Source organism: Sapajus apella, unplaced genomic scaffold, assembly GCF_009761245.1.
Source record: "Sapajus apella isolate SASKATOON/1434 unplaced genomic scaffold, GSC_monkey_1.0 scaffold3, whole genome shotgun sequence".
Classification (NCBI taxonomy): domain Eukaryota; kingdom Metazoa; phylum Chordata; class Mammalia; order Primates; family Cebidae; genus Sapajus; species Sapajus apella.
In genome coordinates, this window is record NW_022436943.1 from 3,792,589 (window position 1) to 3,864,677 (window position 72,089).

The following is a 72,089-nucleotide window of genomic DNA, read 5'->3' on the forward strand; positions in this document are numbered from 1 at the left end:
GACCCACAGTGACCTGTCAGAGAGGGAGCCCTGGGCATAAATACCCTGACCTCTATCCTCCATTTCTTGTAAATGCCATCCTTTGGTGAAACCTGCCTGGAAGCCAGAGGGCTAGAGAACCTGTTGATGTAGTCCATGTAGATGGACTTCCTGGGAATACAGAGCAGAGTAGAGAAGGATCTGGAGGAACAAACAGAAAAAATCCAGCTTAACCCTGAACTAGCCAAAAAATGAGCCCCAAATCATATAATTTCAAACAGACAGACAGGATATATTATAAATGGTGTTTATGCTATGGCTACATGGCCAGGCCATTGTAGCTGGTAAATAGCACTTAAATTACCTCACCTTGGTCAGAATTGCTCTTGAATTGTGTGGACTTTTGAATAAGGAGATACTTTTAGGAAACATTACATTCAATCATGTTTTACCTCCCCAATTCTTTCACAAAATATCACTTTGGTTTGGAGTGATATTAAGCTGCAGCAGATTTTAAGCTGCAATTTAACAACTGGGCTGCAGAAAGAATTTTGGCGCATCTCTCTTTATGTAGTTTCTGTGCTCTTGAAATGCCACAAAATTAAGATTTTCTAAATATAGTTCTGTTTTTATTTTGAGGATGGAATATTTGTAGAACTGTGCAGTCTTCTTTTGCCCTCAAATTCACTGGTGCTCCGAAAATTAACTTGAACAGAATGCATTTTCACTGTTGCGATGGTTGCAGAAGCTCTGGTGGCTAGATTGTAAGCCCCTTGAAAGCAAGAGCGCTGTCTCATTCAACAACGTATATCAGCTTCCAGCATAATGCCAGGCTCTTAGAAGACTCAGTGAATATTTCCCGAACAAACAAAGCTTTCAAAATTATGCACAGATCTAAAGCTGAATCATACCAAGTTCTAATCAGATTCCCGAATTATGTTTTATTAAAAGATTTCAGAATCACAATGCATACGATATTGGGAAGATTGACTGGTTTCTCCCCTGCACTAGAATGTGGAGAACCTACAAACTAAGAATTAGTATTTGAGACAAGTGTTATGGTTTAATCATTTGGAGGGTTTTCTAATGTATAATCATGGCCAATTGGAAACCATTTCTAACCAAGACCCGAAGAAAGCCACTTATTCTGTCAGATACACATGTAGAAAACCTGGAATCTCAACCAAACCAGGTGTAAAGTTGCCATGGTGGTAGGTCCATTTTGTTTAGTCATCTGCTTTTGTTTAAACAATGACAAGCCTGCATTTTACCATCATCAAAGTTCAGCCCCAAGTCAGTTGGAGCCTCTCTTAGCATCCAGCCTATATTACCTGTCACAAAACAGAAATTCAGTGAAAAGGGGCTGGAAGAAATGTGAAAAGCCTTGGGCTGTGCTTCTGTGTTTTGCTCAGAAAGCCTGCGTTATTTGGAATAATTTTATGCCAGGAGATTAAATCAGGCCATCCATTAGGAAGGTAATCCATATACTTGAATTCCATTAAAGGGGAAAGAAAAGGATATTTCTTTTCTCTCTTCTTTTTGTCCTAATTTCCCCTTTACTTAGACTTCTGTCCTCTGCGTGATGATGTCACTGTAGCTTTCAGTAGCTGGCTGAGGGCGTGGGTGTGAGCAGTTCCCTCTGCAGCCATTCCTGATTCATCTGGGTGAATCATCCATTTGGGTCTCTGGCTGGGAGGAAGTGGTGTCACTACATGTCCCCCTCCTCCCAGGCCTCTTCTTTAATACTTTGTATATTCACAGCAGGCATGTTAAGCAGAGGCTGCCCAGGAGCCTGAGAACTCACTAAGCCTCCCAAGTGCCGGGTGATCCTGGGCAGGGAGCCCTGGGGTTCTCATCCGTGCAGGGCTGAACTTCTTCACCCTGCTCACCACGAAGCCATTTATAGATTCAAATAGCTCTGAGGGAACCACCCCTTCTAGCTACATCCAGGGCAATCAGACGTCCAAGATTCCAGATGCTTGGCCCTGCTCAGCCTTTCTGCATTGAGGTCAATTATTATAAATTATCATTTTTGTAGGAATGCTGTTAATTCAACTGTTATATAAACCATGGGTCTGTTTCTTAGCAATTTTAATTCAGACCCTTCCAGACAACAGTAATTCCCAGTTTGATCTTTTCCCCACTTTCTTCTCTCTTTTTCCACTACGTCCTCCTACGCCCTTATTCCTAACTTAACTGTTTCCAGATGTGTATCCTTCGGCCCTGTTTCCACCCCAGCTTCTTCTATAATATGCAGTTGGACCCCTTCCACATCCTAGATGTGTTATTTGTTTATGCTGAGGCATCTGGGTCTCAACACAGTCCTGTCACTGCAACGTGGCAAACTTGTGAAAAATTCACTGGTAGCCAGCTAGCAGGCTGCCCCACCCTGGCAGGCAGAAGAGGCTTTTCAAAGGTCCATAAGAGGAGGCCAAGAGAACAGAAGTGACAGGACAGTGGGAACCCAGGTGAAGTTAGGAGGTCATATTCTCCTATGTTGTGGCTTTTATGGGTACAGATGAGCCTAGTAACTCTGGAAGATGAGGGTTCAGTTGCTATCAAAGCCAGGTGGTGCTGCTGCAGAATCCAAATAAATAACCCATCCTGCCTCCACAAGTTACCCAGGGAAAGCATACCCTCATTTAGGAGGCTGTGGACAACAGTAATGGGAACCCAGGAGCTGAGGGATATAGGGCTGTAGGGGAGGGAGCACTGGACTGAGAGCTCCAAGTCTTGGTTGTGGCTTTAACGTTCTACCTGTTCTCTTTCTGACCTAAGACTAGCCTTTTAATCTGGGCTCCCATTTCCTTTTTCATGAGATAAGAACACTGGATTAAACTGTCGCATTTCACGCTTTTGTTTTTAAACATTCAAACAAAATCTTAAGTGGAAGCTTTTTGTATTTGTGCACTCAAAACTTTTGTGACAGAAAGAACTCATAATATAATAAGAGTGTTTTTAAGCAGCCTTGATGGTGGCCATTTCAGCTCACACCTCCATCCCAAGGAACTCAAAGGGGGGTAGGGGCATCAGAGGGGTGACTTTCTTCCATGCAACCTTCTGCACCCCAGGAGTTATGGAGCTCACTCACATAGCTCTTCTCGGAGTCACAGAGAACAAACTCCCCCTTTTGACCCTCTCTTTTTTTTGTTCCTCTCCTGGAACTGGCCCTTGAGCTTCCTTCACCCCCAGATGAACATTTAGTGTCCAACATGGAGCATGAGCAAGAATACACCTTTGTTTGTTGTAAGCTTCAATATATTCCAGTTTTTTCTTATTGGTTAGGAGCCCTAGCTCAATTCAAACAGACCTAGGTCTGAATTTCCGCTGTTAACCTCAGACAAATGACTTACTTTCTCTAAGCCTCAGTTTCCTCATTCATAGCACAGGGATGGGGATGGCACTTACCTCACTGGATTATTGAGGCGACTAAATATGAAAATGCAGATAACTTGCCTAGCACAGTAGCTGCTACTTACAAACACCTAACAAATTCTAGCCATTTTTAATATGAAATAGATATAGGACACAGAAATGAAAAGGTTTGGGTATGTATGAGAGGGAGATGAACAATGATGAAACATGACAATTGGTCATTCATTTTCTTCTGACACTTCTCTTTTAGAAATAAAACTCGGCTGGGCACGATGACTCACATCTGTAATCCCAGCACTTTGGGAGGCTGAGGTGGGCGGATCACCTGAAGTCGGGAGTTCAAGACTAGCCTGACCAACATGGAGAAACTCCATCTCTACTAAAAATACAAAATTAGTCGGGTATGGTGGCACGTGCCTGTAATCCCAATTACTCGGGAGGCCGAGGCAGGGGAATTCCTTGAATCCAGGAGGTGGAGGTTATGGTGAGTCAAGATTGTGCCATTGCACTCTAGCCTGGGCAACAAGAGTGAAACTGTGTCTCAAAAACAAAAACAAAAACAAACAAACAAAAAAACACAGAAAAATCAAAAGAAAAGAAATAAAACTCAATATTTTTTGGCCTTGTGTTAGGCAGCACAATGGCCTACAAACATGTCCAAATCTGAATCCCCAGAAACCTGTCAACGTGTTACCTTATACAGAGAAAGGAACTTACAGATGCGAGTTAAAGTTCTTGAGATGGAGATATGACACTGGGTTACCCAAGTGGGCCCAGTGTCATCATGATGTCCTTATTAGTGAAAACGAGAGACAAGTAGTTCTGAGTGAGACAGGAGTTGTGAAGATGGAACCAGAAGTAGGAGTGATATAACTGCTGGCTGGAAGAGCCAAGGAAGGCAGACAGCCTCTAGAAGAGAGAAGAGCCAAGGGAACAATTCTCCTCTAGAGCCTCCATCAGGAACACAGAGCTGCCGACACCTTGATTGTAGTCCAGTGTGACTAGTTTGGACTTCTTACCTACAGAACTGTAAAATAGTAAGTTTATGTTGTTTTAAGCCATAAATTTGTAGTGATTTGTTAAACCAGCAATAGGAAACAAATTCAGGTCCTGATTCCCTTTTCTTTTATTTCAGCATTGCTGCTTCTTGTCAGCAGGTAGCTGCATTTTCCTGACTTCAAAATCATAAAAACATGGGTTAGATTTCTTTAGATTCTCATGCACACTGACTCATAAATTAGCACCCTGCCTGTGGCCACTCTTTCCTGCCAACCCTCTCCTTCATCCCACATGGTCCCACCTATCCCATTTAGCAAGCATCATCTCAAAAACGTCAACACATTTTCTATCTTAATTTTAAAATGTCATTTTACTTGGTTAATTGTGTGTAATTTTGGGGGTAGTTTGTCATGCATGATATTTTCCAATTACTATTAAATTGTAGAATTGAGGCCAGAAGGCCAGACTGAATTAAGCCTGCAGGATTCTTTTTTTAATTTTTAATTTTTTTTAAATTTCTAACTTTCAAGTTCAGGGGTCCATGTGCCAGATGTGCAGGTTTGTTACATAGGTAATCTTTGTGTGTCATGGTGATTTGCTGCACAGATCAACATATTACCTAGGTATTGAGCCCAGCATCCATTAGTTATTCTTCCACCTGCAGAATTCTTAACATAACTTTTTCCAGAATTCTCTGGAATTCTCTTCATCATCAAGAGAATATCATATAAACTCTCTTGATGATAAATGAATTTATTTACTATAGTAATATGCAGGGCCTATGGTAGTATTATTTTTTTGTAACATTCTTAGTTGCTGAAAACTTGTTTGATTACAAACTGGGATAATTGATTGTTGTCATTAGCTATGTTTGTTTTACTTTTTGATTGGTATGAGTGATGGAAGGCAAGAGACAGGAGGAATATTTGTCATCTCCTTCCCAGAGGCACTTCTGTTATATTTCAGTTCTCCTCTGTGTGGCAGTTAGGGTGCTCAGGTATTTCGGGAGTCGATCTCATGTTTGTAAATCTTCTGCAGGAACCTGCTTGGTGTTCAGTGTCATTTCCAGTATGGTCCCTGCCTGCTATAGTGGGGTCCCTCCACTACTCTTGCAATGAAACACTGGGGCTTGAAGTTAACAGAACATGTCATGGAGAGAAGCATAAATCCCCTGGCCTCTTGAAATACAGGTCCTATGTTTAGCCACAGAATGGTAAATATTTTTTTGGTTCTGAACAAAATAACCATTCCGTGTTCAAACTGTGACTTGTTTTGCATATTTTCTCCTACTGAAATAGCATGTGGCATGGGAGGAGTACCCTCGGTAAGTCTAGGTTCCAGAAATAGATCTTTAATCTTTCCTTATATTTCACCTTGTGTTTCTAGGTCTTTTTGCTCCCCCAATCATTTCAGAGCTCATAGCTGTGAGGCTCCCCCCATCTCAGAGCTCTTCATCTCTTTGAGATCTAGAGAAGGGAGTCTAGTTGCTTGCTAGAACCAGCATCTTTAGTCTCTGTAAAATGTTGGTACACTCAGTGTATTCAGTATTCTATTAGCCTTTTACTATCATATTTCAATCCAGATTCTGTGGTGGGAGCTCTTACAAACTTACTAACACATAATTCCTTTTTATACCATATTTTGCCTAAATATGGTTGGACCCATTTTTAGCTAGATAGCATATGAATTAGTACTGATTCATGCCCAAGACCAGATGGAGCTTGCCTTTTTCCGAGGAAGATAAAGTGTTAGGTTTTTCTTGTCTTAGTTATGAAAAATGACAGCTTGAACACCTGTCTGGTGTTCTAATTATCTTAATCTGTGAAGCCCAAGGGCCATGTGACCCACCTGATCAATTCTGTAGGCATTGATCAAGATGGAGAGGAGGCCGGGCACGATGGCTCACACTTGTAATCCTAGCACGTTGGGAAGCAAAGGCGGATGGATCATGAGGTCAAGAGATGAGACCATCCTGGCCAACATGGTGAAACTCCGTCTCTACTAAAAATACAAAAAAGTTAGCTGGACATGGTGGTGCACGCTTGTAGTCCCAGCTACTCTGGAGGCTGAGGCAGGAGAATCGCTTGAACCCGGGAGGCAGAGGTTGCAGTGAGCCAAGATCGTACCACTGCACTCCAGAATCTCATCTTCTGCCTTTGCTGGCCTCTGCTGAAGTGTAGCTGGCTCTGCCTAATCTTTGGGATCTGCCTGTACTCTCATTGTGTCCGTTGATGAGGCACGTCCCCATTGTATCTGATGACCAAGCCCTTCACTCTGCAACTTCTGTGCCTACCTTATAAGACCCAGTTGGACTCTATCTGCTCTTAGCCAACCTCTGGGCCTCTCTTAGTAAGCCTGAGGAACATATGGCTGCTCTTCCACTTCATTCTAGGGCTGCAAGAGATTGGGAGTGGGGTGCATAGAGGGTGAGACAGGCCATTTCAGAACTTTCTTTGTTACCCTATACATGCTTTTATACTGACTTGGCTGTCCTTTGATGGTGTGGAGCCCTCTGAGAAAAGCCCTTTCTTGTCTGAGTTCCAATTGTCAAATTGGGAACAAATTCTCCCTATTCTCATACCTTTATCTTATCCAGAGAAGGTGGTCTTTACCAATGCTCCAAGGGTTTTGACCCCTAGAGAAGTCACTATGTGGTCACTGTGAGAAGGATTTCTCAAGACCCTACATCAACTATTCACTCTCTGAATCTTTTCCAAGTTCTTCAACTCCAGACCAGTTCTTATCTCCTCTTTGTGTAGCGGAGAAATGGCTTGTATATCATCATGTTTTTCCTCGTCTATGGATAATATTATAAACTCTATGCTGTTAGTGCTCCGGGATTTATCTTTGGAGAGCTAAATACACACACACACACACACACACACACACACACACAGCTCACAGTGAGAGTAGAGGCAGTGTGTGTGCATGCACATGTGCACACATTTAGCTCTTCAAATATATATATTTCTCTTTCCATGTTATTGTGTCTTTCCAAGTGCCAATTTTGAAATTCAAAGCGAAGAATTTGACTTACTGAAATTCTACTTGCTGAGTTGTTTTTTCCCCTTTTCTAGAACAAAAGCCTTAGCCTGAGATCTTCTTTAATGGTTAAGATGTTACAGGATAAAAAGGAAATGCCAAGAAGAAAGAATACATCTGGCAATATTTTAAAATAGTTTATAGCTACCTATAGGATATGAACTGAAATAACTTAGGTGGTCTACCATAAAATTTTGCTCTTTGGGGAGGAACTGGGAATAGCTAGGCAAATTTCTCAAGATGTTAACTTCAAATAGTCTTCAAATTTATCATAAGAGGCAGATTTTTCTCTCCCTCCCTCCTTGACTATGAAAATATTTCTTAGGACACTGCCTTCTTTTCCATGCCCTTTAGTAACCTGGGAGGGTTGGTTGGCAAAATTCCACACAGTAAGCAATACTCACTGCCATCTAATAGACTTAAGCTATCTCCTTGGGGAACAACAGAAACGTCCTGTGGCTAAAAATGTCAAGTCTGGGATCCCAAAACTCTACAAGAGAAATGATGGAGAATGTGGTTCCCTTGGCTGGGGAATAGGTTGGATGACTAATATCTTTTTCCCAGCTTGTTAATTTCTATGATTCAAAGAAAACAGATATCAAAAGGAGTGGAGAAAGCACTATATTCAGAGAACAAAAGTGAAGACTTTTTATTCTAATATTTGAATTATATACAAACACATACATATACATATACATACATATACACATCAAACACATAAACATTTGAAAAATGTTTTTATGAATTTCTAATAAATATTTGCTGATAAAGAAATACTACATTAGAAATAATCAATTAAATGCTTATTTTACCATGAACCTAAGCCTGCCGACATTGGGAGAAGGTCACAACATCCCCGGATCTCTGAGTTCATGATAGTAAACTTGCATTTCTTTCATAGTATTCACAGGATGCTTATGATAAATGCAGTGCAGATAGAGATGCTTCGTTCTCATCATGGGTTGTTGAAACTAAATTCATGTTGAGTACTGCTATGCCAGGTATATTGTACACCCCATAAAAAACTTGTAACAAATTGATGTATGTAGTATGTGTATATGTATGTATCTGCATATGTGTGTATATATATTTTTAATATATATAATTTTTGAAGATTAAAAGGTATTTTTACCCACTAGAGAGAGTTTTAATCTCTCAAGCCATAATTTTACATCATGGAGTATTAATTAAGAGCATGCTGCTAGAGTCAGATCGCTTGAGCAAAAACCATTTATTAGCTGTGTGACCTTGGGCAAGTTGCTGAACCATTTTGTGTGGCAGTAAACTCCTCTCCAAGACAAGAATAATTGCACCCGCCCCATGGGGTGATTAAGGAGATTAAATGAGTTAAGATATAGCACTATAGGAGAGATCCAAGATGGCCGATTAGCAGCAGCTCAGGATTGCAGCTCCCAGTGAAGGCTTAGGGAGTGAGTGGACGCCAGACTTCCAGATGAATTTTTGTTGCCCATGGACCAGGAGATTCCCAGCGAAGGAGCCCCACGGGTCGCCCGCGTGGCTGTTTTGCCGGCGTCCTGGTGCGGTGGTTCTCGGGACTGGGTCCCTTTTAGTTGGCGTTTGGAGCTCTGGGAAGGCAGAGTCGCCCATTCAGCTGATTGAAAGGGGAACTGAAGCGGGGAGCCAGACTGGGAGATTCCCGGGCAGAAAAGCGCCACGAATCTCAGTGCCACTGTTTCAGCCGGTGCGGTTGACGCTTGGGAAATTGCATAGATCCTGGCACCTTTTCGGCGGACGACTGGAGCACCTGGGGGAGAATCGACCGTTCAATTAGGAAAAGAAAAAAAGAGGGCACCGAGGCGGGGAGCCAGGTGATCGGGCTCGGCTGGCCCCACCCCCACAGAAAAACAGCAATTGGAAACGCTGACGGCTGAGAGTTTCACAGCAAGCACAGCTGAACCCGGGAAGGTCCAGCTCTGTGGGGGAGGGGCATCCACCGAAGAAAAAGAACATCATCACCAGCAAGCTGGATGTCCACTCAGAGACCCAATCTGAATGTCAGCAATTACAAAGACGACAGATGGATAAATCCTCAAAGATGGGAAGAAACCAGCGCAAAAAGGCTGAAAACATCTGAAATCAGAATGCCTCTCCTCCTTCAGGGGATCGCAGCTCCTCATCAGCAAAGGAACAAGGCCTGATGGAGAATAAGTGTGATGAATTGTCAGAATCAGGCTTCAGAAGGTGGATAATAAGAAACTTCTGTGAGCTAAAAGAACATGTTCTAACCCAATGCAAAGAAACTAAGAACCTTGAAAAAAGGTTTGACGAAATGCAAACGAGCATAGACAATTTAGAGAGGAATATAAGTGAATTAATGGAGCTGAAAAACACAATACGAGAACTTCGTGAAGTATGCACAAATTTTAACAGTCGAATTGACCAAGCAGAAGAAAGGATATCAGAGGTCGAAGACCAACTCAATGAAATAAAATGAGAAGACAAGATTAGAGAAAAAAGGTAAAAAGGAATGAGCAAAGTCTCCAAGAAATATGGGACTATGTGAAAAGACCTAATCTACGTTTGATAGGCGTACCTCAATGTGATGAAGAGAACGAATCCAAGCTGGAAAATATTCTTCAGGATATTATTCAGGAAAACTTTCCCAACCTAGCAAGGCAGGACAATATTCAACTCCAGGTAATACAGAGAACACCACAAAGATATTCCTCAAGAAGAGCAACCCCAAGGCACATAATCGTTAGATTCACCAGGGTTGAAATGAAGGAGAAAATGCTAAGGGCAGCCAGAGAGAAAGGTCAGGTTACCCACAAAGGAAGCCTATCAGACTCACAGCAGATCTCTCAGCAGAAACCCTACAAGCCAGAAGAGAGTGGGGACCAATATTCAACATCCTTAAAGAAGAGAACTTTCAACCCAGAATTTCATATCCAGCCAAACTAAGATTCATAAGTGAAGGAAAAATAAAATCTTTTGTGAACAAGCAAGTACTCAGAGATTTCATCACCACCAGGCCTGCTTTACAAGAGCTTCTGAAAGATGCACTACACATAGAAAGGAACAACCAGTATCAGCCATTCCAAAAATATACCAAAAGGTAAAGAGCATCAATATAAAGAAGAATCTACATCAACCAATGGGCAAAACAGCCAGCTAGCATTAATGGCAGTATTAAACTCACATATATTAATATTAATCCTAAATTTAAATTGTTGACTAAATGCCCCAATCAAAAGACACAGACTGGCAAATTGGATAAAAAGCCAAAACCCATCGGTATGCTGCATCCAGACCCACCTGATATGCAAGGATACACAAAGACTCAAAACAAAGGGATGGAGGAAGATTTACCAACCAAATGGAGAGCAATAAATAAATAAATAAATAAAAAGGAGTTACAATTCTCTCCTCTGTTAAAATAGACTTTAAAGCAACAAAGATCAAAAGAAGCAAAGAAGGACATTACATAATGGTAAAAGGATCAATGCAACAAGAAGAGCTAACGATCCTAAATATAGACGCACCCAATACAGGAGCACCCAGATACATAAGGCAAGTTCTTAATGACTTACAAAGAGACTTAGACTCCCACACAATAATAGTGGGAGACTTTAACATCACATTGTCAATATTAGACAGATCAATGGGATAGAAAATAGGATATCCAGGACTTGAACTCAGACCTGGAACAAGTAAACTTAATAAACATTTACAGAACTCTCCACCCCAAATCCACAAAATATACATTCTTCTCAGTACCACATCACACCTACTCTAAAAGTGACTACATAATTGGAAATAAGTCACTCCTCAGTAATTGCATAGCATTTCACAGGTTTAAATGAAATATTGGTTGGCTGCTTGTTTGTTATTTTCCTCCCTATTCTTTCCTGTCTCCATTGTTAAGCACAATTATTGGCATAAAAGAGGTTTTTAATACCCATTTTTAGACTGCATTCTATTCTGGGCAATAAAGCAAGACTCCCATTCTCTCTCCCTCTTTCTCTTCCTCTTTCTTTCTCTTTCATTTTTTTCCTTTCTTTCTCTCTTTCTTTTTTTCTTTCTTTTTCTTTCTTTTTTCCCTTAAAAAAAGATATAGCACTATTTAAATTTAAAATAAATGTAAACTTTCATTATAATTACTGTTATGTTCAAGGCCCCATGCTAGATGCTCTGAGAGATTAAAGTAAAAAGAGACACAGTTTCCACATTTATGTAGTTTACTATCCAATTAGGAACACTAGCTGCAGTTCCACATAAAGTCAAATATTATTCCCCCAGAAGAAAACACACAGTCCAGTGCAGCAGCACAGACCAAACTGTTAAACACAAAAGCCATGGGGAACTGGATGACTTAGAGCAGAAGAGTATTTTTATAAAAGGTGTCAGTCTCACATTTATTTCCCTTCATCTGATGCTTATCTCTTTGACGTGATGAAAAAAGGCTCAAGGCAGATTGTATAATAAACACATCGCAATGGGCCAGCCCTATGTTAATCCTGCAGTGGTTTAGCCATTGGTGACTGCTACATGACGCAAATGCTGATGCTGGATTAAGACTCCTGACAACAGAGATGGGTTGATTTGTGAGTGTTCTAAGAAGTGGGCCAACCCATCAATATCTGAAGTCTGTAGAGAGTTGGCAAATGCGTCAGCTGATTTTTTTTTTTTTATTTTTTTCTGAGATTTACAGGGAGTTTCAGGCTGTGATTATCCAGCTTAAGAGGTAATTCTGTAAAAGAACTGGTACAAAACAGTGTGTGTCCCACTGCCAAATGAATACTATAGTTAACAAGTACTCTGTGAGATCAAGGACAAGGCTGCTTATTACGGTCTGGGGTGATCGCAGAAGGCCTTGCGAAGAAGTGATTATGAAAGGGCCTTCAACAAGAATTTAAGATAATCCTTGCACGAATTAATCCCTTTTAAGTCAAATATTAATTCTCCCAACTTAATTTTTAAATTTGTCACTCTAGATTTTTACTTATAGACTGTCCCTAAATGGTGCTCTGTAACCAAAGATAATTTTTTGGCTAAATTATGAATTTAGTAGGTTTCCATGAGTTGATCTGAGAATACAGCATCCATGGCATGGCTTATGCAGGAAAAGGGGAGCTATTCTGAACTTCAGACAATCATTTACAAACCCATTTTTGAAAACTCTGCTTTGACTGGTTCTTTCTTTCAGCAAGTATTTATTAAGCACTCTTGGTATGTCAGACACTTGTTGCAGGCACTGAGGTTACATGAATGAACAAAACAAAAATCTCTTCCCTCATGGAGCTGACATTCTAGAGAAGAGATAGCTAATAAGCATAATAAATAATTGGTATAGTGTGTTGGAATAAACAAAAGGTAGAGTAGGGTAAAAGGGATGGGGTGGGTGGCCATTTTAAATAGGATGGTCTTCAGGTGACATTTAAGCCAAGTGTGAAGGCAGCTGGCCAAGGCTACCAACCACATCGGGAAAAAGCATTTAAGGCAGAAGGAAGAGCCAGTGAGTGCAAAGGCCATGAGGCAGGAGTTTACCTAGTGAGTTGAAGAACAGCAGGAAGGCCAGTGTAGGTACAGATGGGAGAGAAGAGGGAGAAGAAGATGAGGTCAGAGAGTTGACTCATATAGTGGCAGGAGGGGACTTGCCTGATCATACAGGGCCTCTTGCAGGCTATTCCAGAGCTTTTGAGAAAATGAGACATCACTTGTATTAGGCTGGCTTAAAACAGGGCCATCTGTATGAAAATAATTCCTCTCTAAATTGTCTTCTTAACCTTAAGGGTGTATAAAAATCACCCAGGATCTTGTTAAAATTCAAATTCTGATTTAGTAGGTTTGGGGAAAGTCCTGAGATTGTGCATCTTTATCAAGCTTTCAGGTGATATCAGGCTGTTGGTCCACAGGCACACTTTGAGTAATGAGCTCCCAGGGGCTTTGGGGCTTCTCTCCACTACCTGGTTACAAGGGCCTTTTTGTTCCCTTTGAACCTGAAAAGACCACCTCAAAAGGTTTTTCTTTATATTTTTACATTAGCCACAGGTCCCTCAGTATTCATGGTCCTATTACCTCGCTAGAAAGAGCGTAGTCCAAGGCTACCTCCGGGACGATGAGGCAGGTTGTCCGGCTGTTTCCATGCACAGTGTAAGAAGTTTCTGGGGCTTCTGCATTGCCACTTGGAGGCTCTGCTTCTGAACTTCAATCTGCTCCCTGAATAATAATTTCACCTCTGACCACATTCTTGTCTTACTCCAATTTCAAGAGCTCTAATACAGGTCTTCACTTATGCTCCTATGTATAGGAGCAGCTCCGTATAGTCCAGCTCTGTAAACTGAGGCAGCCGGGGGACTCCGGTGATGTTCCCAGGCAGAAGAGGTGGTCAGGTGGCTGACAGAAGGCTGTTTGTTAAGGAGCAAGGCCGACTTCGGAAGAGTCAGCCTGATAATTTACAGTGGAACAAGTCTGGAAGGACTTGCCATTTCCAAATACAAGGCATAGGATACGGAGCCCCATGGGCTTGAATTTGAATTGTGCTTCCATCCCTTACTGTGTAACCTAGGGAATGTGCTCAGGTGTCCTGAGCTGCATTTTTATTATCTGGAAAATGGAAATGATACGAATACCTCTTTGGTCAACTGAGACAATGCATTTAAAACACCTAGTAAAGTGCTTGGCACAAATGATACAAAATACTAGTTGCTATTGTTTTTATAATTTCTACTACCATCCACTACGTACCAAATGGCTTTGAAGACCGGCATTATAGCATCCACTTTTACATTCTCTGGAGTTACCAGAGCAAATCTCTCAGGAAAGGGGTTCAAAGAGAGAGACACACAGGCCCGAGGATCTTCTTCATGACAGCTGTCACAAGAGATAACTGGAGAAGCTGAAGATGTTTAGTTTAGAAAGCAGGTGATGGGGGACAGGTGGTGATGACTCTTAGGGCTGCCTTGTTCACCAAGACCCTGAAGGCACAATCAGCCCGCAGAGAAGAGATGAAAGGGCAGCACCCCTCCCCTTCCCCTGACGCATCCCCACGCAGTCAGAAAAACTTGCTGAGAGCGAAAGCGAGTACGCGCGAGAGTTGGGGGTGGGAGTGCCCGCGGGGGTCGTCTCGTGCGCAGCCGCGGCGGCCGCGCCAATCACGGGGCGCATCCCGTCCTCGCGCGACGGTGCAGTCGTACGGTCGTGACGTCGGCGGTTGCAGTGGAGAGACCCGCTCGGTCCCGACAGCGAGCTGGCGTCAGGAGCCGCAGGGTCACAGCGTGGTTTTGAAGCCGCATCCGCCGCCACCATGAGCGGCCGAAGTCGGGGTCGAAAATCCTCCCGCGCCAAAAGCCGGGGCAAAGGCCGTGCCAAAGCCCGAGTCCGCCCTACTCCTGACGACGCCCCGCGCGACCCGGACCCTTCACAGTACCAGAGTCTCGGGGAGGACATCCGGGCGGTACAGGTGCAGGCTGGCGCGGGGTGGGGTGGCCTGGAAACCGCTGCGTCCGCGCAGCTCCTCCGGCCTGGGGAGGAGGACGCCTGCCGGCTCCCCCTGGACTGTGGCCTCGCGCTGCGGGCTCGAGCTGCGGGGGACCGCGGGCAGGCCGCGGCCAGTTCCGGCCCCGGGAAGGCGGTATCTTTCTCGGAGCGCCTGGTCGCAGACACTGTCTTCGTGGGAACAGCGGGAACCGTGGGAAGGCCGAAAAATGCCCCCCGCGGTGGAAACCGGCGTGGCCCTGCCGGGAAGAAGGCCGCGGAAACGTGTAGCACCGCGGGGAGGGGGCCTCAGGTGATAGCTGGTAGGAAGCAGAAGAAAGGGGCAGCAGGGGAGAATACCTCCGTCTCAGCCGGGGAGGAAAAGAAGGAAGAGAGAGATGCAGGGTCGGGGCCCCCAGCGACGGAAGGCAGCATGGATACGCTGGAGAACGTGCAGCTGAAGCTGGAGAACATGAACGCGCAGGCGGACAGGGCCTACCTTCGGCTCTCGAGGAAGTTTGGGCAGTTGCGACTGCAGCACTTGGAGCGCAGGAACCACCTCATCCAAAATATCCCAGGCTTCTGGGGGAAAGCATTTCAGAACCACCCCCAGCTAGCATCCTTTCTGAACAACCAAGAAAAAGAGGTGCTGAGCTACCTAAGCAGCCTGGAAGTGGAAGAGCTTGGCCTTGCCAGATTGGGCTATAAAATCAAGTTCTACTTTGATCGCAACCCATATTTCCAAAATAAGGTGCTCATCAAGGAATATGGGTGTGGTCCTTCTGGCCAGGTGGTGTCTCGTTCTACTCCAATCCAGTGGCTCCCAGGGCATGATCTCCAGTCCGTAAGCCAGGGAAACCCAGAAAACAACCGTAGCTTCTTTGGGTGGTTTTCAAACCACAGCTCCATTGAGTCTGACAAGATTGTGGAGATAATCAACGAGGAACTGTGGCCCAATCCCCTGCAGTTCTACCTTTTGAGTGAAGGGTCTCGTGTAGAGAAGGGAAAGGAAAAAGAAGGCAGACAAGGTCCAGGAAAGCAGCCAGTGGCAACTCCTCAGCCTGGGGTGAGCCAGTCCAACTGATCCTGCACAAGTCTCCCTGCTGCCACCTGCCGGACTGTTCCTGGTTGACGACGTTTTTGGCGCTCTGCCTTCTCTTCATGTTGGCCTCTGTGTACTCTAGACTCTTTGGACTTTAGTTACAAGAATATGGCATTTATGATCACTTTTGCCTCCTCATGGCTTCTTGCTTTTCCATGTTAGTGTCATATGTTATGTGATCGCACCTGGACTGTTTAAATGTTAAGCACACATGCTGTAGATGTGTGCTGCCTTTTATCTACATTGCCTGGACCTTGTTCTTGGCTCTGGCCTTCCCCACTTGTCTTTAACATGGACACTCATGAGTCATCCTCCACGACGACCAGTGCATCTTCAAACTCTGCTCCTTCGGGGCCAGTGACTTGCTGGGCTTTGTGTTCATGTTGGCCATGCATGTCATCTATGCAAGCGTTTCCATTGCCACTGCAGAATGAAGTCAGTGCACATGGTATTGGTCATCAGCCAGAACTTACTGTTCTGTGGGTCTGGGGTTACTAGCTAAGATGTCACCTACTTTATCTCTGGCTTTGGCCTGTGGTCCCTGATACTCATCCTGCTTGATGTTCTGCAGAATGGCACTTGACTACTAGGCATGCATGAGGTTAAGGGCAAGAAACAGTATGCCATGTGTTCTATACCATCATGTGTCTCTTCCTGTTTCTGGGGCCTTCTGCTGGTGAACTTTCATCAAGGTCTGTGCCATGCCCTGTCACTATCAAGCCATTAAGTTTTGTCTGGGTTGCTATCAGCCTCAGTTGGTTTCCTGATCAACAAGGACCTCAAGAACTGCCTGTGGACCAAGGCTCCCTGCCAGTGCATGAGACACACACCTATCCTCCCCAGCCTTCCAGGAACTCTACTGGCTGCCAGACTGTTGGGCAGGCTGATATGTGTGGACCTGTGTTCACTGTCATGCTGTGGCTCCAGGTGAGGGTGAGGACTGGGCCTATATGGAATCCAGCCAGATATCTTTGTCAACTTCCCTCATTCCCTTCTAAGACAGGAGCAGAGTGCCATAGTAGGGGTTCTGGAGAAGAGGTTATTTCTGATCTGTGGGCCTCTACTTGCTTGACTTCAGGTCACTCATACTTCTTACTTGGCTTGCCTGCCTTCCACCATCCCTCATTTCCTCCCTCTCTTCATCTCTCCCTTTCCTGGTAGCCTCCTTTCCTCCCCTTCTGCCTTCACCCTTCCTTCCTTATTCCTTTTTATTTTGTTTAAATAGTACCACAGAGAAAAAAACTGAGAAACCACGGTTTTCTACATACAGCTAGGGAGATAGCTGAGAACTTGGCACTGTGCACAAATATTAGGCTGAAAGAGAGTTGAGGAAACCAGAAGTCCGAGTGGGTCTGCTGGCAGACCCTGAACCTGTCTCCAGGGCTCACTCTGCAGTTCTGAAGTTGAAAATCTTTTTCATGCCTACCATCTGCTCGAGTTACAAACCCCAAGGCGGCCATGTCATAGACTAGTGTTTACTCGTTTCCACTTTGTTTTAATTCTCCCTAACACCCAAGTGTCTCCTGCTGTTTCCTCCTCTGTGGTAGCCTCTGGCCATCTGGACCTCAGCGCCCAGCTTTCCCACTTTCAGCAGTCCTTTGCTCTCTTTGCTTCTACCTCAAGTAGCTCCAGGAGTAGGCTTTCGTCTCCAATATGGAGCATTGTAAGCTTCTCCTGGGGGATGGGGATGGGGATGGGCAGAATCTGTTTTGGATTTCCAGGTTATTTCCAGTGGATGTAAAAGCAGAGCTGGGCCCTTCCCTCTCTTATCCCTGAGGGTGGGGAAGAAGGACTATAGCTACACTTGTTCTTCCTACCTTCCCTTTTGTTAGGGAGGCCTCATTCTAAGTTCCTCAAGAGAGTCCTTGACTTAAAGTTGTAGCAGGGGTGTGCTAGGCAGGGGATTCGGAGCCAAACTGTCTGGTAGGCATGAGCCTGGTATGGAGCAGGCCTGGAAAATCAGACAGAAATGGCTTGAGAAGCCGCGGGGGAACATGCCTGCCTGTGAGTGACCTTCCTAGCTTAGAAAAGGAGAATTGAAGGGGTTGTGAATATGGACAAATAGGATGCCTAGTTGAGGGTGTTCCCAACGTTCTGTCCAGTCTCATCATTAGATTTTATAAGCTACAGAGACAAACCAGAAACAGAATAATTATACTTTGGATGCTTTCTTTTTTGTTCTAGGTGTGGCTTTGTACATGTAGAAGATTAATGCTATATGCTGCACATTTTGCCTTTAAAGTCTTACCAGTTTCTCCATTTTAGTTTAATGGGAAAATAGAGCTGTGCAAGTCTGCTTTTTGTTGTTATTATTTTTTTGCTCTTTATTATCAACATTTTCAGACATGCACAGAAGTGGAGGGGAACTTGGACCCCATGTGCCCATCACCTGGCTGCATTACTTATCAATTACGGTCAATCTGGTTTCATTTGTATCTTTTTCATTTCACCTGTATTGTTTATTGAAAATCCAAGCCACTATGCCAGTGCAACTGTGACTACTTGGGGAGATTGGTAGTCTTTTGGTGGTGGTAGTGATGGGATGCACTATCATAATCACATCAGGTCTGCTTTTTGCTTTTATTGTTAACGACATTCCAGAGATGGGCCTTAGAAATGTGTTTTAAGAATTAACAAGGAGTCTCAAAAAGAAGTGAGAGGGATTCTTCCTTTCCCTTGTATCCACAAAAGAAGAGAGAGCCTGTAAAACTCTTTCAAAAATTCTGATATGATAAGATACTTGAGACCTTTCACCAGAATGTCAGTCTTTTTTTTTTTCTGTGTAACATGAAGACTTGCCGTTAGAATTGTTATCAGCTTGTACTGGTCTCATAGCTCTGGTTTTGGAAGAATAATTTGGAAATTGTTGCTGTGTTCTGTGAAAATAACCTCCCCAGAATAATCAGTAACTGGTTGTTGTACTCGGTAATTTGACACCCTGTTAATAATGCAATTATTTCTGTGTTCCTAAACAGTATAAATAGTTGTAAGTTTGCATGCATGATGGAAAAATAAAAACCTGTATCTCTGTTATATTTCTGATTTTCAAAAAAGAATTGGAAGGCTGTTAAACAGAGGCTGCGCAGTTGAGAGGATATATACATTGGCCTAGATAAGTGATTCCCAAGCCTCAGACCCTTGCCTGAATAGATACACAAAAAATACATAAAATTTTGATTTCTAGGCCTTTTTCCCAAATATTGAGATTATATGATTCTGAGAGGAAGTCAGGTAGCTTAGTTTTTAACATGCTCTCTAGTTGATTCAGAAGCACTGAACTCCCATTAGAATAATATAGATTCTAGTGGGAATACAGTGCTTCTCAAATTTTAGAGTTCATCTGAATTGTGTAGGGAATCCTGTTAAAATGTGCATTCTGATTTTGTAGTCTGGGAAGGAACCTGAGATTCTGCATTTCTAATGAGCTTCCAGATGATGACAGTGCTGGTGGTTTGTGAACTGCACTTTGAGTGGAAAGGGGGGTGACCTTGAAGGCCCTTTTAAACTTGAATAATAGTGCTCAATCTTTGTTGCACACTGGAATTGTCTGGGAAGCTTACAGAAACACTACCAGAGCTCCACACAAAGACCAACTACATCGGAATGGGATAAGGGGAAGGTCTGGGTATAGGTATTTTAAAAACTTCCCAGGTGATTCTAGCGTTTAGCCAAGAGTTGAGAACTACATCCTCTGATGCTGTTCACTTCAGATCCATAACAAGGATCATTTCCCATTAATCAGGAGAGGCAGTGGCAGACCACCAAGTGCCACACTAAGTTGCCCAGCAGAAAATGGACAAAATTAGAGGTGGGTGGTTATTGACAAGAAAATAAAATTGGCTTATATGATGAAGGGTTTTTATAAATATGCAATGTTCAGGGCATAGTAGATGCTCCAGTGTTGAATGAATGAATTTTAAAGCACTACTTAATATTCTGGGCATTTGAATTTGGTAATTTGTGAAGTGGGCCACATTTGTTTCATAAGGAAATCTATCAGTTTTCTGGGGCTGCCATAACAAAGTACCACAAACTGAGTAGCTTAAAAGCAGGAGTTTATTTTCTCAGTTCTGGAAATTCAAGATCAAGGTAACAGCAGGGTTGGTTTCTTCTGAGGACCTCACTCAGCTTATAGATAGCCTCCTCCTCTCTGTATCTTCACGTGGTCTTGTGTGTGTGTATGCCCTAGTCTCTTATAAGGGTACTAGTCATCTTGAACTGGGGCCCGTTCTAATGAGCTCATTTAACTTTAATTTCCCTTTAAAGACCCTGTCTGTAAATTTAGCTACACTATGAGGTATTGGGGATTACGACTTTTACATACAAATTTGGTGTGAGGGCAGGGGCGATATAACCCCTGACAGCATCTTGTATTCTTTTGACACATATGTACCTCACATGTTATGGTAGTTAATTGTATTGAGGCATATCATGTGCCAGGCACTATTGCAGGTGTTATACAATTAATATATTGAGTCTTTAGGACAAATGATAATTATATCTAATGAGGGGATGGGTTGAGGAAATGGGGTAAAAAAGGTTGAGTAAATTATTCAGGATCATGTTGGTAATGAATGAGCCAGGCTTTAAACTCAGACAATCTGATTCAAGAATGCACACACATATAGCTCTTGACTCAAGAGGAAATAATCTTCAGTTTATCCACAGTATCTTTATGTAGAATCTCTTAATTTTGCATGTTAAAACAAAATTTAAACCCCTGGAGTTGTTCTGATATGTGGAATGCAGAAGGGATGGAGAGCAGCCTTTCCAGGCCTGAGTCTCCTCTCAGGGTTCACTCAGAGTCTGCTTGGATTATGACTTGGGAGGGGCTCCCTGCCCAGTTCAATTAAGTTTATGCACCTGCTTCTCTGTGGGTGTGGGGCCTCTGTTGTCCAGGCCCTCTTTCAAACACCTCTGTTCAGTTCCTTGGACAACCCATTCAATCTGGGATTTACTACTTCTCCATTGGCTCATTCATTCATTGCCTCTTATATGAACAAGTCTCTAGTGTAGACATTGAAGACAAATACAACTTTGCATTGTTCTTCCTCCACCTGCACCCCCCTACCCTGCCCACTGATCCACCTGCCATAGATTTTAGTCTCTTCTTTGCTTTTGCCTGGGATTGACAGTCAGTCTCTTCTCTCTAGTTTCCTGCATGGGGCTGGTGAATGCTTTAGATCCATGTGGGTTGAAGAGGGGGCTAAAGGAAGCCTCCCTCACCCTTGGCCTTTAGGTCAGACTTCACAAGGCACTCAGGTCTTCCATAACCTGGAAAGGGAGAGCCTGTTGGGTCACTCTGACTCATCTCAAGAGTCCTTGGCCCCCCTTTTAGCTTTGACTTTTGTTATAAAATACCCTCTTCTGATTTCTTAACTGTTACTTGCTGAGCTTTTTTGGAAGTGTGGTAGGTTAGTGCTAGGCTATAGGTGAGGGAGGAGAGAAAAATAAAATGGTCCTGCCTCTCTGAGCTTACCAAAGATCTCTACCAACTTTGCATTATTTCTTCTTGCACTTGAAGTTTCTTCATTCTAGTCTACTATAGTGGCTTGCAACAGAGGAAAAGACACACTGCCTCTAGGGAGGCATGTTGGAGCCACCTAGAGAGGGAACTTTGGCCAATTTACTTGCCCCTCTGAAGATTCAGAAAAGTCCTCAGCCATGGGGAACCACTGTTACTGATGGGTAGGGTCATGTTCCTTAGGTGTTGGGACAATAAAAAAGTAGAGCATAGGCTATCCAGTCCATGGTTTCTGTCTTTATTTGCCCTTAGTGTCTTCACTTCTGCTTTTGGAATCTTCTCCAACTGTATTTCACTGTTCAGGGTCGTACCTCACTACTGCTCATTCACTTTCACCTGAAACTCTGGCCTTGGGCCCTCCTGTCAGGTGTCCAGCTATTGACCATCCAGGTCTTGAGCCTTGAATTTCTCCTCTCCCTCTGTCCTGTCAACCTGGTCTCAGCTGACGTTTGACAGATACTCACTTGAACTTGGGAGGTAGAGGTTGCAGCGAGCTGAGATGGTGCCACTGCACTCCAACCTGGGTGACAGAGCAAATATAAGACAAAGTAGCTACCATCTGTGTGACAGTTCCTGGTTACAAAGCACATTTACTTACATTATCTTGACTATAACAACTGTCCCATCAGAAGGCTCAAAGAGGTTACATAACCAAAATCACAAAAGTAGTAGAGCCAGGACTCAAACTTGGGGCTTCTGATTCCAACGGTAAGCATGTGGCCCAGGGCAGATGTCTGGCACTACCAATCTAGACACTTTTTTTTTCCACAGAACCTGTATTTAACTTTCTGCACAGCAGATTAGCCAGTTGTGGCCAATCAATCTGAGTTGGCATATGAATGTGAAACTTTTTAACCATCCCAAACTACAGCATGCATGTGATCATAACTAGGAGCAGGACTGACTTGACTCAGTGGTGGGTGAGGCTTCCTTCAACTGCATTGTTCAAAGGTTAGGATTGGCTCTAGATACAGTATGCTTGTAGATGAGGGCTGAGTACAGTTTTTGGCCGTATGTATCAACAATTGCATATAAATGAATTGGAGAAGGGGAAATTTTGCTTTTATAAGAAGAAGTCTGGTAATGGGAGGTTGCCAGGTTGTAGGCCTCAGCAGCTCAATGATATTAGGAATCTGAGTCTTCCATCTTGTCTTTCCTTCCCTTGGCTTTCCCCTCACAATTCACCAACTCCAGGCATCACAGCCTTACCCAACTGCACTTAGAGGCAGAAAGAAAGGAGGAGGGGGCCTTCTTACATGTCTCTGTTTTTATCAGGAAAGACCTTTTTCAGTAGTCCCTGGTGTATTTCAGGAGACCTAAGTCAGGTCTTTTGGAGCAGAAATGGGTCACATTCCTACAACCTACCTCAAGGAAATCTTGCATTTTCTAGTATCTCTCATGGGGTTAGGGTTCTGCCATCTAGAAATAAGGAAACTTCAGGAGCTAGAGCTCACAGGCTGTTTTCAGTCACCTGTGGTTTTATCCTTTCTGAGATAATTTTGCAGACATTGACATCAGATAACACCATGCACCTGCCTTTTCCCCCAGGTCTCCCAGTTACCTCGTCTAACATGAAGGCTTTACCCTGTGCTCAGTGTTTTGTGTCTCATCTCCTCTATTACATGGTAAATGCTTTTCTGGCCAGGCAGTGCCTTTTTGGTTTTTGTATCTCCCACAGCACTACCTCAGGGTTCACTCAACATTTGATGTGGGTGATCAATAAATGCTAGTTGAGTAAATGCAGTACATCGGTGACCTTTCTAAAATGCAAATTTGATCATGTCAACCACTGATTAAAACCTTCAGCAGTAGGATCCAGAATCCCAAAGGAGCTCATAACAGGCCCTCCATTATGTGGCCTTACCTTTTGTTTCTTCCAAGCTTCCCTATCACAAAAACTTACAAATATTCAGAAAAGTACCATGACCACCTGTATGCCTACAACTTAAGTTCAGTGATTGTGAACTTTCTGTCATATTTAGTTTGTCTGTTTTTGTGTGTGTATATATGTTGATTTTGCTGAACCATTTGAATTAGTTGCATGGTGCTTCACCCCTAAATATTCAGCGTGGATCTCATTAAAAATAAGGATACTAGCTGGGCATGGTGGCAGTTGCCTGCAATCCTAGCCTCTTGGGAGTCTGACACAGGAGAATCGCTTGAACCTGGGAGGTGGAGGTTGCAGCGAGCTGACATCATGCCACTGGACTCTGACAGAGAGAGACTCTTTCTCAAAAAAAAAAAAAAAAAAAAAAAGGTTACCACATAATCACAAGATCACTACAAGACTGGAAATTGATTCCCAAATACCATCTAGTATCCAGTCCATATTTAGATTTCTCTATTGTTCCCAAGGTTATCTTACCCTATTAGTTTTACGATCAGGATTTAATAATATTGAGGCATTCCATTTGACTGCTGTATCTCTTTAGTCTTTTTAAAATCAAGATAATCCCCCCACCTTTTAAAATTTTCCCACTCATGACATTGACTTGCCTTCAGCTGGTATTCTGGTATAAGAAGGGTCTTTCATCATCTGGCAGGGAACTATATTTTCTCCTAAAAAGGCAGTGCAAAGACTTAATTCCTTCCCTTTAATCACCTATTTTCAGCATCAGAAGTTGGTATAATAATAACCTCTAGTGGTCTCAAGTAAGGGGATGATTTCTTTACTGTCATTACAAGCATGTGGATTTTTATTTATTTAATATTTACGGTCAATTACAGTCAGCTGTTCAATTGACCTATATTTTGGCCATAACCAACATTTACCAAACTCCTCTCATCTTTGTATCTAACTATCTCCCCTTGCCATCCTGCACTGTGCTCCAGCCAATACGAACCATATCTGGTTCTCTGAACAATCATATTTACACAAGCTGTTTGCTCAGCAAGAAAGCCCTTTCAGATACGGCTCAGATATACTTGTTCTGTGCCGTTATTTTTAATCTTTCAAGGCTGAATTAATCCTTCCCTTTTCTTTACTTCTACAATGTTTTGTCCACACTTCAATCTGCAGTAACAATGTAATGACTTGTACTTAGCTGTTTACCTGCCTGCTCCCACCAGAGACTATGTGATCCTTAGATCACAGAAGAATAACAACAAACAGTATGTGTTAATCATTTTTGTATTCCCACAGCTCAGTGGCCTACACATAGTAGGTGCTCATTAAGCACTGAATGAATAAGCAAATGAATGGTCCTTAGAAACTGGTGAAGGCATCAGTGACAAACTACAGAGAGATTAGAAGAGCCCAGGAGTAGAGATTGGGAATAACTTCAAGTGAAGGAGAAGCATTAACCTAATAGAAATGGATTAAAAGAGATGGGAGAGGGAAGCTATTACCTGCACAAAGCCTTGGGCAAAAAACACAGTGGCACCAAATCACTGTCACATTGGAAATCAGGCAGGGAAATGGAAGAGAGCAGGAAAGGAAATGAAAAATGTTGGAAATCTACCATGTGCACTGCTTTAGTAGTGTTCTACAGCACATGAGTCTGTGATTGAAAACAAGAAAAAGCAAAGCCAATGTGATTCTGGACAGTGACTTTCCCAGGGATGATTTCTCTTTCTCTATACAGAAATATGTATATATAATCTGCGATCTCCTAAGAGGTCCCTTGAATTTAAATGACTCCAGAAAATTGGGGTAGAACAAAAACAATCTCTAAAAGTAGTTTCACTGAAAATCAAGCTGGACAGGAGGTTAAACCTGCAGAGTGGAACAGAGTGAGTAAATCCAGGGGAAAGTTACTTTGAGCTTCAATACTAAATAGACTGAATTCCAAGACTAGGTGGAAAATATGATCATCAAAGCCCAGTGCTGCTTTTCCAAGTGCTGTGGCACTAGATGATTTGTGACACAATTCAGGGCACTTAGAGGGGGACAAGAGTGCAAGATGAGGCATTTGGAACCCGGGCACCTTCTGGAGGTGGTTATGATTATAGAGCAGGTTGTCCCTAAGGCAGCAAGGCTGTGGGGCCCCAGCGTATCATCAGGAGATCTCTTCATCTTCTGCTTTGAAAACCTGTCTTGCTACTAGTGCCACCTGTGGCTTGAGGATCATTTGTTATCCTTCTAGCATTTGTGAGGGACACTGAGTCCCCACAAGCTTACATGCCATTCTCTCAGCAAGAGATCTTATCTGACTTTCAGTAAAATGATACTTCCACTCCTGCTGCTCACTTTGTACTCCTTCTAACAGCTCCTTCCTCTTTTCCTTGATAGGATTTATGATTCATCATTATGATTTTGTCTCTGAGTTTGTTTCTTCCTTTAGATTGTAAGCTCTTAAAGATCTTTGCTGCTGGATCTCAAATGCCTACACATAGGAGGTATCTGACAAATATTTTGGACTAGTGCAAGTGTTGATCCTATGAGCCATGGCCAATTAAGATGGTGGGTGGGCCATGCCTTGGGGTTGTCCTTTGGCAGGAGGAGATGATCCCTTCCTAATATACAGGGGGACTCGGAGAGTCCATTTTATGGAGTGGGTACCACATGCCAAGCACAGTGCTAAGCACATTATGCACACTATCGCAACAATTCTCTTATCATCCTCATTTTCCAGATGAGATAAAAGATCTCAAAAGGGGTTAGGTGACTACTTGTCCAAGGTTACGTAAGTTGTAATTTCTGGAGCTAGGGCTAGAGGCTCTTAACCATTATTCTGCACTGCCTCTCCGGTGGGGGTTTGCAGAATGAGTCTGTGAGTTAGGCTACATTGTGCTCATGCCTTCAGGAAGGAGGAAGGACATTGTGTGACTGTAGATAGGTTCCCAGCTCTCCAAGGGGTGGCAATCACTGTGCCTAATCATCAGGGAGGGAAAGTATGGAAAGTGTGTGTGTGTGTGTGTGTGTGTATGCATGCATGCACATATGTGTGTGGGGCCCTACCTAGGTGTGTGTCCAGGAAGGCCATGAGAGTTGCCAGCAAGCCAGCTTTGACTGCCTGCTGCTTGTCCTCAGGCCCACACCACCCTAGGGCTGCCAGGGCATGATGCACACCCACTCAGGGATCACTGCCCACTGAGGAGTTGGGTCCACATTTTAAAGGCTCCCAGCTGTGGGCAGTTTGTGGGAAACAGACACCCTGCTGGCCCAAAACAGCCCAGAAGGTGGGGGCCTTTCTGAATAGAGGCATTAAGCAGATGGTTTGATGAGGCTGAGTCACAGATAGCATCAGGCTCAACAAAAGGCAAGAACAGCTCTTAAGTGAGGGATTTGTTTGTGTACAGGCCACGTTGGCAGGCCTGCTGATTAGAAGCTGTTCTTTGAGCTCCAGCCTCCCACATGGACAGCAATCCCTATCAGTTGTCTTGTCTTAGAATAAGAAACATGATGAAAAATCAAATCAATGTTTCTTGGTATTACCATGGGAATGTGCTTTCCCCTTCGCAAAAAATTAATTGACCTTCTACTCCACACAGGGATTATGTGGAAAGTGAAAAAGTAAGGAGTTAACATTTATTGAACACTTACATGCCTAAGTGACTTATATATAGTTGTTATTTTTATTTTTTTTTATCATAGTAAGCTTATGAAGTCTTCATTATTACCTACATTTTATAGTTAATTACACTGAAGCTTTGAAAATTAAGAAACTTGCCTAGGGTTACTCAGCCAGAATTCTGTCTGACTGGAGTCTGTTTGGCTCCCGAACCTCTGTACTCTCAATTATAGCATACCCTCCCTCCTGGAAGAGGGGAGACATAATTACTCCTGTTTTTAACAAGGATGATATGAATCAGTAAGGATGCTTTCAGTTGCAAGTAACATAAACCCTGACTTAGGCCCAGGAATAAGGACAGGTACTATTTTTGTGATAAGAAATCTGGAGGTAAGTGATCCAATGCTTAGTTTTAGCTGCTCACTTATCAAACTCCCAGATTCTTTCCTTCCTTCCAGTCCTTCCCCTCCAAAATTTTTGGATTTGGCAAAGACTTTTTGTCCTCAAACTTGTCTCATGGCCCTAAGATGACTGCTTCTGTTCCAGGCATCGTATCCTCAAATACAGTGTTCAAAACAGGAAAGTTGGGAAAAGGAGCAAACTAGGACTTCTCCCCTAGAACCCTCTCTCTTTTACTGGGGAGGAAAACACTTCCTGAAGCCTCCCAATGGACTTTGCTTTATATCTTTTTGGCCAGAAATGAGTCTTCACCCTTAGACAAATGGCTGGCAAAGGGGGCTGTTACTATGACTGGCTTGGGCTGACCAGGACTATTTCCCTGGGAACTGCAAGGAAGAAGGAACATTGCCGTTGGATAGGCACTCGCCACACAATCCTAAGGCCAGGGGCTCAGGAGGCTCCATGACCACCATTGCTAGAACACCTTGGAGAAGGAGAAATAGTCAACATTTATTCATCAATTCAGACAGCTTGCTTGTTTAGTACCTTCTGTGATCTCAGGCATGAGTTAGGTACCATAGGGTCAAAGGCCCTGTAGAATACAGGCTTGCACTTACTGTTTCATCTAAATGGGAAGAGTAATAGATAGATAGGTAATATAGATATACATGCGTGTGTATGTATGTGTGTGTATATATACGTGTGTGTATGTATGTGTATATATGTAGATATACATGTGTGTATGTATGTGTGTATATATAGACATACGTGTGTGTATGTGTGTATATCTATACATGTGTGTGTATGTATGTGTATATATATATACATGTGTATGTATGTATGTGTGTATATATAGATATACGCGTGTGTATGTGTATATATATAGATATATGTGTGTGTATGTATGTGTGTGTATATATAGATGTGTGTGTATATATAGATGTGTGTGTATGTATGTGTGTATATATATAGATATACGTGTGTGTATGTATGTGTATATATATAGATATACGTGTGTGTATGTATGTGTGTGTATATATATAGATATACGTGTGTGTGTACGTGTGTGTGTGTGTATATATATATATATATATATGAACAGTTCAATGAAAACATGAAACAAAAACTTAACAAAAGCCAGCACACGACCAAGTGGTTATAGGGCATTACAGCAGATTCTTCTTCGAAGATTTTGTGAGTTTCTTTGTCCTACTCATGATTCAATGGAAGCGCTTTAAATTCTTTTTAATCAATGGGATTAATTTTATATTTTCTGTTACTATTATTTCTTTCCGAATAAAATGCATATATTAATATTTCTCAATGATTCGGAGGCTTTTTGGTCAAGAAAATTATTTTTAGGTATTAAATCAATATTGCTGGCCTCCTGGAAAAAGTATTCGGTGCTTTGGCAAGAGATGTGAACCCCAGCTGTGAATTTAAGTATCAGCCCTGGTAGCTTTACCATGTATGGTTGACTTTTTTGCTGGGTTCCCTGTGGATCTAAGCAGCATGGAAATCAAGTGGTGGCACCTTGCATTCAAGTTAAGCATGAAAGTTTATTTCAACAGTTACATTTGAGGCATCTGAATAATGCAAAATGCTATCGCAGCTGCCAAATCTTTAGTTTGGCCTCTGATTAAAGACAGTCTTCTCAATCTGGACCAGTTTCTAGCATAATCCTGTGAGCAAATTAAACACAAGCACATACTTTGCCGATAATTTTGTGTTGATTCTACAACCATTTGGCTAGGATTAGTTATCATTTGAAACTGACAATCCCCCCAGATAATGATTGCTCTAGACCTCCAGATGGAGAACCTCCCTATAGCCCAGGAACTTTGCTAAAATCACCATTTGGGAGGCCATTCTTTTTGTTGTTGGACTTTTGTTATATTTTCCTCCTAGAAAAGCTGATATTTATCTCAGCTTCTTCTGAGTTGAGGGCTGGGGGGAAACAGGGAGAGTCATTCCCAACATAGTATGCCCTGTGCATTTCTCAGCTCTCTTTTCATGGGATTGTTCTAATTCAAGTGGGGTGTAAGGGGTTTGCTGCCTCACCCCACCTTGTTTGGTATTTTAAATGCTCCTTGGCCCTAGTTGTGCTGGAACCATGGTGACCCAAGCCAGCTTAAAAAGAGACAGTTTGCCAGTAATCCATGGGTAGTTCTCATTCCCTGAGTGCTCCGGTAGCCCCTGGGTCAACATGCAATTGTGGGAAAATGATATGGATCTCTTAGGTAAAGGAAAATGGTAAAATGCAGATTGCAGAACATGCCTACCTTGTAGCTGGCTTGAAGCCTGTGTTTGAAAGCCCTGACCTTCACAACCAAACTGAAACTCCAGCTGGAATCAAGAAAGTGCAATGGATATGGACGGTGGTACAAGAAAGCCTGGCTGGAGTCACTGGCTTTGGGTGCTTGATGGCAACACCACATGTTCCAGAATGGTTGTCTGCTAAATGTTTACTAGAGTTGGGTCTGGAGCACAGAGTGAAGGGAACGGAATATAATGGAAGTTTGTAGAGTTTGACAGCTAAGACTTGGAGTTAGGAATATCTGTGTTCATACCAAAACCCTGAGAGCTACTAGCTAGTGTGTGGAACCTGGAAGGTTACTTAGCTTCTGTAAGTGTTTTTTTTTTTTAATCTGTAAAAAAGGAATAAAAGTTTGGAGTTAGATATAAGTTATAAAAAAAACAAGACTCAGATTATGTATAGAACTGAGAAGTCCAGGGGCAATCTGGGTTTCAGACAGGACTTGATCTAGGGTCAGATACTTTCCTCCTTGTGGCAAGATGGTGTCTCAGTGCTGTAGGCCTGCAACTCTTACCCTTTCAGTAACCGTAATAAAGCATAAAAGTATTTCTTCCTTGCCAGTACAAAAAAAAATTCCTGAGATTAACTCTTGGCTTATTAGGTCATTATGAACACTTGAATCAATTGCTAAGAACTGGGACACTGCCCAAGCCCTGGAGCCAGGAAAGGGGGCAGCTCCACCCGAGCTATAAGAACAGACAATAGGAAAGGGATGATTTTTTTTCTAAATGAAAATAAATCATAGTGCTAGTACCAGAGGAAGCGGAATGGATGCTGGGCAGGCCAAAACAATAGATGCCTGCTGACGAAGCAGTCCATTCCCAGGTCATCTTTGTTAATAAGGAAGTGGGAGGGACAAGAACCAAAAACACTTATTTATAAGGATCCGGACCAGGGCCAGGCATCGAGCATCAGCAACTCTCTACCCTGCCTTTCTACACAGCATCACAGTCTTTATATGGTAGAAATTTGGTTGCAGCTTCTATGCGACATACATGTGCTTTAAACTCTCAAAGCATCAAACTGTGCTTAATTACTATGATTCTTTTCTTAAGGTTTTGATATTTTTCCTCTATATATCTGATGTGCCTCTTGGCTACAGATAATCCAGACAGTGGTTGCTGTCTGTGTGCATGTGAGGCTGGATGTCCGAAAAGTGAGGCTAACAGCCACTACTGACAGATGAAGCAGCTTCCTCAGGGGCAGAGGCACAGGGTCAGGTGTCACAGGCTGGCACCTTGAGAATCAGGGATGGGATTTTCCTAGGAGCCACAGGGTTCATACTTTAGGGAGGCTTGGGAGTTGTTCGCTCTCTGCACAATGGCTCTGTTCCTCTGTGGATAACCCAGCACAGGATACACCTCATGAACGAGGGTGGCAGTGGGACACACAGGTGCAGGGGCATCTTCCAACCCTGGATGGTGCCACTTAAGGGACGGATGTAAGACTGACCATATAGGTGACGTCCCTGAGGCTCAGAGAGATGGCAGGGTTCACTTCTGGACAGAGCAGGGCGGCACTAGAATGAACGTATAACACTGGGGAAAAGATTGTTAGTGAGAAATGCTCCACACAAACTCGTTCCAAGAACGAGTCAGAGAAAGAGATGGACTGTGCTTGGTGGTGGTGGTTCAGTGTGCTTCCCTCTTGGCTAGGCTGGGCTGTGGTGACAGAGCAATCAGGTGAGGAGGTGAAGGCCGGTGAGGAGGGGGTCAGGAATTCACCCCAATGAAAGGGAGAGTCAGGTTCTGGTGTCCCTTTTGAGACACATGTTCTATAGCAGGGAGGAAAATGACACATGGAGAAGCCACATCTTGTGGCCTAATGGTTAGGGAACTTGATTGAAACTCCAAAAGAGGGAGCCTTATTCCTTAAGAGAATAAAGAGCTCACTGGGAGTATGGTCATCTCAGGTAACCACGGAACCCAGTGCAACAGAAATAGGAACCCAGTAGCAATATCTAGCTAGTAGCAAGGATATGGGAGCAAGAAGTCCTTGGAATCGCTGCAAAGGGAATTCGGGATTGGCTGAGGTAGGGTTGGGAGTAGAGGGAGAAGAACAGAGTTGTTTATTGGTAGGTCAACATATCAGAGGCCTATAAACTTTTCAGGTATTGTAAAAATATTTATTAACTATTAATACATAAAGAAAATTTCAAAGCCAAAATTAATAAATGAATAATTAGGTGTTTTCAAAATGTAACATTAGGCCATTCATCTAATAATGGATTATGTATAGGTCTCATATAGTTATAGGTAAATATGAAAGTTTTGGATCATAACAATAAAATAATTTATTCTTAACAAACTCAAATGTATAAAAATTGAACATCCTTTCAAAAATTTATAGCAAAACAATGTAGAATAATATATAATATAGATAACTATGTATAGAACTCTGTGATTGTGCCTCTCCATCTACCTATGTGTCTCTAAATGAAGGCTATGGGTATATTTAAATATGGTTGCATTGATATAGGAGTGATTTAGGGCCTACAGGGGTGTTCGTGTGACATAAAGTAGATGTGGGGCACATGATATGAATGTGAGGTAAGGGGCAGTTTGCCTGTTAACAAAACTGGATGTAGTCCAGAGCCTTATTAATTAGTCCCAGAGCTTCTTGAGGCTGGTATGGCCTAGGAAACAAGAAGTATATAAGGTATAAGAATTAGAGCAGAAAAAATTCTAAGGAGTACACAGAGAAAAAATAGATATAGGCTTTAAAATTATGAATGTAGATTGCAGCTCCATGATATGCTAACTGCCAAATTTGGTTTTTAAAAAATCCCCAAACCACACCCTGGGACCTTTGTGTGAATAGAGGGTGTTAGGGGCCCTTTTGTCCCTAGGGTCCCACCACTCAAGGACGGGGACTGGTCACTGAGCCTTCTATTTCCCAGACAAAATACAGTACCTGGTTCACAGTAGGCACTTAGTACACAAATTCAATGTAATTGGAACATCACATGCAATTGGAACATGTATGGTGGACAGGCCACATCCCTTGTAATCATGGAAGCATGGAAAACAGGGAAGAATTATAGGGATAGTCTATACAACATCACATTCAGTGGGATCCAACTCCAGATGGAGTGGATGCAGATGCATCACAGGGAGAAGAAAAGAGATATTCTCTAGGGAGAGAAAATCCTTAAGCTGAGCCCATTATCACCTCTTCGTGCTGCATGGGACCAGAGCCTTGGAAATGATACTGTTCCTCCTGTTCCTACAGGAGCTAGCTAGGCCTGGGCAGCTGGCTGTGGGCTGAGCAGACAGATTGAAATGCAGGGAGCACTAATTTGTTAGGAATCCCTGAAGCTCCTTCTGCCACTGGCCATTACTTATGTCTTAGGACCTTGCTTTACATGGGCCTTCTTTCACTCAGTGAACACATCCATAAACCTAATGCCTTTGCTTTTTAAGGGGAAAGCATGTAAGTCAAGGGCTATTCAGTAGATCCTCACTCTGAGCATTGCACCCTGCCCCCCGTTCATCTTGTTTCATGCCGGTGGTTTGGCCCCTGGAGACCACAATTAACTGGTGCACCATCACTTTGGAGAGAAATCGAAAGTTCTCCTGGTTTCCAGCTTCAATGCCAATTCCTCTGAAACAGGGACCTCTCCCCTTGTTGCTTTAGAAGCCAAATGGATAATGGAAACACTTCCCTAATAAATGTTGAAAGAGGGATCCTTCACAAACACCACTCTTCTCAAATTCAAGAACTTAGATGAAATTCATGTGTCCATTATTTTATTATAGATAGTCTTACAGTCACTTGCAGGACATTGTTGGAAATACAAAAGATCTGCATCCCCCTTATTTTCGCACCAGGTGACTGTTCCTGTCCATTCTAACCTTGCCCACCTTTCTGCCTCTGCTCCCCATGCATTTAGAGTCCTAGATTATCAGACCTGAGAAGAACATAGAAATTGCCTTATCTAACCCTTTGTTTTTTTCCCTTGAGGCCCAAAAGGATAAACAAAATAGCCAATAGTAATTCAAGCTGGCATCAATCACGGCAGTGGCTAAGATTGGTCCATAGAGAGCAGAACCATTTCCACCAGGGCTCTGGATTTGTGTTCCTTGTTTTTCAAGCAAAGAAACTGGACCAAAGACTCTTTAGTGACACACCCAGCTGAACTCCAGGCTCTTATTTAGAGATGAGTGGAAAGCAGCTACATTGCAGCCTCATGGATACAGATGGAATAGAACCAAGCTTCATGGATACACAAGCCTTGCTTTGAACCAAGCATGATGCTGAAAGGTGTATATATATAAAATACTTTGTTAACAACTATATCTTTTGAGCATGAAGACAGTTGGTAAGTCTAAGGAAATTAAAGGAATCCTTTGGTGAAGCAAGTTAGCATTTATTAACCTTGCTTTTATGATAAGTCCAGATTTTCACAAACCATGAGAATGTATTTGAATATCTTATGAAACCCCTTGGATCTGGTAACCTCTCCATGTCTTTATTTTCTCACCTATAATATGATATTGATATGCCTCAGCATCCCATGACAGGGTGAGTATGAGGTTACAACGTGCTAGGCTATAAAGGTGGTATTGGTTCCATTGCCTCTCACCAATATTATCAGCAGTTTCCATTTTTTTTCGTGGCCTTTTGCTGATGCTAGTTGGAAAGCTCCTTTCCTGAAACATTGAATATAGATGAGAAGTGTGTATGAGAGGGTCTCAAAAGTCGTTCTTATGGTGGAGAAACTATTCACAATTAGAAGAAGCCCAAGTGGAGGGTGTGATGTTCCAATTCCATTGAATTTGTGTACCAAGTGCCTACTGTGAACCAGGTGCTGTACTTTGTCTGGGACATAAAGGGCTCTGTGACCAGTCCTTGTCCTTGAGTAGTGGAGTCCTAGTGACAATGGGGCCCCTGAGCAGGACAGGGCCCCTGTCAGAGCCCTGCTTGGTGACAGCAAAGTGACTCTCCCATCTTGAGACTCAGTTTGTTCCATCAAGAGCCATTTTCAATCAATGTACTCTTACTGTATTGAGGTGGTTCCAGCAGAATCAGTCAGATGTGTCCTGAAGAGTAGGGAAGGTAAGAGACATGTGGGAGAAAGGTGTAGAAATACACAGTTACTTGAAGCTGGAATTCTATGATGCTCAAGTCAAGAGCCTTCTTTGCAAGAGTTCTGATCAAGCTTTTACTCTGTAAAGAAAGGTCTCCCCAGCTTTCTGCCAGCACTTTTTCTGAAGGTGAGCTCAGGCCTTCATATCCTTCCCTTTGGCTCCTACAATGCCAGTAACCATGACAGGTGGCACCTGGCCATGGCAACAGTCTAATTTTCTAGAAAAGCCAATCTGAAAAGCTTACCATGCTTAATGGAGCACTGACAAATAAGCAGCCTTCAGGATGCCGCTTCCTAAAATCCATCTCTAGTGAGGCGTAGCTAACAAAATGTGTATGGTGATTATTTATTCCGCCAGAGTCCCAGGGTGATGGAATCAGTTGCATGTGAAATTTGCTTTGACAAACCATCCCCGGTTATGTAAGCCTTCTGCTGTGCTCCAGACTGGGAGATTCCACTATCGGCTGAAGCTTCTCATCAAATCTTCCTGCAAATGGCAGGAAATAGATTGAAGTCCTTGTCAGCCTTTCAGTTCATGCACTGTTTCCTGGGACTGCAGTCAGAAAAACAAGCCACCGAATAGTGGGACATTTAAAGGGCTTCAAGATATAGGGCAAAATGCTATTGCTTCCCAGGTGAGAAGCCAGGTGCAGCTCCTATGAGGAATGTGTGGGGAGGCATGGATGTCAAAGTGCTAGTGGTAGCGATTCTAGGGTCTCAGAGAACACTGTCAGATCAGGGCTTTGTCGCTCAGTGTGTGTCCCAGTTTCTTCAATTTCAAAAGGTAAGAAATCATACCTGCCCTGGAAGTTCCGAAACCCCAGACCACTCATAGTTTATTATTGTTGCTCTCTGTTGATGTTTACAAAGCACCATGTTGGAACTTCATGGGTTTGATTTTGTAGCATGGAGATACATCAACATGTTTTCAGGACAGAGGACCTGGAGCAAGTGGGTAATTTACTTTGATTCAAGATAGTGAACATTTTTAAAGAGATCATAAATGTCACATGATCTGTGTCTGTTAGGATTGGGTCCAACTGCTAGAACAGAAACCAGAAATAACAGTGGTTTAAGTAATGTAAAGGTTTGTTTTCTCTCATATAAAATAAATCTTAAATTCAGGGCTCAACCACAGGTCTCTAGCTTCCATGGCCCATGATGGCTTTTGGTGCACCAGCCATCACATCTGTCTTCTAAGCAGAGGAGAAGGATGGAGAAGAACAAAAAGAATGCCTCCTGATGGAATCCATCTTATTTAAATGAGCCCCAGCAGATAACTTTCCTTTCCTTTATTGGCCATCCTTAACTGCAAGAGAAGCTTATATATATATTATTTGAGCTGGGCACACTGCTGTTCGGAATATGTTGGGCAGGCCAACATATCATCTGCCATATCATCTTTACGGGCAGCCTCTGAAGCTTATGTGGAAGGAATATTGCTTTAGAACTTAGACATAACTGCATTTGAATCCTGACTCTATTGCTTTTTAGTTGCGTGACAATGGGCAATTTATTTTGATTTTCTGGATGAGTTTCTTTAGCTGTAAAAATAAAAATAACAATTCCATCTTATGGGGCTGTTATAGGATTAGATGAGACAGCTCTTGTAAAGTGCTCAGCACAGTGCCTGATATTTGAACAGTAAGTGTTCAGTAAATGTTAGTGCCCCTTCTTTGCTGCCCATTGGAGTGTACGATTTACTCACGTGGAGGCTTCAACTTCTGGCTCCTTGGCTGTGGCCCATAGTACAGATTCCCTGATGCAGAGGGTCTAGAAGGATGACAATCATATTGTTAATAATTCCAGCAGCAATAAAAGCTGGCATGGCTCACGTGCTGTGCCTCTTCCGCACCAGGCGCTGTGCTGGGTGGTTTACCATTATGTCATTTAACCGGTGCTGTGGCAGACACCATTCCTGCTCTGCCCAGATCCTTAGGTCTCTTTTACCACAATAACCCTCCTAACGGCTCACACCTGTGATTTTGCCCAAGAGCTTCTGGGGCCTCTTTGCCCACTGTGCAGAGAGCCAGAATACATGGGCCAACCTAGCCCTCAGCCAATAAGTGACCAGGCAGGAGTTTGGAAACTTAGCTCGCTTGCATGGCTCAGGACAAACTCTGAGGAATAACATCTTCCAGAGTGCTGATGGCATCAGGCTGGGAAGCTGTATCATGCTTTGCTTCACTTGGTTCCTGCTCACTTCCCCAACTTCCTTAGTGGGAGCATGTCCTAAATAAATCCCATGCATTTGAATTCTCCTCTCAGGATCTGCTTCTGAGGAATCTGACCTAGGACACACCCCAAGCTCCATGGGGTAGATCTATAATGAACCCTTTCCCATTTTACAGACAGGAAAACAAGTTTAGACAATTTGGGTAACTTACCTGAGGCTGTACAACAAGTAAGGTGGCAGAATTATGATTTGAACCCAGGTCCCCCTAGCAGCACCCTGCAATCTTATCTTCCAGCTGTGTATTTTCCCTGAATGGTGGCCCAGGACCTGGAGGGACAGAGTACGAAGGATTTTGGCGTGTTGAATTCCTCAAGCAACCTGTTGGTAAGGTGGGCCCTATTGTGTCTAAGGGCACTGACAACGGCATCCTGGCTGTCTGCAAAGGTTCTGTCAAGGACGTCCTGAAACGTCAACTCTTTTGATTAAGATTTGATCCTCCTCAGTGTTGGGGAGGGAGCAGTGGAACCGTCGGAGAGAATGGGGATGTGTGTTGTGCCTGGCAAGTAGAGTGGCCCAGTCCAGCCTGTGGTCGGTGGGGTCCAGAGGCCATGGCAGTCCAGTCTCTGTCCTGCCCCTCTCCCAGAACACCCTGCACCGGCCTGGCATGCCAACATCACACCTGCCGAGAAAATTGGGCTCACTTCTCACTGTTTGGTGTCCAAGCCATGTTGGCCTTCTCTCTGAAAGAGCAGCTCTTGGACTTACCATTTTCAAAAGGCTGGGAGTTCATTCCTTTGCCTCTCTTGGGCTTGAGGAGACTGTCAACACCATTTCCATTGAAAGGTACTGGGAAATAATAAAAGCAGCAGTAATAATTAAATAGCTACAAAAGTTTCTCATTATCTGAGACTGCTTCATATCAGAAGAAATAAAAGTCACTTGAAAGTGACTCCACTTAAAACATTTACCAGAAAGATTGTGGTAAAAAGCAAAAACAACAACAAAACCCAAAAGCAAAACACAAACAAAAAAGCACAACAAATGTCTTGTGATTTTGCCTAGAAAAGAAAGCTAAAAGCTATAAAATCAGCTTATTTTATGTTGAAAAAAATTTAAGTTGTAATATCAACTATCAGCTAATTCTTAAAGAATGTATAAAATAAACTTTATATTGAAAATTTTCCAACACAATTATGATTGCCTCTACCAAATTCTTCACATTTAACTTGTAGCACAATCCCCCAAAAGGATAATTTTTATAAAACACAAGTAATTTTGAATTTTTATCATTTTCTGCAAGAGCTTCTTTTAAGTTTATGGTATGAAAATCATTTTTCTGAAGCATCACTAACCTTTCTTTTTTCTTTCATTATCTGGGAATTGGTTACCTCTGTTGCAGACTTCTTGGTCAGTGGCTTAGCTGCCTAAATTAAGAAGTCTCCAACATCACTTTAAGTGACCTCATGAAATCCCTCATTTATTGCCAGATTTGCGATTTCATTTTACCGTATATTTGCACAGCATTTCCAAATAAGGTCATATATTGTGGGTACCAGACCATCAGGAAGGGGCAGACCTGTGCTTCCGGCAAGAAGGAGTGCTTATTGTAAGGAGGTTTGGAGTAGGGACCAATTTTATAGGTACTGTGAATATTTTTGTGATATAAAACCTTTCACCATGTTGTGTCATACCGTGTTTCAGGCACTTGCATAATTAATATTCCAGCGACAGGGCCCTCTTTTTATATTTGTGCAGTGCTTCTAAGTCTACAAAGCACTGTGACATTTCATTTGATTCTTACCGCTGCCTGTTGAGGAACCACCATTTTCTGGATGACTTTTCTGAGAGCCAGAAAGGTTAAGTGACTTGCCCAAGGTCCCAGAGCTGCTTGAGATGCAGAGCCAGGGTTGGAACTCAGGCGTGTTAGTTGTCTGTCCTGCCTCTTTCTCTGACTCATCACAGTTTACCCAAAAGGAGCCCTGAAATATGCTTAAGACATGCCCCAGACCTTTAAAAGAAAGAATTAGATATTTCTAAAAGATACGCCAAAGTCCTCACGGTGGAAAGAAGTCAGTACATCTTAGCATACCTTGAATTAATTTTAAGGTTTACATGCGGTGTTTGATCTTCTGCTCTTCTGTCAGTTTGCTGAGAATGATGGTTTCCAGGTTCATCCATGTCCCTACAAAGGACCCAAACTCATCGTTTTTGATGGCTGCATAACCACATTTTCCCTATCCAGTCTATCGTCGATGGGCATTTGGGTTGGTTCCAGGTCTTTGCTATTGTAACAGTGCTGCAATGAACATTCGTGTGCACGTGTCCTTACACCGCATGTTCTCACTAATAGGCGGGTGTTGAACAATGAGAACACATGGACACAGGGAGGGGAGCACTGCACACTGGGGTCAGTTGGGGGGAAATAGGGGAGGGACAGTGGGGGGTGGGGAGCTGGGGAGAGTTAGCAAGGGGAGAAATGCCAGATGTAGGTAATGGGGAGGAAGGCAGCAAATCACACTGCCACGTGTGTACCTATGCAACAATTTTGCATGTTCTTCACATGTACCCCAAAACCTAAAATGCAATAAAATAAATAAATGGGGAAAAAATTTTAAGGTTTACTCCTATATTTTAAATTATGTTTTGTGGGCAGGTTATATTTTTTTATTCAAACTTACTCTGAAAGTCCCCACCAGGCCCTGTTCACCCAGACACTCAGAAGAGCAACTGCAGACCCTGAGTGGAGGCTTGGGGTGGGCAGGAACCTGGATTCTGTCTTGGTCCCTTCCTCTTAGCCAGGAGGCCTATATAAGGCAGAATCTGGCACTTGGCACTCTTTAGATCTAGCTCCGTATGTAGGTTAAAAAGCCCCCTTAACAAAGCTCATTTCTTAACTTCACCAGAATCAAAGTTAGCTGCTCTGCTTGTAGAAGAGTCTGCCCTGGGCAGAAAACTCCCTCTGTGGTCCAGAAGTGCTATTTGGCTTACCTTGGCAACATCATTTAATTAGGGTCAACAACCCTCTTAATTACGCACTATTCCTTAAGCAACAAGGTATTGCTTCATTCATCAGAATTTTATCTCCTAGTTATACTAATAAGAGTCCCTTTGGCCTACTCCACTGAAATCATCAACAAGAATAAACCTGAACATTCGCTGTTACTGCAGTGCCATCCATTCGTTAGGCCTTGTTTTATTAGTCTCCTGCAGTTGGGAGCTGCCAGGAAGTGGGCAGTCAGCTTCCGGCAAAGACTGGACTGTTACTACCAGCTAGGCAGTCTCAGTGGCTGGGCCTGCTCTGAGGCAGACCAGGCAGGGAGGAGGAAGGCCCTTGGGAGGGTCCTTGGGGAGGGCAGGGAGGAAGTCTGCTGCTCTTCATCCAATCACTTCTGGCAGGTGAAGCATTCTGTCTCCCATTTCTTTCCAAGGATGTGATCGGAGAGACCAAGGACTCCTAAGAATCACCCGGTTTATTCCTGTTTCTCTAACACGCTGGCTCCCACGTGCTGGCCTTGGACCCAGGGAGGACTGAAGGGTTACTGCAGTAGGTCTAGGAGGCCACAGGCACATCCAGCACCACAGTTTTTCAAATGTTTCCAGATGCTTCTGGGATGAATGAAATAAAAAACCAAGAACTATTGATTCACGGCCGTTGTATCAACAGCCTTGTGTGAGACTTCTCTTCAGCTTTCAGAGACTTCTTTTCTGTGAGAATCAAGCTCCTTCCCCCAGTAGAAACTGGCCCCTGGTTCCTGGCCCATGTTTGTGCCATATGAGTCCCTCCTGCCCGGTCTCAGGGAATTGGATCCAGGGCAGACGCCTTGCCTAACCTCAGCCAACTAGAGCCTCCCTTTTAGAAACTTGAAATTGGGATTTAAAGATAGCTTTTGGGTGCAGGTGAGTGGCCCTGTGGCAATATGTAACTGGGAACTGTGGGGTGGCACTACCTCCTCGTCACCCCAGATTCAGCATGGGAAGCAGGGATGCAGGGGGAAAGAGTGCTGCAAGAACGTGAGATAGAAACGGAGGCAGCGCACAGTCAGACCCTGACTGCCGTCCCGCTCTGGCTTCTCACCTCCCAGAACTGCCTCTGAGTATCCTAGAAGTCTTTCCAATACGTTACAATTGATCACGGTAGCTCATGCTTGTTTCCATAATTTCAACAAAAGAAAACTTTGACAAAAATCACTTCTGGATATTATATATTTTCTCAATAAATAAAAGTTATTGTGGGAGATCTTAATTTTTATACACATAAGGGTGTCAGTGCTTAATAAGAATGTTTTGGAAGGTTGAGAGTCCCTGCTTTGCCTAAAAATCCTCCAGAGAAGGAAATGTATCAGTTACAGAAGATAATTCATGCAAAACACTCAGCTCAGCATCCTTCACAGATTAAGTACTCAATAAGGATTAGCAATTATTTTCTTCACCACTTACAGACTCATGACCAATACTCACAATGCCCAAGTCCTAAAAGACCTTCCTAAAGTCTTTTTCAGACTGAACTGTCATGATTTGAGCATGCCCCTCCTCACCCCAAAGATCTTTGCAGCCACAGTGAATCTGCTCTGCTTTTAGGAGTAGAAAGAGCATGAGTTGGAATTGGTTTTAGGTGGGACGTGGTCTCATAAGCATCACCTGGAGAATGTTTCAAATTAAAAATTCGCAGGCCCTATCCAAGATCCATCGAATTTAGAAGCTCCAAGGAGGAATCTAAGAAGCTACAGCCTTAACAAATGTTCTGCCAGGTGCAGTGGCTCACGCGCGTAAGCCCAGCACTTTGGGAGGCTGAGGTGGGCGGATCACGAGGTCAGGAGATTGAGACCATCCTGGCTAACTCGGTGAAACTTCGTTTCTATTAAAAACACAAAAATTAGCTGGGCGTGGTGTTACATGCCTGCAGTCCCAGCTACTTGGGAGGCTGAGGCAGGAGAATCGCTTGAACCCAGGAGGCGGAGGTTGCTGTGTGCCGAGATTGCTCCATTGCACTCCAGCCTGGGCAACAAGAGCAAAATGCCGTCTCAAAAAAAAAAAAAAAAAAAATGCTCCAAGTGAGTCTCATCATCAGGTAAGTGTGGGAAACACTGATATATGAGGATTATAAAACCCATCTTTAGGTGGACAAGCCACAGGCCTGGGGTGATATCTTAGATGCAAAACAAATCATACTGTGCTTTTTAACCTTAGGTGCATTTTTTTTTGCACAATTACCATCTTACCCATCCCCCTTGCAACAGTACCAAGATTTCAATTCCATTTTTGTCTTCTTTCCCACTAAACCCAAGTGCTTCTGGAAAGATGACCCCCTATTACCAGGCTCAGGGTGAGTCCTGACTAATACAAACCAATCAGGTATATTAAATTTCCCGGGTCAAGTGTGGGTACATAACCCAAGCAAGTCTCATCAGGGAAAATTTTAGGACTTGTTGCTTAGAAGGTGTCCTAGTCGGTTTGTGTTGTGATAACAGAATGTTTGAGGCCGGGTAACTTATAAAGAAAAAAGGTTTATTTGGCTCATGATTCTGATGGCTGGAAAGTTAAAGATTGGGCATGGGCATTTGATGAGGGCCTCAGGCTGCTTCTACTCATGGCAGAAAGTAAAGGAGAGCTGGCCTGTGCAGAGATCACATAATGAGAGAGAAATAAGAGAGAATATGGGAGGTGCTGGGTCCTTTTTAAACAGCCAGTTATTGAGGAAGCTAATAGAGTAAGAACACTAGCCCTTGAGAGAGGCATTGATCTATTCATGAGGGATCCACCCCCATGATTGAAACACCTCCTATTGGGGCCCACCTCTAACATTGTAGATCAAATTTCAGCATGAGGCTTGGAAGGGACAAACATCCAAACTATAGCAGGAGGGTGTAGTATAAACCTGTGAGGTGTGGAACTGCTGCAGCTATTTTGCCACCATGAGGGAAATAGCTTCAGAATGACTCTGACACTATGGTAAGCAGAGCAGATAATAGAAAATAAGCCAGGCCCTTACTGACGTTATTAAGATGCCAAGGCTCAGCTTATGTCTGTACTTTTCATTTATGGGGATCAAAGAATTTCTTTTATGGTTTTAGTTACTGTGAGTTGGGTATTTACTTGCAACAAAGAGTGCTAATAGGTGTACTTTACACATCTTAAAAAACCAGTAAGTTTATTACATTTATTGATGCAAATTGATGAAGGCATTAAATCCTTGGCTGATCCTCAAACAAGAGGGAATGGATTTGAATTTCAGCAAGAAGGATTTGGGTTAGAAAGAAAGAAAGCTTTTCTTCCCATAAAGACTTTGAGGTATTTAAAAGGCTCACCCAGGAAAGTTTTAAGAATTTCCTATTCTAGAGATTTTCAAAAAGAGAGGGTGAATTTTCTAGGATAATTTCAGTCTTGTCCTGCAGAGCAGGGGAGGGATAGAATAATTGCCCTCATGTAGGATCTCATCTACTCCATGGCTTTATAAAATTGTCCAAACTTTATTCTGGACCTGAATCCTGATTTCAGTTATGAAATTCATCATCCTTGCTCTGCTAGAGTTTCTCAAATGACATTTCACAAACATTCTCATGAGCAGACCCACCCAGATGCCTTCTCCTGAGCTGCTGAGAAACGAAAGAGTTTGTTCTCTTCCTCATCCTTGACTAACCAGATGTGTCACTTGGCTAGCCAGGAATATTTTTACTGCAAACGATGCTGTTTCCACTGACCACAATTCCAAAGCTGTTAAAGACAAAAACAGAAAAAACACCGTATTCTGGTTTGTTTGATTTTCTGATTGGACTTAATGAGGCAGATATTATTCCAGGGCTTTAAATCTTTCCCACTGAAATGTCCCTCAGCACGTAAAGCCTGCTCCTTTATTCAGTGAACACAGCAAGGGTGCAGTGGAGATGACAGCCAAGAAAATGATTTTTTTTCTATACAGGGTTCCAGAAGGACAAGAGCACTCTCCTTATGTTGGTAGAACAGCAGTAAGGGGCTAGCTCTCAGTTTATTTCTTCATTTGATATTTATGGTGCTAGGCATGGGGTAGCTGGAGTTGAATCAGACACTGTCGCTGCCATTGACAGACTCACAGCCTAGGAACAGTCACATCAGCAGCCGCCTGGAAGGTGAGAGGTGTGAGCACAGCGAAGGGGGAATGAAGGGAAGGGGCCGAGGACCTGCCAGCAGGAGGCTTCTGAGAGGAGCCCAACCTGCTTGGCTCTCAGCAGATACATTCGCTGAAGAGAACCGAAAATAACTCTTGTCTTGGAGTGAGAGCTATGACCTCTTAGTCCCAGCTCTGCTTTTTTCATTTTTTTTGTAAATCTCATACAAGCCACTAAATTTTCCTGAGCTTGTTTCCTCAGCAGGAATGCAGAGGTCATCCACCTACCTCGTGGAGCATGTGAAAGGGGTTTGTGAACCATAATGCCTGTGAATCACTGCACAAGATTTCCCTTTGTGAGGCCAGAGGGGATCAGGAACCTCCTCCAAGAAGAGCCTGTGGGCAGAGGGAAACCCCATGTGTGAGGGAGGGGACCGTCAAGGAGGAGACAAGCAGATTCTTCAGGAATATGGGCCGTTGCTGGTCTCTCTTTTCAGCATGAAAGAGCAGAAGGCTCAGGGTATTCTAGATGATAGGGTCAACCATTTCTAACAGTGGGGGGCAAAAAATAAAAATTCCAATTCTCCCTCCCTGGTCTATCAGAAAGGCTCAAATTTTCTGCTTGGCTGTTTTTTTTTTGGCCCTTTGAAAGCTCAGTAACATTGGACGGAACAGGCTGCATCACCATGGAGACATGCACCTGCCAGTTGCTTGGCTGGGCAGGACAAGCAGGCGTGTGGATGCTGACTCTGCACAGCCACTTCAGAGACATCAGGAAGGCCCCAGGGTCTTGCCGTCTTCCAGGCTCTCAGGTCTTGCTTTTCACCCCCGCCCCCTTCTTAAAACGTATTCAACAGTGTATACATTTCCTCTAACCGGGATGAAGCCCTTCATTTCCTAATTTGCTATAAAGGGTTAATATGCCATTCCCCTGGGGGAGAAAAGAGTGACATTCACACAAAGCTGCAATCAGTGCCTGTGACGTCCTTTGAGAAGAGGGTTGGTAGCTAGAAGTGGGTGAAAAGAGGGCCCAGAAGTACTCAGTGTTCAGAAACCCAGAGCAAAGCCCCAATTGCAAAAGAAATGGCAGCAGAAATGCTGCTGTCAAAACGCTGCTCCCTCCACAGTTTTCTCTAGGATGGGTCCTATGAATGGAACCTGAAATTTGTGACTGCTACATGCTTTCTGTCAGAAAGCTGGAATGATGGGACTAATATCTTGGTTTTTAAAACAAAGGAAAAAATGTAAAATTTGGAAAATATTGAGTTTGTTGTTGATCTTCACCTAATCTGGAATAAGTTATCTGGTAGAGATTTGTGGGCCCATTTCAAAAGAAAATAATATTCATGAGTTGCAAGCAAAAGGCTCAGTTAGGAATTTATAGCTTGCAGCTTACTTTCTTTCAGGCGAGTATGGTATGCAAGGGAGGCAATGAATAAGCATTTGTGAACTAAATGAAGGCAGATTTGAGGTAGTCAATAGTAATAAAAATGTATCCTGAAGTGGAAACGTAGAGACAAGAAAAGAAAAGCTGTTGGATAAACAGAAAAAAATAGATTTTAAAAAAGAAAAAAATCAGAAATAAATATTTTAGTATCTGGAATGATTGAATGATCACAAATAAACACAAGATTTAACTCCAAGATGCCTAGAAACCAAAGCAAAAAAAGTAACTGTTAAATTGTCTTGATATTTGGCAAAAATAAAAGCAAAAACAAACAAACATAGAATTGTGCCTGAATAGATATTAAAAATATTTTTTCTGGCATTAAATTCAGTGTGAAATTTATTGCATGAAAATTCTATTCTACAAGGAACAACAAACAACACAGTATGTTTCAAAAGATATAGACAAATAGGCCTTTTAATACTGATTCTCTATAAAAGTGAGCACTTCATATTGAATCATAACTCACTTAGAGAACTATTATAATATAGACTAGAAAAATTTCGTTAGCAATCCCAAAGGAAACAAATAAATACATAATGTGTCCTTTGGTTCAGATCTCTCAAATATCAGATCTAGGGATGGAGTTTTAGATCCTATAACATTGACAGACACCAGAAATGTCCCGTTCTGTGGTTTTGATGAGGGAGAAAGCTAAATGCTTTAGATAGCAGACATGCAGAGGCAAATTTAATATAATGCTATAAAACCTTAGGACTTTGATAAAAAATTATCACCCGGAGAAGCAATGTATTGTAGAAAAATAAGAGCCCAGGATACCCTTCGCGTAGACTGGGTTTCAAAATTGGACCCAATGCTTGCTATGTGACCAACTTGGCCAAATTACTTCTCTCAGCCTCAGGATTCTATTTGCCAAAATGTGAATAATGTGTCTTTTAAGGTTAACTGAGAATTAGAAGACACAGTGTAGTAGGTACTATTAGCTTCAGCTGTAAGTAGCAGAAAAAAAGACAAGATAGCAATGACTACAATAAGGTAGAAGTTTATTTTTCACTCCTCTTCTAGGCCAGGGACCAGACTCCTTCTAGCTTGTTGTTGTACCACACATGGCTTCCATTCCCAAGATCACTTCATGGCCCAAAATGACTGCTGGAGTTCCCGAATCACCTTCACATCCCAGCATGCAGGCAGGAAGAAGAACTGGAGAGGGCACATTAAGAACACTTGTATTTACATCCCTCTGGCCAGAATTTTGTCACAAGGTCTCACCTAGCCTCAGGGAAAGGGGAGAAATGTCATCTTTATTCAGGACAACCCAGTTAAATATGGGACACCCAATTAAGTCAGAATTTTAGATAAACAATAGTTTTTTTAGCATAAGTATGTCTCATGCACTATTTGGAAAATACACTTTTTTTTTTCACTGTTCATTTGGGATTCAAATTTAATTGGATGTCCTATATTTTATCTGGCAACTCTAACTAGCTAAGAATCAAGGCTCCTGTTACTAATCGAGGGTGAAGAAGCATAGGGAAGAAGACTGAACATTGAAGGATAATCAGAAGTCTCTGCCACAAAGTGAGACCCCACAAAGTGGGTGGCATAAATGTTGGTCCTCTCCTCCCTTTCCTTATGAGGCAAGACAAAACCAGAAGGTGGTTGCAGGAATAACTGCTGGTAGAGTCAACATCTGTTTTTGAAATAGAACCAACGTTTCTATTTCAATGGCTAGTTTAAGCACATGAAACATGTATTTGGTTAAGATTTCTGCTCTACTCATGAAAGAGACAACTGTGGTATGAAAAGCAACATTAATAAAATCACTGCTTCTTTTTAATTACAAAAATGCTCAGTCTCATCTCTGCAGAAAGTCTATTTCTGAACACATCTACAAGCGAATGAACCCATCAACTAAGCTGGTTGCAAGGAAACTTTCATGTGAAAACAAAGGCCTGCAGGGTATGGTTGGGGGTGCAATGGTCTGACTGTGTTCCCCCAAAATTCATATATTGAAACCCTAATCCCAATGTGATTATAGTAGGAGGTGGAACCTTTAGGGGTGATTAAGTCTTGAGGATGGAGCCCCCATGAATGAGATTGATGCCCTTATAAGAAGAGTCCAGGGAGCCAGCTTGCTGTCTTTCCTCAATGTGAGAATACAGAAAGAAGACGGCTATCTGCAGCCCAGAAGAGAGCCCTCATCAGAGCCCAGCCTTGTTTGCACCCCAATCTATCTCAGACCTCCAGCCTCCAAAACTGTAAGAAGTAAATTTCTGTTGTTGATGAGTTACCCAATCTACAGTACTTTGTTATGGCACCTGAACAGACTAAGACAGGATATATTCAGTCTATTACTTACCCACTTGCCCCCTACTGCAAATATTTTCACTTTTGTATGGCCGACGTGAGATTGTTCTGATTGTTGTTATCAGATGTTTTAATTTCTTCTCAAGGTCACTCTGAGTTCCTGACTCTAAAACCATGACATCAGTATAATGGAGGAAGTCCCCAAATGCTGTAGAAGAGAAATCATGAGTTCATTTTAGTTAATAGCGGAAGTAAATTATTTGGGTTAAAGGTAAAATAAAGTGGGGCCAGGGCATAGTCCTATTTCGTAGAATTTAGAATTAGAAGTTGCTTTATCAAAAACTTGTTCTTATGAGCGATATTGTGTTACAGGCTCTGATGAAGGTTTATTTGCCTGTGATCTACATGGAGAATATCAGATCTGCCCCGTATTCAAGTTTTCAGATTGGCAATGGCCTCTGAACTGGTCTTTCTGCTTCTACTCTCCCTGCAATTTCATTCTTTACAAAGCAGCTAAAGTGATCAGTGATCACCATAAGACGTATCTCAGTATAGGCCGGGCACAGTGGTTCATGCCTGTAATCCCAGCACTTTGAGAGGCCAAGGCAGGCTGATCACTTGAGGCCAGCAGTTTGAGACCAGCCTGGACAACATACTGAGACCCCAACTCTATTAAAAATGTAAAAATTAGCTATCAATGGTGTGTGCTTGTAGTCCCAGGTACAGGAGGATTGCATGAACCCAGGAGTTCAAGGTTACAGTGAGCTAGGAATGCACCATTGCACTCCAGCCTGGGGTACAGAGCAAGATGCTGCCTCTAAAAAGAACTACACACACACACACACACACACACACACACACACACACACACGTCTACACATCTCAGTATAAACTCTGCCTGAGATCTCCAATGACTTCTCATTGTTGGTAAATACTAATCCACTTACCAGTCTAAAAAGACCCATTGATCTTCTTTTTATTCCTTGACCACACTGCAGTGGGTTGAATAGTGGCCCCCAAAATATATGTTCACCTACAATTCCCTGGAACCTGTGAATATTACTCTATATGGAAAAAATATGTGATTAAATTAAGAATCTTGACAAGAGGCACTTATCCTGGATTATTCGGGAGGCTCTAAATGTGATCACAAGCATCCTTATAAGACAGACCCACAGAGGAGAAGACACACAGAGAAGAGGAGGAGGCAATGTGGCCACAAAGGTAGAGATGGGAGAGATGTGATCACAGCCAAATAACCCTGGAGCCACCAGAAGCTGGAAGAGGCAAGGAACAGATTCTCCCCTGGAGTTTTTGGAGGGAGGGCAGCCTTGCCACCTTGATTTCAGAGTTCTGGCTTCCAGATCTGCGAGAGAATACATTTCTGTTGTTTTAAGCTGCCCAGTTTGTGGTAATTTGTTACAGCAGCTGCAGGAAACTAATACACCTGCCGTGACTGTTACAAGCCTGCTGGGTTCTTCTTGTCATTCAAGGCTCAGCTTAAATGCTGCCTTCTCAGATGTGCTCACCTGATTGCCCAGTGTTGTTAAGTCAGCTCTCCCTGACTCTTCAGTCACTCTGGGTGTTTTCAGAAGGAGGGAGTGATCGGGTAATTACATGCAATTAACAGGAGAAGGAGGTTGAGTATTGAGAACTGAGGAAATGAGGCACGAAGAGGGTAAATAACTTGTCCATTGCAGCACACTAAATGGAAAGGCCAGGGACCAAATCTGAGCTGTCTGACTCCAGAGCTCATGCCCATTCTCTCCAAGCTATACTCGCTTTCAGCAAGGTAGAGATAATGTCAAATGGTCATTTGAGCAGGACAGTGCGTATCCTTTGTCATAGTTATACAATCACAGAGGCCCTTGCTGCATTTCTTTCCTCCACCCCTCTGCCCTAACAGCCTCCTCCCTCCTTCTGTCGTGCTTGTAGACGGAGGCAGAGGAAGCACAAGTGGAGAATGACCACTCACTTTCACCCACATCAGATAGCCATTCTGAAGGATGAAGAGAGCAAAAGGGGGCTGATGGCTTATTACACCACAAAAGAGATGGCCTGTAAGGTGCGTAATTGGACATACACTTACGCTTTGGTCTGCCACTTACCAGTGGTAATTAATTGAAGGTTATAAACATGTTTGATCTGGGTGTTTTCTTCTTTGTTTCAGGCAGCTAATTGTTCATGAAGAAATTGCCTAAAGAGAGGCAATATTCCTTTTTTTTTTTTTTTTTTAGTTTTCAACCAAGCTTTTAATGAAAAGATTATATGATAACTATTTTTCATCACTGTACATGAAGTCTGCATGCTTCTGAATGGAGAGATCGATCATCCACGAATTGCTTTTCTATGACACTGGACGGCTATGTAGCTGCAGCTCTGACCTGAATTTATACAAACTCTCGAGGGATGCACACTCAATGTAATGAGTGACAGTGGTGGTGGCCAGTCAGAAGTGAGATCCTGGTATCCCTCCCCCTTTCTGGGAAGGGCATAAAATAGGACTGTTCCAGTTCCAATTAAACAAAACAGGTGCCCCCTCCCTTTCCACTCCCCCTTGAGGTATTTGTGAGAATGAGCCAGTGCCCAGTTTAGGGCCTGCCAGGGGACAGGAGGAAGCTAGTGATGGGTGGAGTACAGACAGGGGAATCCCCTCAGTACCTGGCCCCACGGGGCCCCATTTAGTGTAGCGAGAAAGCTCTGGGGATTGAGAGGCAATATTCTTGATCTGGGTTTTCTATGGATAGCTGTTTGACAGAGCCATTGTCTTATCAATTTTAGCTTTTATGTGTCCTAAAATTACTAAAAGTTAACATATTTTACAACTATAAAGCTCAGAAGAATGTCAGATTGAGTCTATCTATTTCTAGGATATGTGTATATCTTTGTAAGGTAAGAGACAAGATGGCCTTGGGAGCAGGATCAGCATCAATATTTAAAGGAATGAGTTACCAGATATGCAGAGCTGACCCACCATTTTTATACACTAGTATGAAAGGAGAGGACACAGACTTGCTTCCCATTAAGAGATGGATTCTTAAGGAGAGGCAAGTCTCTATGTCTTCTTCTTTCCTTAATTCCTCTCTTTTTGAAACTAAGCTGGTCATAGTGACTTGCTTGACTAATAAACTATAGTGAAAATGATGTTCCAGGACTTCTGTGGTTAGGTCATAGGAAGTGTTGTAGTTTCTGCCTGGGTCTCCTGAAACATTCACTCTCAGATTAGTCCCTCTTGGAACCAGGTGGCATGTGGTAAGAAAGCCACGCCACATGGAGAGGCCATAAGGAGGTGCTCCAGCTGAGCTTCCATCCCACAGCCAGTGTCAGCTGCCAGCTATCTGAGTGTGCCATCATAGACCTGGATCCCAATCAAGCCTTCAGATAAGTGCAGCCCCGGCCAACGTCTGACTGCAACTGTAAGAGAAAGCACAAATGAGAATCATCTAGCTGAACCAAGTCAACCATGAAACCATGATAAATAATAAATTGTAGTTTTAAACAATTACGTTTTGGGTGGCATTTTATGCAACTATGGATACTTAGAACAGAATTTGGGACCTGGAGTGCTGCCATAATGAAAACTTAATATGTGGGACGTTGGCTTTGGGGACCAAGCAGCAGGAAGAAGCTGGGAGGTCCCTGAGGAAACTATTAATGAGAACTAGAGGGAAAATGAGGACATTGTTATTGGAAGCTGGAAAAAGGCATCCTTTGTTTTGTAATGATGGATAATTTGGTATACTGTTGCTTTTCGTAATATGAAAAACAGAAAATATACCTAGGAAATGGCAGATTTGGCTAAGGGGACTTCCAGGCAGAATGCTAAACATGCTTCTCTTAGGCAAGTATGGTAAAGTGTGAATATAGGGAAGTGAAAACCCCTCCTCCAAAATGAACTATTCAGCTTCAAGCAAAACTTAGATGGAGTATTAGAAGCCGGACTTGCTGGGTTTAGAAATAAAGCTGCTTTTCATTCCAAGCCTCTCCAGTTGGAAAAAAAGTTCTCAAAGTAAGACATGATATAAGGTAATGTTCATCTCAAAGGTATGGCTCTAAGACACTTGCTAAGATTTTAGAAATCTTTAAGGTGGCATGCTGTCAGAAGCCCAGGCCACCTGGGGAGGTGGAAGTCTACCTCACAGACTTTGAAGGAATCTGAAGGGCATTATTCCATAGCAACTAACTCTCAGCCGAAGGCAGAAAGTGGCATACCTTAAAGAGATTTGTAGGTATATATTTAACTAATGAAGTAAAATTTAAGAGAATTATACATGTGGAAGCACCATCAGCTTGAAATAAATAGGACAGAGGCAGTTCAAACTGTAGAGAGCTTTCTATGGGTAGGAAGTAGGACAACAAGGCTGCCGAGCTACAAACATAGTCATTTTTTAAAAAAATTACACTTTAGGTCCTGGGGTACATGTGCAGATCATGCAGAATTGTTGCATAGGTACATACATGGCAAGGTGGTTTGCTGCCTTCATCCCCCCGTCACCTATATCTGGTATTTCTCCCCACGTTATCCCTCCCCACCTCCCGCCGTCCCTCCCCTAGCCCCCCTCAACTGACCACAATGTGTGATGCTCCTCTCCCTGTGTCCACGTGTTCTCATTGTTCAACATCCGCTTATGAGTGAGAACATGTGGTGTTTGATTTTCTGTTCTTGTGTCAGTTTGCTGAGAATGATGGTTTCCAGATTCATCCATGTCCCCATGAAGGACACAAACTCATCATTTTTTATGGCTGCATCGTATTCCATGGTGTATATGTGCCACATTTTCTTTATCCAGTCTATCATTGATGGACATTTGGATTGGTTCCAGGTCTTTGCTCTTGTAAACAGTGCCGCAATGAACATATGTGTGCATGTGTCTTTATAACAGAAAAATTTATAATTCTTTGGATATATACCCAGTAGTGGAATTGCTGGGTCAAATGGTATTTCTGTTTCTAGGTCCTTGAGAAATTGCCACATTGTCTTCAACAAAGGTTGCACAAATTTGCACTCCCACCAACAGTGTAAAAGTGTTCCTATTTCTCCACATCTTCTCTAGCATCTGTTGTCTCCAGATTTTTTAATGATTGAAACATGGCCATTTCTTATGAAAAAGGAAGAATGATTCACAGACCAGAATCCAAATCCCAGTAGGAGTGGGGAGCCAAGAGCTCCAGTCATTCCCAGGGAAGCATGACTGGAAACTCAGTAGCCAAGGATCTGGCAACATGCACCTGACTGGATTCTAGAATTGCTGTGGATCAGTGACTGCGATGTGCCTTCCATTTCTTTCCCTTTTGAATGAAAGCTTTAGTGAAGCTGAGCTATCTCTGTATCACCACTGTATTTATGTGTGTGGGACAGATAATTTGTCTCTTCATCTCACAGGTTTTCAGATTAAGAGGAGCTGTACTCAGGGAACTGCACTCCAAGGAGCTCATCTGCATCAGGATCTGACTTAGGTGATGAAATCCTGGACCTCCAACTTGAGTGGATGGCATTATGGGATGAGACTTTTGGGTCTTAGGAGGAGACATGTGTATTTACTATGTGGGAAGAATGTAGATAATATGCAACCAGAGGGCAGACTGTGACAAACTAAAGATGACTACAAATCTTTGACCCTCTTCCTATTAAGAGTTATTGTCTTATCTTCCTCCTATTGAATCCAAGCTGGCCTTCGGGAATTGCTTGACCAGTAGAATACACAGAAAGTGAAGTTTGTGACTTTGGAGATTAGTGCATTAGAAGTCTTGCAGTTTCTGCCTGGATCTCTTGGAAAGTTTTCTCTTAGAATACTCCCACTATTCTGTGGATTCTAAATTCTGTGAGAAGCCCAAATCACACAGACTGCATATAGATGCTCAATCAGTAGCCCCAGAAGAACTCCCAGTCCTCAGTGACATTGACTGGTGGCCATATGAGTTGTCATCTTGGACATCCAGCCCAGTAGAGCCTCCAGATGACTGCAGCCCCAGCTCCCATCTGACTTCATTCGCATGAGAGACTCTAGGTGAAAACTTCCCACCTGAGCCAGTCAACCCACAGAACCATAAGAGAGATGATAAATTGTTTTAAGCCATTAAATTTTGATGATGCTTTGTTACATAACAAGAGATAACCAGAGAACGTTATATCGCAGAGGTCAACAGTCATGGTTTCAAATCTCAAGTTCATCATTTATTAACTGTGTGATTGTGGGCAAGTCACCTAAAATATCTGAACTTCATTTTTCTCATCTATAAAATGGGATTCAAAACAGAACCCACCTAATGGGTTTGTTGTGGGAATTAAAAGAGAGAATGTATGAAAAGTGACAGTACAGTGACAGAGGGTGTGTCAGTAAATAGTTACTATGGTTAGTGAATCAGTGTGCATCATCTGCTTTTGTTGAAAGGTAGATGAGATGCGTGGGGCCATGTGGGAAGAACTACTTTAAGAGTCTGGTCATTTTACTAAGGACCTGAGAGCACGGTTAGGTCGTTAGCATCTTGGTATTTGCTGTCAATTTTTCTATAGTGGACTATAGGGGATTTGATTCACAGGGGAAGCGTTCTGAAAAAATCCTGGGCTCAAAAGAATTAGAAACACTTGGCCTTTTAAAATGGGGCTGTTATGCTTCCGTAGGTGGTACTTACCACCTCCACATGTGCTGAGCAGGCCTAGCTCATGAAGGTCATAGTGAGCAGACCCAGTCCTTGTTACAGTGAGTCCAGAGGCACCAGCCTAGAGAGAAGGAGGGGGACTCTAAAGCCCCCTGGAGGCCTAGGATGCTGCTGTTGTACACTGTGTGTGCCTGTGGTTGGGTGAGCGGGTGCTGGAATTCCACATGAGGTGAGGGCAAACTTAAAGAGGCTGTACCCCATCCGAAAGGTTTAAAAGAATGTCTTGATGTTCAGCGAGTTTTATCACCCACTCGTTTATATAGGCATTTACTCATTCAACAACCATTTATTGCATACTTCTATGCACCAGGCCCTGTGCTATGCTTTGGGGATGCTCCACACTTAAGAGACAATTCCTCCCCTGTGATCATGAGGGGCTCATGAACCAGGAGGGGAGACAGACAGGTAAACAAGAAGTATGGCCAGGGCAGGGGTAAGTACCAGAGTAGAGGGCGACACAGGAGGGGCCCCACCTCTGGCATCAAACCTGCTCCACCTTGGGATAAAGTTCTAAAGAGGGAAGTGAGTAGGGCATGAGCTGCATCTGGAAAAATGGACAGGCTTGGGATTGACCAAGGGAGCTGTAGGCAGAAGCCACAGACCAGAGGTACCGGGCAGGGCCACACTGGCCTCTAGGGGCCATAGACTGATGCGCTCTCAGGCAACCCTGGAGTCTGATGGGGCTGTTCCACAACTCCCATGGGGCCTGCAGAGAGTGAGTGTCTCTCACAGGCACAGACTAAAGCAAAGCATCTCAACTATGTCTTGGTTTTGGCTCCAAAGATGACTTCTGTGTGGGTGAATCTTCTTCCTGTGTTCTCTTACTTTTTATTGTCCATGTTGTAAAACATTTTTTTTAAAAGGCTAAAATAAACTTCCAGAGTTCAAAATGGCAGACTGTGACTCGAGCCAATGTCCTTTTCCTTCCAATGCTGGTTTGTCTGCCAAGTGATCTCATACTTGGTGAGGCTCTGCCTCCTCGGCTCCCATCTTCTCTTTTCTCCACTCCCCCATCCCCGGCCACATGAGGTTCCCATCAGCATCCTCATGGTCAAAGGACTAGGCCCTGGGGTAAAGTCTACCTGACTCTCTTTGGGGCTTGGTTGAAGGAATCTACTTGTATCCCTGTTTAGAAGTTGAATTGTCTACTTCTAAATAGGGATACATGGGCCCTATGATTGGGACCCAACATGACATTTTCTGTAAGTGACAGTACAGAGCTCACTACCCAGCTGATTGTCCAGGACTAAGTTAGGAATTGTTTTCTCCCTGGGGTAATTGCACAACACAGGCTAGCCATGGTCAAGTACCATCTGAGTGTAATGTTCATCGGCATCAGTTGGTGAGGGTCCTAGTTCTAGACTGAGAGCTCCTCAGGGCAGGAAGCAGACCTTCTTTGCCAATTTCCCAACACTAACCACCAGCTCTGTGACGTCTGGAATGAGCTCAGTAGTATTTGTTGAATTTAATCTGGATACCACCTAGGCAGGCAGCAGCCTTCCAGTTCACCTTATGAGAGAGGTAGTTTCTTCTACAACCAAATACTAATAATGATAATGGTAATAAAACACTACTACTATTTATTGAGCCTTGATGCTTTTTCAGGCACTAGGATAAGCACTTTATATCCTTTACCTGATTTGAGAGCCAGAATGTGAGTGTATAGGTATCACCATCCTCATTTTACTGATGAAGAAGTGAATCTCGGAGAGGGTAGGCAGCTTGCAGCAGCCTGGTTGTTGGGGCTGAGACCTGAACCTTGGACAGTCCATTAGGAAGACCTGGACTCTTATGCGTGATATTTTGTTGTGAATGACTGTGATAACACTGGTAGAAAGGCTTAACCCTGCAGAATTCCCCAGGTACCAGCCAGCCTGGGGACAGATTTATAATCAAGGTTCCTCTCAGGCATGGCCTTTGTCTAGGGCAGACATCTAACTCTCTCTCTGCATGGAGGACTGAGGGAGAAGCAGGAATTAGGCAGTGAAGGGTCCATTTTAGTGCCCAAGCAGCAAAGAGATAAATGCCATCCTAATTCTCACTTAAAGTAAGCACACAAACCCTGGGGCTCAGAAGGACAGAGGAAGAAGCTGAGGGATTCAGTAGCTCTGTTTATTTCGGTTTGTGTTTGACCTTGCATTACATTAGCCAAGCAACTCCCAGTGAATAAAGAAACCTTTCCTCTGCCTCGGGAACATTTCCATACAAACAGGAACACAGCACAGATGACAAAAATTAAGATGTACTCTCCAGTTTGCCTTGCTGTATTATTTAAAACAATTACTGTATGATTTTCCTTTCTCATAGCCATGGAAACCCTGCTGAAAGGATTTAATACAATTTATTGTGTGAAGCTTAAGAAGAAATCTGTTTCCTCAGTGCTGGAAAACAAAGCAAGCCAATTTCTCCCCACTTCCTACAAGGTGTGATGGATGCAAATTGTGGACCGGTGACCTCACTCAGCGAGGACTGAGCTTTCTGGGAAAGCATTCTGGAGATAAGTGGACCTGTTTCTTTTAGAGGCAGTGAAAAACAAAGCCGGTGCCAGAGGAATGATAATTTCCTTTGATGTGCCCGGAACTGCTTGACTGTTTCAGAAAGAGAAGCACAGCTCTGAGGGGCAGTACTACAATGCCTTGCAGTAAACACAACAGACAAATTTCCCCACCACGTCACCCTGGGAGCCTCTCCACTCACAGGATCCTCTTATAGGTATCTTGGTGTTAGCAAGGGGATCCTAGGAAGGAGAGTCCTTGACATCAGGCTCTGATGAGAGGGTGGACTCACTTTGGAGCCTACTGGTACCAATGGCACAGCTCAACCCCATTTGCCTGCTAGAAACTCCTAAGGAGCTTCAGAAAACATGAAAGCCAAATTCCCAGAACTGACTGATTATATTTTAAACAGCTCTCCAGATGATGATTATGTGCAGCTAGGGCTGAGATCCACTGCTCTGGGACTTGAACTTCTTTAGGCTGAACTCTTCATCTACCAACTTTCTGGTTCTCAGCAAGAGACCCAGCAAAGAAAGTATTGGATCTGTGAAGGAAACTGAGGCTCAGAGAGGTTAAGGAATTTGCCCAAATAAACACAGCAAGTGTCAGAAGTAGGCTCCAAAACCTATATTCTTTCCATACTTCAGGCTACAGATGGCAGAACTAATAAATAGATTTCACTATCAGGAGAACAGACTAAACAAAAGGAAAGTTTATGAGAATTGTTGAGTGATCTCTGTATATGGTTGTATCTACTCTCTAAGCACCCATGTGCTCATGTAAGAATAACTACCTCAAGGGCCGGGAGCAGCGGCTCACACCTGTAATCCCAGCACTTTGTGAGGCCAAGGTGGGTGGATCATGAGGTCAGGAGTTCGAGACCAGCCTGACCAACATGGTAAAATCCCATCTCTACTAAAAGTACAAAAATTAGCCAGACATGGTAATGTGCGCCTGTAATCCCAGCTACTCAGGAGGCTGAGGCAGGAGAATCACTTCAACCCGGGAGGCAGAGGTTACAGTGAACTGAGATCACACCACTGCACTCCAGCCTGGGCGGCAGAGCAAGGCTTCATCTCAAAAACAAAACAAAATAAAACTAAGAATAACTACCTCAAAGTAGTGGATATCTGAATATTCCCTGGAATGGTGCCAGGTACACACTCAGTGCTTGACAAATGTAGGTGCTGGTTGTGGGACTGGTAGTCTTTGGCATGGCGGGGGTGAGCTATTCCCATTATGTGATGTGGACATATTGTGCAAACCCTTTTTATGGTGGCATTAATTCATTCACAAAGACAGATCCCTCACAGCCTAAACATCTCCCAGAAAGCCTCACCTCCCAGCACTGTTCCACTGGGGATTGAGTTTCAACATGAGTTTTGGAGGGGACAAAAACATTCAAACTATTGCACCCTTGAACTACAGATTATGGAACTTCTAATTACTTCCTCCAGAGTCACAGGAATTTTGGGGTAAATTACATGCTTGTGGCCACCTTGGGTTTTGAGCTCCCTCTTCCACTAAATTAATCAATTTAGGCATTGTCTCACCCAAATATGGTACCCAAGCAGCAAAGAGATAAATGCCATCCTAATTCCCACTAAAGTAAGCAAACCAGCCGTGGGGCTCACACGGACAGAAGAAGAGGCTGAGGGATTTGGTAGGTCTGTTTATTTCAGTCTGCATTTGACCTTGCACTGCATTTGCCAGATAACTCAGCTGCTAACTTTCCTCAAACAAACCTCCCCCACAGGCACTTTTTGTATGTAGGAGACCATACTGAAGGCTTGGAAAGATGAAGGGAATTATCCCATAGCAACAGAAACTGACTCAAACACAGTGGCATCCAATTCTGCTTCTAAAACTTCCTTGGCCCCTCCATATTGCTTGGTCCTCACCTCTTCTGCTCCCATCTTCCCTCCTGTCTTTTTCTTTCACCCCCAGGTTTCTGCCCATTTCTTTCCTTCTTTTATTTAAGGTTGGCTTTTATTTTAGATACAGGGGGTACATGTTCAAGTTTGTTATATAGGTATAATGCACCCAGGTAGGGAGCATAGTACTCAATAAGTAGTTTTTCAACCCCTGCCCCCATCCCTCCCTCCCACCTCTAATAGTCTGCAGTGTCTATTGTTCCCATGTGTATGTCCATGTGTGCTCAATGTTTAGCTCCCACTTACATTTTTGGAAAGAAAGAGTGTATAGAGGCTTCTTATACCTTGAATAAAAAATGGCATTTTGAAATGTAAGCAAGTGAGACTCCTAAGAATTAAATTTCATCAGAGATACACAAATATACAAAAGAAGAAGAAAAATTCACTAGGCAGAGTGCCTCCTGCCAAACGTCACTCATTCAAGAGGAATTTGGAGTGATGTTGCTGCCCACAAACCTACCAACAAGCCTGCCTGGAGAGGGCCTGGGCTGGTATTCTGCAAACAGTTCACTGTTTGTTCTCCTTCCTGTGGGTCTGTGTGCACTCAGATGATGGAAGTCTTGAAATAGGTAACTAGAAGTTGGAAGGAATCTGATTGGTTCTCACTGCCCAGGAGCAGCTCCATGATATGGTTTGGCTGTGTCGCCACCCAAATCTCATCTTGAATTATGGCTCCCATAATTCCCACATGTTGTGGGAGGGACCTGGTAGGAGATAATTGAATCATGAGGTTGGTTTTCCCCAGACTGTTCTCGTGGTAGTGGATAAGTCTCAGGAGATATGATGGTTTTATAAGGGGTTTCCCCTTTCACTTGGCTGTCATTCTTTCTTAACTGCTGCCATGTAAGACATGCCTTTTGCCTTCTGCCATGATTGTGAGGACTCCCCAGCCACAGTGAACTGTGAGTTCATTAAACCTCTTTTTCTTTATAAACTATCCAGTCTCAGGTATGTCTTTATCAGCAGCCTCAAAATGGACTAATACACTCCAGAAAGTCTTCCCACCTTCTCCTCCCTTCAGTATCTACATGAGACCCAGAGAAGCTTTGTCTGAGATGATGTCCTTGAGAATTGTCTTCTCATCCAGGTAGAGTTGATTAGTTTCCCCATTGTGCTGCCAAGGGACACTGTGCATACCTCCATCAGAACAGACTTGATCTTCTGCTTGCCAATTGTTTGCTGGCACGTTGGGTTTCTCTTTCCTCCCACCCACTGCACTAGCTAGTGAGGTCCTTAAAGGCAGGAAACACATCTTTTCCAACACATAATACAATCTGTGGTACAGAGAAGACATTTGATAAATGTTTGCTCTAAGAATCAATGATTGAATGAGGTCTCACCGAAAAAGAACACTGAGTTTGCTAGGATTATATATTTTAATATTATGTTTAATATTATGCAAAACACAGAGCAGACATCACCTTCTGCTCCTACATCCTTTGTGATTGATTAATCAACAAGTTATTACTGAAGCTAGCTACAGCTAACACCCAGGTGAGAGGGAAGCACTGGCAACCACATACTTTGAGAGGTTTATTAATCAACTGTTTAATAACAATGCTGCATCACATTATTAGAGTCATTCTGCCTTAGAGCTCAGGGTTCTACTTACAAAGTGCCTTATTTAATTAAAAAATATCCTAGCAAAGATACAGGATAGAACATTTTATAATTACTTGCCAATAATCATCAGCTAGCCCATTATAGGGCAAGATTAAAATTCAGATCTTCAGAAATTGAGAATCTGCTCTTATATACTTTTCCGTGGAATAGTTCTTTTCTGGAGAGAAACACTAAGTACTTCTAGTGGACAGGGATGTGTCTCTTAGCAGCAGAAGGCAGGATTCAGTTCCTAGTGATCCCTTGTCCTTCTTCATCTGAGGTCCTCTGCACCTGGCCTGTGTTATATGAGGACTTCTTAGCTTCCAGGTCAATGCTGTCACTGGGAATGGAAACAGATGATGGGAAGCTGCCAAGATACTTGTCAAGCCTCAATGCTCATGCCTATTCAGTGATATTGTGTTGAGACAGCAACACATGGAAAGTCATACACATTTACTGAGAGCCTTCTGTTGTAGGTGCTGAGAATTCTAGGTGAACAGGGAAATCATGGCCCCTACCCTGATGGATCGTGGGGGAAGACAGACATTTAACAAATAAATAATTATGAATGTGTAAATTTTTGTGAAGAAGTGTAGTGCAAGTCAAGGGCATAACAGGGGTGGTGGTGGAGGCTGAGAGCAGGGCCACCATGTACTGTTGTGCAGACTGTAGTCTATGTGAATGGCACCCCTTGGAGATGTATATTACGTAACAGGTCTGGTCAATATGGCAGTCCTGGCTGTGAGGGAGGAAATAACATGTAAATTGCAAAGGAAGAAGAGGATTGGCCAGGTTAAGGCATATGCAAAGGCCCCAAAAGAACTAGTGTGACCAAGTAGAGAGGTAGGCACTGGGGAGGGAGAAGACAGGCAGGTAGGGTTTCATAAAGCAATGGCAAGGAGCTTGGATATTATTTTGTTGTTGTTGTTGAAACAGAGTCTTGCTCTGTTGCCCAGCTGGAGTGCGGTGGCATGATCTCGGCTCACTGCAACCTCTGCCTCCCGGGTTCAAGAGATTCTTCTGCCTCAGCCTCCCAAGTCGCTGGGACTACAGGTGCATGCCACCACACCTGGGTAATTTTTGTATTATTGGTAGAGACAGGATTTCACCATATTGGCCAAACTGGTCTCCAACTCCTGATCTTGTGATCTATCCACCTTGGCTTCCCAAAGTGCTGGGATTACAGGCGTGAGCCACCACACCCAGCCCTTGGATACTATTATAATTGCAATGGGAGACAGAAGGATTTTAGATCTTGAAATGACATGATCTGATTTCTGTCATTTTGGCTGCCATGGGGATGGATCGGGGAGAGCGTGGTAAGATTGGAGGTGTAGAGAGGGCCCAGGAGGCTATCGCCAGAGTCAGTTTGCAAAAGACTTGGTACACATTGGGTACACAATAAACCTTGACTTCCTTTTCTTTCTCACTCTTATCATTGTGACATGCTTTGTACTTCCCAAAGCACTTTCAATTTGTTAGTTTATTTGATTTGCATTATAGCACTTTGAATTTATTATTTCATTTGATCATCATAATAGCTGAAGCGGGTGAGGTGAGTAGTGTCATACCTTCACACCTGTGGTAACTTTGAAGGGAAAAATGGCTTTCACGAGATCCATCAGCCAGTAACTCTGAGAACAGGAACTGGCTCTCAAATCAGATCAAGGAACTTGACCAATGCCTAATTCTACCATATTATGCAATGTCCATATGAAATCATCTAATTAGTTACTTTGTTAAGCACGAAGAAGTAATTTAAAATTTTCAGGAGTTATGCTTTGCGAGCAGAAAAAGAAAGAAAAAGAAAAATATTGGTGAAGGAGCTGATATTTCCCTAGGAACAGCTTGGATCCAAACTTCAGAATAATTGCGTTAAGAATGCTGTATTTCACTGGAGTCACAATGACGCTCTTCTTTTCATCTTCTCTATTTACTCCAGTGTGGCCCACTAAAAAGGATCCAGTGTGCTCCCTGTCTCAGAAGATATATTTTTGCTCATTAAACACCAAACAGAGGTTAAGACATCAACAAATCAACATTATTTATACTGAAGGAGGCAAACATTCCTTTCAAAGACTTTCATTTCCTCTGGAAACATGTGCTACCTGAGCCATAGCACTAAAATATGTATTTTCTTTTCCTTTTAAGGAAATGCCACCTCATTGCCAAACCTCAAACACAACACCCCAAATGGAAGGAGATATTTCTCAAGTAGAGCAGGGAGAAAACTCAGATTCAAAAGCGGCTCTGTTCTCTTCAACTGGGGACTCCATCTGAAACCGTCTGTGGATAGTGTTTAATGTTCTGCAAATCTTCTACTGAAAGATTTTCATCACAATTGCATTATAATGTTTTTCCCCAAGATCGCTCCTTCTTTAGGAGCCAACAGCTGAAACCTTGAACAAATTGTTCCCAGACCTTCCTTATTTCCAATATCCTTGTGAAGAGAAGGGCAGGCATGAGGGAGGATTGGTCTTATCTTGCCTTTGTACTTGACACTGGGGAACACGAGATAAGTCGCCATAACCTCTCCTTTTGACTTTGAGGACTCTAATAAGCAATTGGTTCTCTTTCCTTTTTTTTTTTTTCTTTGCCAGAGATTTGTCAGAATTAATTCATTTGGATTTGCTGTTTTGCTTGAATCTCTATGGAAATGACTAATGCAGAGCATTATAAGCATAGTCTCCATGAAAGCATGAACTTAGAGGTGGGCTATTATGGCCCAGTGGGAAATGGAGAATTGTAAACATGAAGAGGGAACTTTTTCAGTAAGCTGTGGGAGGGAGCGGCAGAGAGGAGGAGAAATTGCTAGAACCCAACACTGCAACGGCCCCAAGGTATGCTCAGAGGAAGATCTGGGCTTGGGCATTTACAAAAGACCCTTATGAGGATGCCAGGTTGCCACACATGCCTCCTTGGCTTCTTGTCACCACAGAGAAACCCCAGCATGTTTCCCCTTGGCCCCTGCCCAGAGGTGGAAGGAAGCGGGTGAGTGCCAGCATTCATGTATCCACATTTGCATCTCAGTTCCAGGGAGAAGGCGCAGTAGGGTGACACGGTGACACGGCTATGGCTGCTCTGCAGAAGCAGCAGCAGAGGGGGCACCTGGGACATGCTCTGCTTTCTCCCTTCCCTGCAGCTTCTCTACCTGTGCACAAGCGTCCCGTCTGCACTTGCTTAAGAGTTTAGGTGTTTAGGCCACTTCCTGACCCTGTAGGGGACCTTCCCAATCCCTAGATGTCTCCTCTTTCCAAAGGCTTCCTGGATTTCTGCCCCTGCCATTCCCACTTGTCCCCAACTACCCCACCACATTTTCCTCTTTTTAGCACTTGGTGATAGTTTAAATATTTACTGCATCAGCTGAGGATTATCTGAGCACAAATTTATATCCTTTAGGGTTCTTTGATTGCAAGCAACACAGAATGACTCTGGTTGGCCAGGGGAACGGGGTGAGGAGGAGGCAGATCAGGTGCTTGTAGAATCAGAGGGAATGTTGAAAAACAGGCTAGGAAACAAGCAAGAGGCAAGAAAGCCCTAGAGGATGAGGAAGCAAAGCCCCAGGAGTGGAATTCTAGCACGATTGCATGCCCAGGATGCCGCCACAGGAATGTAGGGCTCTGACCATATCACCAGTCCTGGGGACAACCCACTCAAGATGCAGAAATGGGAAAGCCCCTGCTACTGAGCGTGGTCCCATGCCTGTCCCCTCTGACATTGGGGTACTGAGGGAGGCTCTGGGGAAAGATTTTGATTGCTCTACTTGGAGGGTAGGTGCCTGAGTTTACCATCCCATTATGACTAAAACCAGGAGGAAATCAGGGATCAGGGTGCCGTTAGAGAAGGTGAATGGAGGCTGACTGGGGTGTAGAGGGGAGAGCAAAGCCACCACGCCTTCTTCCTTCTCCTCCTGTCCTTCATGCAGAGTCCCTGGAGGACTGAGTTGAGGGGTATGGGAGGTGCTCAGCTGGGCTTGCTGCTGCAGGTTTAATGCAGGGAAGAGAGGCGCCCACAGAGAGGAGGCCAGGTGCCTCTTCTCCTAGGAATTGTTAGCTATGAATGCTCGGGAAATGGGCAGAATCTCCTGGGGAACCTGAGAACCTGAGAAGGAGGCCTTCCCAGATCCCCTGGGGTTGACTGGGAGTGAGCAAAAGGTGGGAGTAAGTGCAGCTGGGAACTTGAGGAGACAAATCACACGTGCATCACCTCTGCCTAGGAATCCCGTGCTGTGCTAATGGATAATGGTGGCTGCCTTTGTCTCCTGGCTTTCCCCCGACACCCATGCTAGGACCCTAGACTGCATATATTTATTTCTGAAGCAAGTTTCAAAAATACAGCACCTCATAACGATTGGTGGTTGAGTTACAAGTTTAACCAGGTTGAGAGTGACATTTGGTGAGACGAGCATTGCCTCTGTGATGCTGTGGAAGTCGTGTCACATTCTTGGGCTCCACTTTCTTCCTCTCTAACATAGTGGAGGCTCAAAGCATTTCCATTTTCAATAGTCCCTCAAGCTCAAGGCGCGATCTGCTCAGCTAGCACACATCAGAGCCTCATTTATTTGGGGCTGCACTCAGAGTTGAGAGGCACAGCTGGTCTCCCAGGTGACTGCCATGCAACACTGCGGTAATCTATTTCCTCTGCCTGTTTTCCCCTGTAAAGAGCTCTGGCAAAACAACCCAGAGGCTCTGTGGAGTGGGGAGAAGCCAGGGATTTTAATATACATGTGGTGACATTTAGGGCCATGTCAGCATCTCCAAACTGAGCAGGCAGACTTACAGCTCACAAGAGGATGCCTTTGGCTCATGTTCGTCTTAAAAACAAAACAGAAATTCACTAGAAATCCAAAATATCCTTCAGCAGAAAAGGAGGGTCACCTGGTACAAGTTAGGTGCTGTGTGGAGGAAGAGCGATTACTGTTGATACTCATCTTGGAGAGTTGCATATTAGCATATTCAAGTTCCCTCCGGGTCCTGTAGTAAAGACAGAGGTTTAACTTTTATGACACAGCACTCCCCAAACTTATTTGCATATTTTCCTTTTGTGGAATACTTATTAACTGCTGGTAGCTCTGCCTGATCTCTTTGCACATATTCTTTTGCATGGGGTGGGAACTTCCCATGTGAACTGACCCTGGGGCCTCTTCGATCTCTCTCCATCGGGCTGAGGCATGTTAGACAGCTTGTGAAGAAATGGCTCAATTAATAACATCATTCAGTATTCTTGAGAGCTCACCATGGGTCAGGTATTGTGCTGGGCATAAAAAAGAAAGATTTGTAAAAGTAAGTGGTCTCTTTCCTCAAGGAGCTTATAGTCTAGTGGAAAAGAGACTCATGAAAATGACATGGACTTGCCTTTAGTGTAGTAAGTGTTTGGGTTTAGGTGCTGGAGAGATCCCCCAGGGTCAGCTCACGAGATGACTGAGAGAGCCCAGTGGCTACACTTGGCGGCAGGTATGGGTCAAGCTCAGTCAGGCATTGAGTCAGATCCCCAGAGCAAACTTCAGCTAGGTCCTGGGTGGGCAGACAGTTTGCAAACTGGATGATCAGGGAAAGAGGACTAAGGGAGGCTTGGGTAGGGGATGGGAGGAAGGGTCTGGTTAGGCAAAGAGTCGAGGGTCTGAAGTCAAATGTGGGCAGCTAAGGAAGTGTCAGAAACTACAACTGGGATAAATGGTCCCTGTTTCCCAAGTATACCTTCCTAATCTACAGGGCTTGTCAGGAATCCTCTGGGGACTTTGGGAATCCATGTCATGTCTCTGGGCCTCAGCTTTCTCATCTGATGATGGAGATGGCTCTAATATTCTGTAATTATTTGGCCCTGTGTTCATTTCCTAGGGATGCCATAATAAATTGCTACAAACTTGGTGACTTAAAAAAACAGTAATAATTCTCATCATTCTGGAAATCAAATTATCACAGGGCCACACTGCCTCTGAGACTCTAGAAAGAATCCTTTCTTGCCTTTCTTGGCTTTTGGTGGTTGCCAGAAATCCTTGGAATTCTTTGACTTATAGCTGCATCTTTCCAGCGTCTGCTTCTGTCCTCACACAGCCATCTTCATGGTGTGTCTTCAAATCTCCCCTGTCCTTAAAAGGACACCAGTCACTGGATTTGGGGCCCACCCTAATCCAGCATGATCATAATTTGATTACATCTGCAAATACCTTATTTTCAACTGTGGTCACAGGGACAGGTACCAGGGGTTAGGATTTCAGTATATCTTTGAGGGGGATGCAATTCAACCCACTTCCACAGACAGAAAGGACCAACTCACCCAAAGCATGTTGAATCGCTTTCCAGATTATATCATAAGCAAAAAGAGTGATCAAGATTGGCCATGTGTGCAGGCAACACGCAAGTGAAAAAGCACAGCATTTGGCTCCTTATTAGTCTCCCTGCTGCCGGTCTCACACTCTCCTGTCCATTCTCTACTGTGTTCTAAGAAGGACTGTAATAAAATACAAATCAATTCATATCACCCCCTGTTCAAAATTCTTTGGCGGCCCCACCTGGCCTAAAGCATAAACACTCCACTCCATTACCAGCCCTTCATGGCCTGGTCCCTGCCCAATCCAGCCTGGGCTGGTGATTTGCTCCTCCAATTTATCGGAGGACTGGGACGAGAAGCTAGGGAGCACAGTCATGTGGAAAGGGAAATCCCAGTTGCCCTGCGGAGGATTGATGGAATTAGGCTGCTGCGCTGCGGAGGCAGCTCCGGAATGGGACAAAAACTTTTTTTGTTTGTTTGTTTTTTGGAGACTGAGTTTTGCTCTTGTTACCCAGGCTGGAGTGCAATGGTGCGATCTCGGCTCACCGCAACCTCCGCCTCCTGGGTTCAAGCAATTCTCCTGCCTCAGCCTCCTGAGTAGATGGGATTACAGTCAAGTGCCACCATGCCCAGCTAATGTTTTGTAGTTTTAGTAGAGACGGGGTTTCACCATGTTGACCAGGATGGTCTCGATCTCTTGACCTCGTGATCCACCCGCCTCGGCCTCCCAAAGTGCTGGGATTACAAGCGTGAGCCACCGCGCCCGGCCGGGACAAAAACTTTTATGCATTAGAGGAAGGCAGTGAGAGTTCGGCCAAAACAACCCAAAAAAGAAAAAAAGGAGAGTGACCATTGACGCCGAAGGAGTCACATGAGATGAAGTCCTGTCAGTAGAGTGTGTGTGAGACCGCCATCATTACCTCCCAAGGCTGGAGACAATGAGGCGGATTGGAGTTGGATGAAAATTCAAATAGGACAACAACCTCAGCATGGGCATTCACATAAGGAGTTGGCTTACCCCTTTCTTCTCCCTGCCCAACACCAGAAGGTGAATCCCTGGAAGAGGCACCAGAGGGGAGGTAGTAAAAATGCAGACCCTAACCCACCCTGCCCATGACCCGGGGCGAGAGGAGCTATAAATCCAGTCAGGGCTGGATGGTCAGGGGGAGAACCTTGAAACAAACAGAAGCTTGAAGTTTTAAAATAGATGGCACAGAGTCCTGAGTGAGAAGACAAACACCCTCTAATAGCTAAAATGACAGATGATAACTGCTTGCAGGTCCTAAAAAAATAAAATTGTGTTAGGTTCATGCCTGTCAGCTTGAGACTCTTCCACAATCTTTGAGAAGAGAAACTAAGGCAAAAAGATGTTAAATAGCTATTCCATTCGGTTTTGAGGAAAAATAAACTGTACATGGTTCTTGACATATTACTAAGTGCTCTTTAGATCTTAGCTATTATTATTTTAAACAAGGAGAAAAGCACATACAAAAACACTGGCATGAAAGAGCAGATACTCTACTTAACCTTCTATTGCCTCCACTTCAGCAGTTTTTAAGCTGCTTTACATCTCTGCTTCCCTGCTTGACCATGTGTACTGAGCCTTGTACAGAAATGAATGAGTGAATGAATAATGAATGAATGGAGTTAACACATTGAATGGTATCCCTTTTTTCAAATTGCAGAATTTAAGAGAAGGCTTGGAGTGTAGTTTTAGCTAAAATTGTTGGGAGGCTGAATAAAAATAGTGATAAACTCAGGATTTGGAATATTTCATCTGATACATTGGCTGTAATGAACGCAGGTTTGTGAGAGAATGAATAAGAATGGTCTGACACTTTGAACTCAAGTTTTGACCAGTGATGGGGGTGTGATAGGATGATGTCTCTCTGGTTTCCAAGGAGGCTTAGGCAGCCTGGATTAGATGATGACCAGTGACAGCAGGAATGCAAAGCTCTCCATTTGCTTTCTGTGCTTCTCCTGTGGTCATTATGTCAAGTGGTTGCACATTAGATTCGGTCTTTAAGAGATCAATGTTACATGGAAGAAAGTGCTCTGTGTGAACCAGTTCTGCTGCAATAATGAAAAAGAATCAGCAGGAATCCAGCTTAGTAAGGCAAAATCCTCACTAAAAAGTCAGCACAGGCTCCATTTGCTGAAATTCAGCGAAGCATGGTGCTTACTTGGAATTTTAGAGAGACATTCTCCCAATCCCAAAACAACTTATTCCCAAGAAATTATTCTTGGGAGAAAAACACTATTCTTACTGCTAGAGCCTGGGCTTCCCGCTCACCAATATGAAGGGGGAGGAATGTGGGTAGCTGTTCTGTCCCTAGCACTGTAGAATCTGGCACATGGTAGCTGCTCAATAAATATGTGAAATTAGAATGAAGTTGGATTTGTAGTTCTAAGGGATAACATAGCTGATTTTCATAAAGCAGAGCTCATGAGGCAGTCTTCTTAAATGGCTAAATGAGTGGCAGATGGAGATTATGACTGAGAGAATTGAGAGGAGACAGTTCACTCTACAGGAGATGTAGTCCACAAGATCTGCATGGCTTTAGGAGATTTTTAACAATCAGCCCTTTCTTAAGGTGAGGGCCTGCATCTGGTGATCTCTCTGTCTATTCAGAAGTTAACATTTTATTTTTATTTCAAAAAGCACCAAATATATTTATATAGTGCCTCCATATACCAGGCTCTGTGGTAGGTACTGCACAGAGCACGGCTCCTCTGTTTGTTGAGCTTGCTTTCTAGCCTAGGAGACAGATACAAAAACAAAAATGGGATAATAAAGGATGCACAAAGAACTGTGGGTATTTTCCTCTTCAACATCCAGGGACAAGAGCCTTGGCCACTCAGAACGCTGACGGCATCCCTGCAGCAGTGCTTTCCTCCTGCCCACTTCAACACTTTACCCCATGGCCATGCTGCTGTGTATGACACTGTACAAACCAACTGCATGAAAGTGGAAATCTTGTTTGCAAGTGTCTTCCTCCTGGCAGTCCTCAATAACACTTTGGCTCCATAGAGACTGCTGGCCCACGGACCTGGCCAAGAGCATTTAAAGCACTGACACTGACTGAAATCATTCAGGAGGTGACTATAGCATAGAGAGGCGTTCTGAGGGCTAAACCCTGGGACGCTCTAACAGTTAGAATTCAGGGAGATGAAGAGGAACCAGTAAAGGAGACCAAGAATAAGCAGCTCATGAAGGAAGGAAAACCCGGGAGTGGGACTTTCTGGAAGTCACAATCTCGCGCTCTCCTTCTCAAGAAAGGGAAGAAAAAGAAAGTGCTTTAGAGGAGACCATGATCAGCTGGGTCAAATGCTGTTGAAAGTGAAGCAGGCTAAGGACCGACACTGGCCTTGGATTTAGTGACTTGGGTGTTGTTGGGAAACAGTTTCAGAGATGGTGGGAGAGAAATTAATACTGGAATGGGATCAGGAATGGATGAGAAGAGAGGAATTGGCGATAGCTAGTAAAGACCACCCTTTTAAAGAATTTTACTTTAAAAGAGGGAATACAGACATGGAGCGATGGAGAGGGATGTGGGGTAAATATTTCTTTTATAGTGGGAAAAATATTGTATTATTTTAATAGGAAATTTCCAGTAAAGAGTGAAACATAAATGATGCAGGAGAAAGTGAAGGGGACAGTGGAGAATGTGGGAACCAGTGGGATGCCCAGCAGGGCAGGTGGCAGGAGCAGGAGAGTTTGTCCCTGGTAACAGAGTGGTCGGGGAGGGAAGCCAGAGCGTTGAGTGTAGATGCACTGGGGTGGATGGGGTGAGGGGTGAAGGTGCAGGTTCTCTTGGATTGTTTCCATTTTCTCCATGGATTAGGAAACTGGGAGTGAGGACAGGAAAGAGGTGTTTGAGGAGGAGAGTGTGAAGAATTAATCTATGAGATGAATGGTGTGACTATATCAGGGGAATGATTTCAAACTCAGGCTCTGGGAAGCTTCTAACAGCACATCAATGCCCAAGCAGGAAATAGGAGGATGGACTGGAGAAGGCAGTGAGAACATGAAGAACTCTTTCCCCAACACCAGGTTGCACTGCGAGGGGCATGGGAGGGAAACTGCCATCATGCGAGAGGCCCTCTGATATGGTTAAAATTTGTATTCCTGTCCAAATCTCATATCGATTTGAAGTTCCCAGTGTTGCAGGATGGGCCTGGTGGAAGGTGACTGGATCATGGGGGTGGACTTCCCCATTGCCGTTCTCATGATAGTGAGTGAGTTCTCATGAGACCCGGTTGTTTAAAAGTGTGTGGCATCTCCATTTTTGCTGTCTTCCTCCTGTTCAGCCATGAAGGACATGCCAGCTTCCCTTTCACTTTCCACCATGATTGTAAGTTTCCTGAGGCCTCCCCAGCCATGCTTCCTGTACAGCCTGCGGAACTGTGAGCCAATTAAACCTTTTTTAAAAATAAATAACCAGTCTTGGGTAGTTCTTTATAGCAGTGTGAGAACACACTAATATGCCCTCAGAGGATGGGTGCTCTTGAGGACTGTGGCATTCAGTGACAGCAAGAGAAGAGGGTGGGACCAGGGCTTTGCTGCTCACACACGATGACAGCAAGGTGAGCCTGGCTGGCTGTTCTTCACCCATTACCCAGCTCTGTGCTGTTCTCTGTTTATTCATGAACCTCCACTAACTAGAATGACGGGCCCCGCAGGGCAGGGACTGACTGAGGCCTGTTCACTGCTTTACTTCTAGTGTCCTGAGTAGTACCCAATATGTACTATACCCGTGGTTCTCAAACTTTTTGTTTTAAAAACCCTTTTTACACTCTTAAAAATTGTTTTATTGGTGGACTATATCTATCAAGATTTCCATATTATAAATTAAAGCATAAAGTCTAAAAACACTCATTTAAAATATATAAATATTTATTATACCATTAAGTAAATAGTTCATTTAAAAAAACAATACACCCATTACAGGTTAATGTAAACAACCTATTTTTATGAAAAAATGACTATATTTTTGCAAATCAAAAACATGAATTGAGAAGTATGGCCTTGTTTTACATTTTTGCAAATCTCTTTAACTGTTTGACTTAATAAAAGGCTAGCGATTCTTCTATCTGCTCCTGCCTTCAATACGTTCTTTTATCTGTGGTTGTGCAGCCTCTGGGAATCTCCACAGGACACTTGTGAGAGAATGAGAGTAAAAGAGACAGATAATGTCTTAGGAGTATTAGAAAATAGTTTTGATTTCTTGAATACTCCCAAGGGTCCCCATATCATAATTTGAGAATTGCTGTAAGACAATCTTCAAATGTTTCCCTATTACCTGACTGATTGACTGACTGACTGACTGAATGAATGAATGAAGGAAGGAAGGAAGGAAGGAAGGAAGGAAGCTCTCATTGAATTATATCTTTAGTTCTGTAACTAGGCTTCCAGCTGCCGCCCAGGTCTCCCCCTGTG

General features: G+C 43.4%; 1 protein-coding gene across 5 annotated transcripts; it reads left to right on the top strand.

The window, feature by feature from the left end:
- Positions 1–14,487: 14,487 nt before the first annotated feature.
- On the top strand, positions 14,488–52,075 carry TSPYL5 (TSPY like 5). 5 transcript variants are annotated; one of them, XM_032248551.1, is made up of 3 exons: positions 14,488–16,861; positions 49,859–50,220; positions 50,931–52,075. In XM_032248551.1, the coding sequence occupies exon 1, from the start codon at positions 14,663–14,665 to the stop codon at positions 15,914–15,916; it is 1,254 nt and encodes a 417-aa protein (XP_032104442.1). In that variant the 5' UTR covers positions 14,488–14,662; the 3' UTR covers positions 15,917–16,861; positions 49,859–50,220; positions 50,931–52,075. The 5 variants fall into 5 exon arrangements, 4 of the variants coding, with proteins under 4 accessions (XP_032104442.1, XP_032104432.1, XP_032104422.1 ...); XM_032248541.1 differs by having other exon boundaries at positions 49,859–52,075; XM_032248531.1 differs by lacking the exons at positions 49,859–50,220; positions 50,931–52,075 and adding an exon at positions 40,321–41,186.
- The last annotated feature ends 20,014 nt before the right edge of the window (positions 52,076–72,089 follow it).

Bases quoted from the DNA above. Each gene is read 5' to 3' on its own strand.
- TSPYL5 (XM_032248541.1), top strand. From the start codon at position 14,663: ATGAGCGGCCGAAGTCGGGGTCGAAAATCCTCCCGCGCCAAAAGCCGG.